This window comes from Urtica dioica, chromosome 5 (genome assembly GCF_054948205.1).
Source record: "Urtica dioica subsp. dioica isolate 48M chromosome 5, U.dioica_male_clone48M_v1_H2, whole genome shotgun sequence".
In the NCBI taxonomy this organism is placed as follows: domain Eukaryota; kingdom Viridiplantae; phylum Streptophyta; class Magnoliopsida; order Rosales; family Urticaceae; genus Urtica; species Urtica dioica.
Genome location: NC_142760.1, coordinates 22861276 through 22932885, shown reverse-complemented (window position 1 = coordinate 22932885; position 71610 = coordinate 22861276). Strand labels below are relative to the sequence as shown.

Sequence of the window (71610 nt, the reverse complement as noted above, 5' to 3'; positions counted from 1 at the left end):
CTGGGCCGGGCTGACGGGTTAGGTGCGCGGGAAGAGAGCCCGGTCGGGCAGGGGCTGGACTGGGCCAATGGGCCGCGCGCGCGCGAGGGAAGCCCGACCAGCCGGGAGTCAGGCCAGGCCGCCGGGCCGGGCGCACATGGGGCGAGCGTCGGGGCGCCCGGGCAGAGCCCACGGGCCGAAGGTCTGGCTAGCCGGGAGCCGGGCCGGATTGGCGGGCTAGATGTGCGCGCTGGATGCACCGGGTCGCTCGCGCCGGGCCCGCGTGTGGAGGAGCCGCCCATCCAAGAGATGGGTTGGGTCCTTGGACTGCACGCGCACGCCGGGGGGAGCACGGTCGGCCGGGAGCCGAGCCGGCCCGACGGAGGTGGATTGACCGGACGGCAACCGGGCGCGCTCTCGAGCAACCACGCCGGGGCCGAGGGGAGCCAGCCGGCTTGTGAGGGCGGCCATGACGAGGCCCCGCCTTTTCCAAGCGTGGCTCCTGACGCCGATCGTTCGAGCGACTCGCCTAACCACCACGACGTACCTGCCGCGCCGCTTTCCTCAACCGTGCGGGAAGAAACGCGGGCCTCGGCCTTCCCGATTGGAGAGTCGGCCATACGAGGCGAACTCGATTGCTCGGGCGTCGACGTCCCGAGTTCGCTCTCGATCATTAGCTTCATGAGTCTGAGAAGGCGTTACAGCATCCCAGAGTCCGTGTCGATCCTGAGACCACTACCCGATGATCTTCCAACTCGCCCGCGCAAGGGGTACGCCGCGGTCCACGAGGCGAGTCTCCGCGGAGGACTAAGATTGCCCTTTCAGCCGGTTATCCAAGAGTTGTTGGTTCGATTAGGGGTGTACGCCTCGCAGATGTCCCCATCCTTCTATCGGGTGGTTGCGGCGTGCCACATGATGTTTTTTCGGGCGAAGAAAAGGGCCGTCACTGCCGATGATATTCAGGACCTCATGATGGTGCGAGGGGTGCCCGGGAAGCCGGGCTTCTGTTGTCAATGGTGCCCACAAGAAGAGTAGTAGTGTCTATTTATGTACATTTGATGTCATATAGTCTTACGAAGACTCTTGCTTGTAATTGCCTATTCATTCATTAATAAAGTTGAAACGTTCATTCAATCTTCCTTGTCTGAAGCTTTATGATAAAACCATAGTCTTTTAGTCCATAAACAAACTTAACAACTTACGAAGAGACAAATGTAGATTTGCATGAACAAACTCTTCGTAGTTTGCTTAAAACGATATATTCGCAATCTTAGGGTCAAAGGACTATTGACCTCAGTATGATTGTTAGAAGAATCTATGATGTCTGGTTATGAGGCATTGAGAGTTAGGAACTCTATAGTTCTTCTAGGTATCTTCCGAAGGTACTGAATTGACCAGTGCACTTCTAGAGACAAGATAAGAACAAACCATTTAACCTCTTATGTCTCGAAGTCACTATGTATGAATTGCATCATGCTTACCTTAATCCTGAAATGAGACATGCCATTTCACACCTTAGTATTCTCATTTGAGAAAGTCAGAGTTCGGACTCACTATGTCATTCCGAACAGGGCCTATTGGTGAAATACTAAGTTGTGAGTATGTCATGAGTAACTTTGTGAAGTTCTCATAGATATGGAATTCATGTACAAGATTGCTGAAATGCAATGTATGTCACCTCATGCTTTGTTCCTTGGAGTGTGAATAAATGAACTGGCCAGTGTCCAAATTGAGTCCTGACTCTTTTGGATGAAACAATGTGACTTGTTAGCTCCTCGTCAATACATTGTTTCTAACTTATTCACAAGCGACAAAGGAGTTGAGGAAATAACAGCTAGAAGGGTAAAATGGTAATTTAGTAAATCCCGACTAGCTGATGACATTCATGAAGGGTAGCATAGATAATATTCAGTGGATCCGCTCATTATAATTAGGTCGAATTCTTGAGTAGAAAACAAATTCATTTGAACCGATAGATTTTCAGTGTCAGCTCTTTAGTGGAGTCAGTTGGCATTAAGCTAAACTTGGAAAAGGTTTGTGAACTTTTGAGTCCAAGTGTTTAGCTAAAGCTTTGTTCATTTGGGTCCATGAGGTCACTGTCACGAATCACATCGATAGGAATAGTTAAACTGGAAGCTAAGCCAAAACAAGAACGAAAATAGTTAAAAGGGTATTTTTGTCTTTTGAGACATAAGGATGAAATGGATGTCAATAAATTTTGACAAGTTCATTTGATGACTTAATGTCACTCGGCCATAATATGATTAATTGGGCCTTGTGAATTAATTTCATTTCATAAGAATTTTATTGAAAACTCTTAATGGGCCTTTTTCATGTTCTCATGAATAAATGAAGAAGCTTCTAGAAGCTCCTTCTAGAAGTGAAATGGGCGCCCATAATACCCAAGGAAAGAGAGTTTATTTTGTGCATAAATGTATTTAGATATTTGCCAAAAGAAAAAGAGGAAACAAATTTCCCACACATGCTTGTAGGAAATTCGGCCAAGTGAGAAAAGGGAAAGCCAAGGAACAAAAAAAGGAAACAAATCCTAGCCTCTAGGAGGCAGCCTTGGGCGCCCAACATGAAATGGGAAATGAAGGATTTTTGCTCATGAATATGTGATATTCTATAGAAGAGGAAACTACCTTATTGAAGGTGAGACCTCTCCTATAAATAGGAGCCCCATTTCCTCACAATTCATTCATCCAAGTTTAAGAGATTTGAGAGACTCTCTCTCTAGAACTTGGCCGAAGTCCTCTTCTCTCTCTCTCTAGTTTATTTTCGGTTTTCTCTTGTCTTGGCACCTAGGTCCTCACTCGACCTAGTCTTTAGCTCTGCGACTTCGAGACTCGTTCTCAAGTCGTAGTGTTTAAAAGTGCCCACTCACTAATTCCTTCTTTTCGAGTGATTTAGTGATAGAAACTATCGTGGTTGCTCGAGTTCCCGAGGAAAGAAAAGAGAGACGTGCTGCGAGGGGAGACGAACGTTGCCAACCTTCCAAAGGCTCATCAACGTTCAAGCATCAAAGAGGTTAGAAACTTTTATAGCTCATATTAGTTTTTATTTACATGCATATGCTCTTGTCTAGGTTAGTAAAAACTAGTTTTACTTAAAAAGAAAATTTTTAAAATTCCGCCGCTTAACGAAGCGTTAAACTTTTTCTCAAACCCTAGATCGATTCCAACAAATGGTATCAGAGCTATGGTCAAAGGAATGCATGTGCATGTTTTTAAATTATGAGCTTGAAAATCGTTTTCGAAAGTTTACTAATTTTGTGACAAGTTAGAATTGTAATCTTAGATTTTTTTTAATTTAATGCTCTTGTCTTTAAATTAAAAACCATGTTGTTTTTCTATGATTTTGGGATGATGTTAAAACACATTAGAATCAGTTCTAAAAGTTTTTAATTTTTTATATTGAAAAACGTGTTTTAAAGGTTTGAGATTTTTCGAGTAAATTTTGTGACTAGTTTTATTTTCTTGCTAGTTTCGTTTATTTACTTGAATCGTTTTATGCATGTTGTTATTTCTTTTATTCTATGTTATTACCCTGCTAATAAAACACAAATAAAAGCTTTAAACAACTTCATAAAACGTTCCGTTACACTCGATTCTTTTTCGCATCTAAAAGGACAAAGCTTTAATTTATTTCTTTTTCTTCGAGCTGGAATGTAAACCCGCATTAAAAGCGGCATAACTCTCTGCTCAGAAATCGAAATTTAATGATTCTTGAATCAAATTAAAGCTCTGTCTGTCCTCTGTCCAATGCCACCGGTTTCGGCTCAAAAGGACATCGGAGCCGCCAGTTATGACGATTTTACTCCGAGGTGCGCGGCTGTCTGAAACTCCAGTTTTTTAGAAATCCGGATTTTCAAACCCCACTACCATGAGTTATAGAACTCTAATGAGAAAACTTTCTTGAGCAAAAATGTTTTTCATATGATTATAAACATGATGTGTAAGTTTTAAAAGTTTTGATTTTTGAAAGATTAATTGAAATTGAATTTTTACAAAACTAGTTTGAATTTTGAAAAACCGTTTTCACTTTCAAACTTGAAAATATTTTGTCATCCAAATCAAATAAATTTTCAAAATGTTTTCAAAACTATATCTATATCACATATGTTCAAAATCTATATGCTCTTGAAATTTTGAGTGGGAGGTCTCTTTGTAGACAAAACCGAAAAATAAAAAGATGTGTAATCTCAAACTTTCAAGTGTTCGAGTGAGTTGAAGTTCACACTTCCCTCACGCACTTTCCCGAAATAGAAAATAGGAAAAGATCGAGTATGTCCCTTGTGCCTTTATGCACTAATACTGCTCTGAACATGTCGATCTAGGATTCTCTTCTAGTTGTCCGCTCTGTCGCTCTCTAACTAGGAAATTTGTTTCCGAACTTATAAGAGTCGATGAACCAACTCCAAAAACTAAGTGGGAGGGTTATATTCGTTGTTTGTAACCCGCGATCCCCAACACTAATGAAAGATGCAATAACGTGGGACTAAGAGCCGCTCTTGCGACCCTCACTTAAATGTGAGTACTCCAAGGCGTTGTTGCTTCGATCATTGCTCAATGAGCTACGTCCGAGAGTGATGCAATGATGGCAAGGCCTCCCCTTGGGGGATTGTTTTTCAAAGCTGATCTTTTGGACTAAGTGGTTGGTTGCACACTTAGGCTCAATCCCTAGTATCCTTCCTTAAGGCTCTGCGAAAGGATGTGAGTGATCAAACCATTTTACAAGGTGGCTAGTCAAAATAGATGTATTGACATCTTGGCTTAGCATTAATGATGTGTCATTTACTTATAAATGGAGATTTTTTGCGGCCTTCTCTTGAGGGAGTAAATTATCGTTTAGTTTATAACACCTTTGGGTTTTACAAAAGTCTTAATAAAACTTAAATCCTAAACCAAAGACTAATCATAAACTTGTTTCAACTTAAATAGGCAATATGTCTCTCAACCATCTCTCAATCTTTCTTTCCTCGATCAGACTCGAAAACGAAAACTACGTAGATTCAAAACGTAACCTCGACATAATACCTACCGTCAACAAGCACAAATGGGTACTCACCACCCCGTGTCCTCCTCTGATGAATGATGATTCAACTCAAAAGGACAATGACACCTTAGCGGCCTGGCTTCGATCCGATGAGATTGTGAGGTGCTATATATTGGCATCTATGAACAATATGCTGAAAGAGCAACATCGTGACTTCGACACTGCCGCTGACATGCTCTACAATCTCCTTGAGATGTTTGGAGGGCAAAGGCGTCAAACAAGGCTACAAGCAGTCCGACAGTTTATGAACTGTCACATGAAGGCTAGGACTCCTGTTAGGGACCATATGATGCTGATCATTAGTTACCTAAATGAAATGGAAATCCTAGGATCTGAGATTGATGGGAAGAATATCATAGATATGATCTTAGAAACTCTCCCCGCATCTCTTGATACCTCCAAGCTGAACTACTCCATTACAAAGCTAAAGTACACTGTTACCGAGCTTATGAAGGAGCTTCACACTGCTGTAGGTCTCAATAAGAGAAAAAGGAATCAAGGAGAGGCACATGCTACTGAGCAAAAGGCCTCCGCCTCTAGAACTATGAAGAGACCTTACAAGGCCGATAAAAAGAACTCTCCCGCCTATCTCAAAGCAAAGGAACATAGTATTGTACTAGTTACCGAAGCATGCTTAGTAGCTGATAATGTATCAACGTGGATTCTTGACTCCGCTGCTACTAACCATATTTGTTGTTCCTTGAATGGTTTTAAGAAAACCAAAAGCTTAGAGGAAGGCGAGTTCTGTTTCAAATGGGGTGATGGGAGCCTGGTGTCCGCGAAGGCTGTGGGATCCGTGACGCTGTCTTTTGAAGACCGCACTTTAAACTTGAATAATGTTTATTTTGTTCCTACCTTTGGGAAGAACTTAATATCCGTTGCTCGTCTTCTCGAGCAAGATTATTGTTTAAAGTTTATAAAGAATGGAATTCGTATTTCTTTTTCTAATTCTTTCGTCACTTATGCATGTATGAAGAATGGTCTTTTTTTCATCTATCCCACTCAACCTTCTCTTTTAGACACCGAAATAGATGACGATCTAATTAGGGAGCCAAAGAGGATCAAACTTTCTGAATCCTCCGATCTAACAAAATCAACATACCTCTGGCACTTAAGACTTGGTCATATCAGTCTAGATAGGATTAAGAGACTTGTGAGGGATGGTCCACTCCAAGCCTCTGCAATAGGCTCACTACCTACTTGTGAATCCTGTATAGAAGGAAAAATGACTAAGCGACCTTTCTCCGATAAGGGTCGAAGAGCCACTGAGTTGCTGGAACTAATACATTCTGATGTATGTGGTCCGCTCAACCAACAGGCACGTGGAGGATACGAATACTTCGTTACCTTCACTGATGACTACTCAAGATATGGTTTTGTCTATTTGCTTAAACACAAATCCGAGACCTTTAACGTATTTAAGGTCTTTAGGGCTTTAGTGGAAAAGCAAACTGGCAAAGTGATCAAAACCCTTCGATCTGATCGAGGTGGTGAGTATATGTCTGGAGAGTTCGATGACTTTCTTAAAGAAGAAGGTATCGCTTCTCAGCTTACCGCGCCTGGCACACCTCAACAAAACGGAGTGTCAGAGAGAAGAAACCGAACTCTTATGGAGATGGTTAGATCAATAATGAGTTACTCATCACTCCCGCTTTCCTTTTGGGGATATGCCCTCGAAACAGCCGCCTACATTCTGAACCAAGTTCCGTCCAAAACGGTTCCTGGTACTCCTTATGAACGATGGACTGGCCGTAAAGTGAATCTTGGCCGCATCCGAATTTGGGGTTGCCCTGCACACGTGCTGAGGCAAAAGACTAGCAAGTTGGCTAGTAGGTCAGAATTGTGCCTGTTTGTAGGATATCCGAAGGAAACCAAAGGTTTTACTTTCTATAGTCCCGAGGACGATAAGACTTTCGTTAGCACGAATGCTCGTTTCCTTGAGGAGGACTTTATGAAGGATGCGAAACCTAGAAGCAAAATTGTGCTTGAAGAAAAGTTGGGTGAGGAAGCTTCTACCTCGTCTGTAAGAACTGTTCTTACCCCAACTGAAACACAACCTAACTCATCAGAATCTCGTCAAGTAGTACTTCGACGTAGTGGGAGGGCTACTCAAAAGCCTGACAGGTACATGTCTTATGGAGACTCTCTTGTAGCCGTCTCCGACATGGATGATCCTGTTTCCTATAGCCAAGCAATGGCTTGTTCTGAATCAAACCTTTGGCTTGACGCCATGAAAGTTGAGATGCACTCGATGTATGTCAACAAAGTCTGGAAACTTGTAGACCTTCCTGAAGGGATTAAACCCGTAGGGTGTAAGTGGATATACAAGAAGAAAAGGGGTCCTGATGGGAACGTTGAGACGTTCAAAGCACGACTTGTGGCGAAGGGTTATACCCAACAAGAAGGGATTGACTATGAAGAAACCTTCTCGCCAGTCGCGATGCTTAAATCCATCCGCATACTCCTATCCATAGCTGCAGCTCTCGACTATGAGATCTGGCAAATGGATGTCAAGACAGCTTTTCTAAATGGCAATCTTGACGAGCGCATTTACATGGCTCAACCAGACGGTTTCGTGGATAAAGGTCAAGAGACCAAGGTTTGTGAGTTGCTTAAATCCATTTATGGACTAAAGCAAGCATCTGGGTCATGGAATATTAGATTCGATGAAACTGTAAAGAGCTTCGGCTTTGAACAGTCAATAGATGAGCCTTGTGTTTACAAGTTAATACACGAAGGCAAAGTTGTGTTTCTGATACTATATGTCGATGATATACTACTCATTGGTAATGACGTGGGTAAGTTATCTGAGGTTAAGGTCTGGCTAGCAAAGCAATTCGATATGAAGGATCTAGGAGAAGCCGCGTACATTCTGGGAATCTAAATCTTTCGAGATAGGAAAAACCGGACCCTGTCGCTCTCTCAAGCATCTTATATTGATAAGGTGATGGATCGCTTCTCGATGCAAGACTGCAAGAGGGGTCAAGCACCCTTTAGGCATGGAGTTTCACTCTCTAAGGACCAGTCTCCCAAGACTGCACAAGAGATTGAAGACATGAGGAAAATTCCTTACGCCTCTGCCGTAGGAAGCCTCATGTATGCTATGCTTTGCACCCGACCTGATATATGTTTCGCCGTTGGCGTAGTTAGTCGTTTCCAATCCAACCCTGGACCCGAGCACTGGATTGCTGTTAAGCATGTTCTTAAGTATCTTCGAAGAAGTAGGAACTTGATGCTTACATACTCAGGTACTGACCTGACTATGACGGGATATACCGACTCCGATTTTCAAGCGGATAAAGATTCCAGGAAATCCACTTCGGGATCTGTGTTCATCCTTAATAGTGGAGTTGTTGTGTGGACAAGTATTAAGCAATCTTGCATTGCTGACTCCACAATGGAAGCAAAATATGTGGCTGCTTGTGAAGCATCCAAAGAGGCTGTATGGCTTAGAAAGTTCCTTAAGTATTTGGAAATTGTTCCAAACGTCGACGAGCCCATGACCCTTTATTGTGATAATAGTGGGGCTATCGCTAACTCAAAGGAACCTAGAAGCCATAAGCACTCTAAACATATTGAGAGGAAATACCATTTGATTCGAGAGATCGCGCAACGCGGAGACGTGGAGGTGAAGTAGATCTCTGGAAGATCCATTCACCAAGGCCCTAGCGAACAAGGTCTTCGACCAACATCGTGAGGGATTAGGCATGTAGGACTACTCACATCTTCTTTGAGTCAAGTGGGAGTTTGTTGTCAATGGTGCCCACAAGAAGAGTAGTAGTGTCTATTTATGTACATTTGATGTCATATAGTCTTACGAAGACTCTTGCTTGTAATTGCCTATTCATTCATTAATAAAGTTGAAACGTTCATTCAATCTTCCTTGTCTGAAGCTTTATGATAAAACCATAGTCTTTTAGTCCATAAACAAACTTAACAACTTACGAAGAGACAAATGTAGATTTGCATGAACAAACTCTTCGTAGTTTGCTTAAAACGATATATTCGCAATCTTAGGGTCAAAGGACTATTGACCTCAGTATGATTGTTAGAAGAATCTATGATGTCTGGTTATGAGGCATTGAGAGTTAGGAACTCTATAGTTCTTCTAGGTATCTTCCGAAGGTACTGAATTGACCAGTGCACTTCTAGAGACAAGATAAGAACAAACCATTTAACCTCTTATGTCTCGAAGTCACTATGTATGAATTGCATCATGCTTACCTTAATCCTGAAATGAGACATGCCATTTCACACCTTAGTATTCTCATTTGAGAAAGTCAGAGTTCGGACTCACTATGTCATTCCGAACAGGGCCTATTGGTGAAATACTAAGTTGTGAGTATGTCATGAGTAACTTTGTGAAGTTCTCATAGATATGGAATTCATGTACAAGATTGCTGAAATGCAATGTATGTCACCTCATGCTTTGTTCCTTGGAGTGTGAATAAATGAACTGGCCAGTGTCCAAATTGAGTCCTGACTCTTTTGGATGAAACAATGTGACTTGTTAGCTCCTCGTCAATACATTGTTTCTAACTTATTCACAAGCGACAAAGGAGTTGAGGAAATAACAGCTAGAAGGGTAAAATGGTAATTTAGTAAATCCCGACTAGCTGATGACATTCATGAAGGGTAGCATAGATAATATTCAGTGGATCCGCTCATTATAATTAGGTCGAATTCTTGAGTAGAAAACAAATTCATTTGAACCGAGAGATTTTCAGTGTCAACTCTTTAGTGGAGTCAGTTGGCATTAAGCTAAACTTGGAAAAGGTTTGTGAACTTTTGAGTCCAAGTGTTTAGCTAAAGCTTTGTTCATTTGGGTCCATGAGGTCACTGTCACGAATCACATCGATAGGAATAGTTAAACTGGAAGCTAAGCCAAAACAAGAACGAAAATAGTTAAAAGGGTATTTTTGTCTTTTGAGACATAAGGATGAAATGGATGTCAATAAATTTTGACAAGTTCATTTGATGACTTAATGTCACTCGGCCATAATATGATTAATTGGGCCTTGTGAATTAATTTCATTTCATAAGAATTTTATTGAAAACTCTTAATGGGCCTTTTTCATGTTCTCATGAATAAATGAAGAAGCTTCTAGAAGCTCCTTCTAGAAGTGAAATGGGCGCCCATAATACCCAAGGAAAGAGAGTTTATTTTGTGCATAAATGTATTTAGATATTTGCCAAAAGAAAAAGAGGAAACAAATTTCCCACACATGCTTGTAGGAAATTCGGCCAAGTGAGAAAAGGGAAAGCCAAGGAACAAAAAAAGGAAACAAATCCTAGCCTCTAGGAGGCAGCCTTGGGCGCCCAACATGAAATGGGAAATGAAGGATTTTTGCTCATGAATATGTGATATTCTATAGAAGAGGAAACTACCTTATTGAAGGTGAGACCTCTCCTATAAATAGGAGCCCCATTTCCTCACAATTCATTCATCCAAGTTTAAGAGATTTGAGAGACTCTCTCTCTAGAACTTGGCCGAAGTCCTCTTCTCTCTCTCTCTAGTTTATTTTCGGTTTTCTCTTGTCTTGGCACCTAGGTCCTCACTCGACCTAGTCTTTAGCTCTGCGACTTCGAGACTCGTTCTCAAGTCGTAGTGTTTAAAAGTGCCCACTCACTAATTCCTTCTTTTCGAGTGATTTAGTGATAGAAACTATCGTGGTTGCTCGAGTTCCCGAGGAAAGAAAAGAGAGACGTGCTGCGAGGGGAGACGAACGTTGCCAACCTTCCAAAGGCTCATCAACGTTCAAGCATCAAAGAGGTTAGAAACTTTTATAGCTCATATTAGTTTTTATTTACATGCATATGCTCTTGTCTAGGTTAGTAAAAACTAGTTTTACTTAAAAAGAAAATTTTTAAAATTCCGCCGCTTAACGAAGCGTTAAACTTTTTCTCAAACCCTAGATCGATTCCAACAGCTTATACCTGGCGTCGCATCGCAAGCGCCTCGCCATTCTCACCTAGGTGAACTCGAAGCACAGATACCCCTGGGTGTGGGTGTCCGAATCGGCTTTCGGGGTCGCGCCCCTCGTCTTCGGTCATGTGGCCGACTTCCCACCCGCTGGTGACATCGAAGGATCCGAGCTCGACGCGGTGATTAGAGCGGTCCCGGAATCGAGGCGGCAAGGAACGCTCTTCGAGTCCCCAGACCTAATGGCGAGGACTGGGTGGTTCGTGCCTAGCGACGATGTTCCTTCGTGCCCTGGCCCCGACGCGGGGGCCACGGAGGATCCCGAGTCCGAGGCTGGGGGTTCGTCAGCTCCTTCCCCCGACGCGGGGGGTACTGGCCGCGCATATACTTTTGCGTTATCGTGCTATCGCTGTTTTCCATTACTTATGCTTATCGTTGTGTTTTAACTGACAGACGCTCTTTTCTTCTCTGCAGGCACCATGGCTCGACGTCATCGACCGCGTGCACAAATGCCGAGAGCAACGCCCACCGACGATGCTACGATCGTGGCTCGTCCTCCACCTGAGGTCCGTCGCGAGGGGTCGCCATCGCGGGCGAGGAATGAAGCGATCTCCTCCAACAAGCGACCATCATCGTCGGCTTCTCTCGGGTCACCGTCCGGCCACAAACGCGCTCACACATCGACGGTGTCAGACAGCTTGGACTCTATGCTCCTAGCGGAGGCGACAGAGTTGAGAGATCAATGCTCCCGAGGGATCCTTGAGACCTCCTTGCGGGATTTCAAGGGTCTGCTGACGACGAGCGATCTTGAGCACTTCCAGAACGGGATCGGCGACGCCCGAAAGGTATGACTCGTTTCCTTGTGTTATGTATGACTGTCGTGCTTATTGTAATTATCCGCGTTTCATTTGCTTGCAGATGCTCGCGCGCCAAGAGCGGAGCGACCGCATTCTCCGAGATATGCTACGTCGCATGCAGATCATGGAGAAGGAGAAGACGAGCATGGCGGCCGCGCACGCTGCCGCCCTAGCGGGGGCTCGCACCGCCCAAGAGTTTGAGGCGCTCGAGGGGGAGCTAGAGCGAGCTCGCGGGGAATTGGCTACCGAGAAGGCGCTTCGTGAGAAGGCGGAGCAGGCAGCCGACACCTTCCTGGGGGAAACGAAGAAACTTCAGACGGCACTCTCGAGCCGGGATGCGGAGCTGAGCATCGTCCATGCTCGACTATCGGCGAGCGAGATCGCTCGGGTCAAGGTCGAGAGGGAGAGGGACACCTTACGGACGGAGATGCAGACCCTCGTCGAGGAGAAGGAAGACGCCGTGCGATCCAAGACGGACTTGGAGGACGACTGGGACTTGGCGCTGGAGGCGGCCCGTTACGAAGCGGCAAGGCGAGTCCGAGATGCGACCGCGAAGGAGAACGCGTCTCGTGGGACCACGTTTTCCTTCTTCAACGCCATGTTCCCTCTTTATGATGACGAGCCGCCGGAGGACGACCTGCATCCACAAATCCCTGCCGAGGCTGCACAGTCGACGACCCGCCAGCCTGACGGAGAAGCCGTTGGCGGGTTTGGCGCTCCTGGCCCCGAGGGAGATGAAGAGCAAGTTGACTTCGGCTCGGAGTAGTCAACTTTTCCTTGGTTTTTCGCGCACTTGTTTAGCGCTTACGTAGTGTTTACTTTCGGATTTTCATTTGTTTGGCACGCGTCGTACTTTTGTGTTTTCCTTGCCGGTTTGATTGTGCGACATTGTCTTGCTTTGATTGAAGTTTTTCGATTCGTTATGCGTCTTATTTTCTCGATTTGTCATGCTCAGTTTATCGGTTTGCGCAATTTGAATAGTACGTGTCTTACGAGCCCGGCTTACTATGTTTAGCGTGGCCGGTTTGCACGGCTCACTGCCGCATATGGTGGCGAAGTTTCCCGCGGACGCTAGCTAGACTAGTTTCGTCCGGTGGGTGCGATTTTCGACCGTCCCTTCGCGACGTGCTACCCATCGGTGCGTGCGAGCTAGGTGGTCATCGCGCTCGTTTTCCGGCGAGTACGCAACCTATCGGTGTGCGTATCGAGATGAGCTTGCAGTTCCCAGTGAACATGGTACTTGTCGGTACGCGTGTCACGTTTCGGGTTTTGACTGCCGGGATCGACAATCCGGTGCGCGGACGTGATCCATCGATGCCTTGCTGCCTATCGGTGTGCAAGGTGCATCGTCGCGCGAGAGGGTCGCAGCAAAAGACATGCGAGGTCAGAGGTCCGGTGCGTGGATCCAACTTGTCGACGTTTCGCTGTCTCTCGGCGTACGGCCTCAACTCGTGCGAGAGCGTCGCACGAGGAGGGTACGAAGTCGGAGGTCCGGTGCGCGGATCCGATTTATGGGTGTTTTGTTACCGCTTGGTGCGTGAAAAGTGGAGTAGGCGGGCTTGTTACCCTCACCTTATCCTCCTTAGCCCCCCGAGTTTCTTGGGTGCTCGTAGAGGAGGCTTGAAACTAGGATACAATGTTTTGAAGTGAAATGTAATTCATTAAATTATTGAAATGGTTCAAAAATTACATCCCAGGCCGTTGGCCAAACTTGAAATTTAAAATTGTCTTTTCTAAAAATTGAAAACAACATGAAAACAACAAAACGTAGAGTGAGTGAGAGGGCATCTATTTGTAATATTGCCGAAGGTGCTCCACGTTCCATGGATGCGTGAACACGAGTCCCTCCAGGTTCTCGAGCTCGTACGTGCCGTTGTGGATGGCTCGGCGCACACGGTACGGGCCTTCCCAGGTGGGGCCTAGAACTCCCGCACCTTGCACCTTGGTGTTTTGGAACACCCTTCGAAGGACAAGGCTCCCGTCGGCAAACTTCCGTAGCTTGACCTTGGAATTGTAGTACTTCTCGACCTTCCTCTTTTGCGCAGCAAGCCGGGTGAATGCGTCCGACCTCCTCTCGTCTATGAGGTCTAATTCGATCCTGATTGCGTCGTCGTTGGTGGCTTCTTCGTACTCCTCGATGCGCAAGGTTGATAGCTTGGTCTCGACGGGTACCACGGCCTCGACGCCGAATGCGAGAGCGAAAGGGCACTACAAGAAATACCACATTTAGCGACGAAACTATTAGCGACGACTTAATCGTCGCTAATAAATCGTCGCTAATCACCCTTTTAGCGACGATTTTATCGTCGCTAATTTTTTGGTGCCAAAAATATTAAAGTTTGGCGGCAAAGATAATTAGCGACGAATTTATCGTCGCTAATTCTTTTTTGTCGTCGCTAAGTTCCCGGGAAAATAATTAGCGACGATAATATCGTCGCTAAATGTTTTTTTGTCGTCGCTATACAATTAGCGACGATAAAATCGTCGCTAAATGTTTTTGAATTTTGACGAATTTTTAAGAGGGAAAAATCGCTCACATTTAATTACAACGAAATGATTTAGCGACGAATTTTAATCATTTAGCGACGATTTAATCGTTGCTAAATGTTTTTGAATTTTGACGAATTTTAAAGAGGGAAAAAACCCTCACATTTAATTACAACGAAATGATTTAGCGACGAATTTATCGTCGCTAAATGAAATATCGATTTAAGTTCTTTTACCGACGAATTTATCGTCGCTAAATGTCTTTAAATACCAGATCGCGACCCAGCTTCCCCATTTCTCTTTCTCAAACCTAAATCGATTTCTCTCTCTTTTTCTCTCTCCCGCCGTCGCCGTGCCCTCCTCCGCCGTGTGCCGCCGACGCCGACCTCGTCGTACCCGGTAACTCTCTCTCTCTCCTCACTTCTCTCTCTCTCCTCACATCTCTCTCCTTACCGGCCTCTCTCTCTCCCATTGCAGCTCCTCCGCCGCGCTCCGCCGCTCTGCCGCCGACGCCATAGCCACTTCCCCGCCGACGCCGTCCTTGGCCGCTTCCTCTTCTTTGGCCGCGCGCGCTCTCCCTCGCCGTACGTGATCGGTAAGTTTTTTTTTTTTAAAACTTTATATATATATATATATATATATATATATATATAGGATTAATATATTAATTAGTTATATATATTAGTTATTTATATATATATATATATATATAACTTTAGTTATATATTAGTTATAAATTTATTTTGATTAGTTATATTTACATAATTTATATTTTTAGAATTATATATTTGTTATAAATTTTATAAATTATAAATGAAGTAATTAGTTATAAATGAATTATATATTTGTTATAAATTTTATAAATATTGAAATTAGTTTTATAAATATTTGTTAATTTTTGGGGCTTTTTTGTTTCTTAAGGCTTGTTTGTGATCATGAGACGTTTATGAGAGTGTTTAATGGTTGGGTGATGATTGTAGGGCATGTTTTAATTTTTGTTGAATTTTTTGGACGAATTTTGGTTTGGAATTGTGTTGGACATGTGAATTTTGAGGTTTTGTTTGGAATGCTATTTAAAATTCTGTTGATTATGAGGCTGTGATGATTGTTGTGAATTTCGAATTATTGAGACTTGTTTGTTGTCTTGGCCGAGTGCTCGTTTTTGCCATGTGTTATCTTGGCCGAGGATTTGAGTTAGCCGTGTTGTTATTTTTGGCCGAGGACTTGTCTTGACCGATTGCGTTTTGTGATTCTGAGCCGCGGGTTATTTATTTTGGTGATTTTGATGAGGATTCGCTTGTTTGTGATTTTGATGAGATTGATGAAATGTGATTATTCCGTTTCGCGTTCGATTTTTGAAGTTGTGATTGGATTAGGAATTAATTTGAAAATGGATTTGACAGTTGAGTTTTGAAATCAATGAATAATGATTTGAGATTGATTTTTTTTTTGTTCGGGCTCGGCTTTTTGCTAGTTAATCTTGAAGTTGAAATTTAAATTTTATGACGAGTTAGAAAATTTTAATGACAAGTCTAGAAATTTTTATGACAAGTCTAAGGATTTTGTGACAAGTTATAGTTTGATTCGTGTTTGGTTGTGTGACTTGTCTTGACAAGGATTTTGTGCCGCACCATGCAGAGTTTCAGCGCCAGCAGAAGAGCGTTTCACATCGAGGCGGGGGAAAACGAGTGGCGGGACGACGAAGCAAAGGTCGCGACTAGTGTTTTATTACATATTTTGTATATAGTAGATTTTTATTTACATATTTGTCGATAATCGAAATCGTAATCGTATTTTATATATAAGTTCATTTCGATAATATAATTTGATTTTTATTTGATTTTTAATGTTAGAATTTCATAAACGAAAAACAAAATAAAAAATAAATAATTAACGACGATAAAAATTAATAATTTTAGAAATTGAAAAAAAAAAAGTTTGTAATTAGCGACGACAAAGTCGTCGCTAATTATTAAAAAATTAACGTATTTGCGACGACTTAATCGTCGCTAATTCGCGCGCGAAAATCACCCGCGGGAATTAGCGACGATTAAATCGTCGCTAAATAATTAAAAAAAACTCCTAGTTTAAACATTTAGGGACGATTTAATCGTCGGTAATATCGTCGGTAAATATTTAGCGACGATTAATTCGTCGCTAAATATATTTAGGCACGGACATTTAGCGACGATAAAAATCGTCGCTAAAATCGTCGCTAAAGAGATTTAGCGACGATTATGGGGTCATTAGCGACGAAAAAAATCGTCGGTAATGGTGAGATTTGTTGTAGTGGGGGTTTCGCCGGTCGTATTTCGAGCGGTGGTGCGGTACGCCCATAAGACCATGGGGAGCTCGTCGGCCCAAGCCCCCTTTCTTTCCTCCAGCTTTTTCTTCAAGTTCTCTTTGATTGTCTTGTTAACCGCCTCGACTTGACCGTTGGCTTGAGGATGGCGGGGAGAGGAGAAAGTCCTGCTAATGCCCAGTTGTTCGCACATTTCTCGGAGGCGCGCGTTGTCGAATTGTTTCCCGTTGTCGGTTACAATTGACGCGGGGATCCCGAAGCGGCAGATGATGCTTTTCCAAATGAAGCTCGTCGTGTTCGCCTCAGTGATCTTCGCTAGCGGCTCAGCCTCTACCCACTTTGTGAAGTAATCGATGGCCACGATTGCGTGCTTGTATTGCCTCGGGGCCGTAGGTAGCTCACCGATGAGGTCGATTCCCCACTTCGCGAAAGGTCGCGGCACAATGATTGGACACAATGGGGCCGGTGCTTGACGCGGGATGTGGGCGAACCTTTGGCACTTATCACACTTTTTGGCCCACTCGTGGGAGTCCTTTTTCAAGGTCGGCCAAAAATATCCAAGTCTCAGTAGATTCAATGCCAACGATTGCCCAGCGGCGTGGTTTCCGCACACCCCTTCGTGCACCTCGCGGAGCGCCTTCCTCGCCCCGACTTCGGTCAGGCAGCGGAGAAGGGGCATGGAGTAGCCTCTCTTGAACAAGTTATCCTCCCTCATTGTGTACTTCGGCGCCAAGCTTCTCAGCTTTCTGGCCTCTTCTTTGTCTTCGGGGACGACTCCTCGCCTAAGGAATTCCACGAGCGGAGTCATCCATGAGGGAGGCGGAGTCTCGTCAACTACCCCCACGTCGCCTCTCGAGACGTAGGGTCGGGTCAATACCTCGATCGGGACGCTACCTTCGCCCTCCTCGTCTATCCCAGATGCGAGGCGGGCCAGGGTGTCAGCGTCAATGTTCGCCTCTCGGGGAACTTGGACGATCTCGAACCACGACAAGGCCTCTAGGTTCTTTTGGGCCTTGGACAAGTATGCGATCATGTGTGGCTCTTTCGCGGCGTAGTCGCCCTTAACCTGGTTCACAATCAATTGCGAGTCGCAATGGATGCGCAGGTTTTGGGCGCCTAACTTGTTCGCTAGCTCCAAGCCAACGATCAGAGCCTCGTACTCTGCCTCGTTGTTGGAAGCCTTGAACTCGAACCGCAGGGCGTATCTCAGTTTTTCCCTATCGAGATTTGTGAGCACAACGCCGGCGCCAGCCCCCCGGGCGTTTGACGCGCCATCCACATGCAAGTCCCAGACCGGCCCTATCGGGTCGTTGGTTCTCTTCTTCGACGACTCGCTGTGGTCGTCCTTCTTCTCTTTCGCGCTCTTACTATTCTCGTTGCCCTCGTCAGTCGGGGGCGCGCTTGTGAATTCGGCGATGAAGTCGGCGAGGGCCTGACCCTTAATGGCGGTTCTCGGCTGGAACTCGATCCCATACTCGCCCAGCTCTTGGGACCATATCGCCATTCGAGAGGAGGTCCCTTTTTGAAGGGCCTTCTCGATAGGATGTCCCGAGCGGACCACAATGGGGTGCGCTTGGAAGTAAGGCCGGAGCTTTCTCGCGCTCATGACGAGGGCGAGGGTCAGTCTCTCGATTTCCGGGTATCGCGTTTCAGCGTCGAGGAGCGCCTTGCTAACGTAATAGACCGGCCATTGTACCTCATCTTCTTCGCGTATGAGAACCGCGCTCACGGCCCTATCGGAAACCGCGAGGTAGAGGTACAAGGTTTCGCCATTCTTCGGCTTCGCGAGGAACGGGGGGGAGGTGAAATAGGCTTTCATATCGCGGAATGCTTCCTCGCACTCCTCCATCCACACGAACCCGTCGGTCTTCTTTAGTGCCTTGAAGAACGGTTGGCACCTCATCTCTAAGATCGCCTTAATCTTCTCAGGATTGGCGATCCTTCCCGTCAAGCTTTGAACTTCTTTGACTTTTTGTGGCGACCACATCTCTAAGATCGCCTTAATCTTCTCAGGATTGGCCTCGATCCCGCGGCGGCTCACCATGTAGCCCAGAAACTTTCCAGACTGGACCCCGAAAGCGCACTTGTTGGGGTTGAGCTTCATTTTGTAGCGTCGCAGGATCGTGAACATTTCCCTAAGGTCTCGAACGTGGTCGTGGGCTTTGAGGCTTTTGACAAGCATGTCGTCCACGTAGACCTCCATAGTTTTGCCAATTTGATTGGCGAACATGCGGTTCACCAACCTTTGATACGTCGCTCCCGCGTTTTTGAGGCCAAAGGGCATGACCTTGTAACAGTAAAGTCTGCGGTTCGTAACAAAGGTGGTTTTGATCTGATCCGGCTCGTGCATGCGGATCTGGTTGTAGCCTGAGTAGGCGTCCATGAAGCTTAGCAATTCGTGGCCCGCAGTGGCGTCCACGAGCTGCTCGATCCTCGGGAGAGGGAAGCTGTCTTTCGGGCAGGCTTTGTTGAGATCTTTGTAATCGATACAGATCCGCCACTTCCCGTTTGGCTTCTTGACCATCACCACATTGGACACCCACTTGGGGTGCTCCGCCTCCCTGATGAAGTTGGCGGCGAGAAGTTTGTCAACTTCTTCACCAATGGCTTGGTACCTCTCCCCACTGAACGCACGCCGCGGTTGGACGCGCTCGGCCACTCTCTTGTCGTCGTTGAGACGATGAACCATGATTTCGGGGTCGATCCCCGGCATGTCGGCGTGTGTCCACGCGAAGACATCTTTGTGCTCTCGGAGGAAAGCGGCGAGCTCGGTTCGGACTTCAGATGGGAGTTGGGCGCCTACCTTGACTACTTGGTCAGGCTTGGCGTCGTCCAACACGACGGGAACGAGGTCGTCCGGTGTCTCCACCTTTCGACGCTCGACATCGTCCCTTTGGTCTAGCTCTTCGAAGGTGCCTCCCTCCTCTATCTTGCAGGGGAATTTGTCCCCGAGCTGGAAGACGGTGTTTACCATCATTCCTTTCCCTTTTCCGTCCACGCCCTGGATGTAGCACATCCTCGCCATTGATTGGTCTCCCAGCATTACGGCGATCCCCTTTTCGGTCGGGAATTTCATCATTAGATGGTACGTGGACGTTATGGCCTTCAACCGATTGAGAGTCGGGCGGCCGACGATGATATTGTATGCCAAGGGCTGGTCTACCACTAGGAATGACACGATGTGGGTGACCTCGAGCCCCCCCGGCGTACCGAAGGTAACCGGGAGGTCGATAGTTCCCTCCGTCATGACCCTCTCCCCGGAGAAGCCGAAGAGTGGGGTCGAGATCGGGGTCGGTCTCATCCCAGATAGCTTCATCCTGTCCAACGCCGACTTGAAGATTATGTCGGCGGAGCTCCCATTGTCGATTAGGATTCTCCGGACGAGGTTGTTGGCGACGGGGGCAGAGACGACTATCGCGTCGTTATGTGGATGGAGCACTCGTGCCGCTTCTTGGCCGGTGAAGAACATGGATTCGAACGGGGCCGGAGGAGGGGCCTCGTACGTGTGGTTGATGTACTGCGCTATTTTCCCTTGGGAAACTTCGCGCGCGTACTTCTTCCTCTGCGTGGCCGAGTCTCCGAACTCCGGGCCGCCCAAGATCGCGCCCACGATGTGAAGTTGTGAGCTCTCTGGTTCTTCGTTTACCACGCGGTCCGTGACGGTCACCGTCGCCGGACCTTTCTTTTCTTGCCGCGGGCGGCCTCCGTGTGCCGCGGCCGTCCCGATAGTTCTAAGGACATATTCTTTTAGTTTCCCATCTTGAATCAGGGCCTCAATCTGACGCTTGAGTTGATAGCATTCGGATGTCAGATGCCCATGATCCTGATGGTAGTCACAGTATTTACTTTGATCCCTCTTGGCGGGATCCTTCGTGAGAGGGGTTGGGCTCCCCAGCTTGTCACGGTGCAGAGCCAGGATTCGCTCCGGCGAAGTGTTCAGAGGAGTAAATGTCGAGAACTTTCGGAAGCTATCGACATGTGGCGGCCTCGGCCCAAGGATGGAACGACCGTTAGGGGCCTGGCTTCCCTTATTCCTCCTCTTACGAGTGTCGGGGCGATCCTCGTCTCGCTCGTCGCGGCGGCGACTCCCCTGTCCTCCTGACCTTCGGCCATCTCGGCCATCGAGATAGTCCTCGACTCCCATGTGTGTGCGGGCTCTCGTCATGAGCTCCGCCATGTCCCGCGGGACTTGGCCAACAATAGACTTGAGGAAGTCGCTCGTGCGGACTCCCTCAGTGATCGCCGTGATGGCGTCTCTGTCGTCGAACCCTTCGACCTTGTGAGATTCCTCAGTGAAGCGAGCGAGGTATTGTCTCAGTGTCTCGTCTCTTCCTTGCCGGATAGAGAGGAGGTGGGTCTTTGGTTTCTTTTGCGCCACGAGGGTGGCGAATCGGGCAAGGAACGCCTCTCGTAAGGCCCGAAAAGACGAGATGCTTCCCGGCCTCAAACTTCGGAACCACTCAAACCCCGACCCTGTGAGGGTCAGGCTGAAGGCTTGGCAGAGGGTGGCGTCCGTCTTCCCTTGCATCGTCATCCACGTCTCATAGTGTTGGACGTGGAAGTGGGGGTCCGTACGTCCATCATAGGGGGGAATGGACAGTAACTTGAAGTTTCCCACGCATGGCTGCGCGAGGACTTGTGCGGCGAAGGGAGAGTATGATTCCTCGATCCCTCCGTATGGCCTTTGCCTCCCTGACTCCCTCATCTCGATGATTTGATTTTGGAGGCTCTGAATCATCGTGACCATGTCAAGCCCGTTAGCAGGGCCGACCGTCGGGGCCACGGGAGTCACCGGTTGGCGTTCGTTGGACGATTGGTCGACGACATTGGCCTGAGGCCGGCCGAGAGTTGCGGCGGGGAGCGCGTGCCTTCGAGAATTTAGCCTTTGGCGGAGATCCTCCCCTCGGGAGTTTCTCTGCGCCGTCAAGCGCTCTCTAAGGTCCACGCTTGGTGCGGGGCGAGGCGAGGTCGCCCTTGGTCGAAACGTCCGGCGGGCGCTTCGGCTATCGGCCCCATCATCTACCAGAGTCGCTCTCTCCTCGGCGAGGGGCCGTGTCCGGCCGCCTCTTGAAACCGAGGGGGCGAGTCCCCGGGAATGTGACCGTGCCTGCTGCCGCGCCAGGTGCGACGGCCCGGCCAAAGCATTATTAGACCTCTCGGGCCGCAAAGGGGCAAGGCTGGGCGTTGCCTCATTGGTCCTCGACTCCCCCACATATTTGGGGTCGGAGTCGTCTTGGGCGGACCTATCCTCAATGTCATAGCCGAGGAGGTTGGCTATGAGCGAACCGTCGACGCCAGGGCGGTCAAGGAGCTCCGCGAGCCGCCGGGCCGTGTCCTCTCGGAGCTCGGCCTCGGGGTCATTCATCGGATCTTGGGGCTGGCTCTCGCTATCGCGAGGTTGCCCTTCAAGACGATGCGCGACGCGTCGAAGGCCGTACCTCGAGCTTGTCGCTCGGGTGCCCGCGGAGGTGGTGGGAATGTGACTCATCTCTCGTGAGTCGTGAGAACAAAGGGAGAAAACTGGTAGAGGGAATGCGTCGTCAAGGTCGAGAGATGCCCTCCTTCTAGCGCCAAAATGTTGTCGCAGTTTTTCGGACAACGATTTAGGAGTCGCAGACGGTCAGACCCAAGGCCGGACCAAGTGGTCTCGTATCGACTCGAGCGTGTCGGACTTGGTATCCCAAGTCGTCCCTTAGCTGTCTGTGGAATCTGTCTCGTCCAGGCACCTGAAAAGCAAGTAGGAAAGGTGTGAACTACAAAGGGAAAACAGGGGGGTTGCCCCTGTTTACCTCTCCGACGCTCAACATTAGTAGGATTGAGGTGGTTTGTAGAGGGTTTAGTGTTTAGGGGTCAAGACTTGAGAGAAACGAGCGAGGTACGAGTTCGACAGCGTTTCAGTACTCAAATTTTGGATTACCTGGACTAGGGGAGAGCCCCCTATATTTATAGGCGACCAAGGAGCGTCATGAACAACCCCTTGGCCGAGGGCTGCCTCTGACCCGGCCATGGACGGCTCTGACCCGGCCATGGCCGGCTCTGACTCGGCCGTGGAGGCCATGGCCGGCTCTGACTCGGCCGTGGAGGCCATGGCCGGCTCTGACCCGGCCATGGCCGGCTCTGACTCGGCCGTGGAGGCCATGGCCGGCTCTGACCCGGCTATGGCCGGCTCTGACTCGGCCGTGGAGGCCATGGCCGGCTCTGACCTGGCCATGGCCGGCTCTGACTCGGCCGTGGAGGCCATGGCCGGCTCTGACTCGGCCGTGGAGGCCATGGCCGGCTCTGACTCGGCCGTGGAGGCCATGGCCGGCTCTGACTCGGCCATGGCCGGCTCTGACTCGGCCGTGGGGCCGTGGCCGGCTCTGAGGTGGCCGTGCGCCGGGAGAGACCCGGGGAAGCCGTCATATTTTGTCGTTGCCGTACCGGGCCGGAATGGACCGGTAACAGAAGTTATCACCAGTGAGAACATCTTTCGACAACAAGGCCATAATCGAGTTTGACATGATTACTGTAATTTATAGAGCAATTATTAGCAATATGAAAAGAAACGACTATCAATAATATTTAAAAATAAAAACTTAATGCATAAGCACGGGATAAAACACCAGAATAAAAGAACCCAGTTTTTATATTCCACGGTAATTCACCAATAGCCACAGTCCGTTTCACTAAGGTGCGTAACGGAGTGCACCTAGTAAACATGAGAACCATCTCAGATTAATGAGCAATCACAGTTCATGTACATTCATAACTATGCTCATTAACTACCAATTTATAAGAATCTTTGGCCACATGAAACAACCACCGGTCATTTCATACATGAGTCGACCCAACATTTTAGTAGACAAAGCTTAGCCTGTGCGTGCTAGGGAAGCCTAGGTCAGGCACGAGATCCACTTCTCTATATATCGTCAGAAACAAAACCTTGGTATTGGCATGCGCTTACACCTTCCGAAGGAAATGGACCACCATGTCTAAAAGACCGCGGGTCACGAGGCGAGCAAGACCACCCTCACGGTGTTGTGTTAATGTTAGAGGCCTATGACTCAATATACTTTTAGTATTTTAATTTTTCTAGCATTAACTTTAATCTAGGTGTTCCATTCGAGTTAACTAAATCGTATTAAAAACTCGAGTGTTTCTAAGCTACCCTTAAAAACATAAGTTTCGATATAACTCAGTTATTAGGAATTTCGTGACATCTAGTCTTGATTATCCTAATAGTATTTCATTACGGAAAAACTTCCAGTTGGGAGGGAAGACATTGTCTTATATTAACCCCCAACTTAGCCTCTTATCGGCTTGATGACAAAGCTTTCCGATCTGTTCAACTCATTCATTAATTAACTATCCTAATCATATTAGACAATTTAAAATGAATGAAAGCCCATGATAACTCACAGAGCAAGTTCTAAGTTATATCAATTATGACATAAAGCAATAAATAAACAAGCATAGCAAGCATGGTTTGATTCGGTTTGATCGTATCCTATTTGACTCTATAGGCTGAGCCCAATCATATTGGCCCATGGATTCAATTGGGCCCATTCATATGTCCCTTAAAAAAATCAATATCAAATTATTTGATTTTTCTAGTTTTATCGAAAAATAAGTTAATTAAATTAATTTTTTCTAGGTTTTTTTTATATAAAAAAAAGTAAAGGGCCATTCATATTCATATGTCCCATTGAAAATAATTCGATATCATAATCATTTATTTTCTAATGTTTTAAATAAAAATCATTAGGGCCCATCCCATACAATTAATTAAATAAAACATTTAAAACTTAAATTTTTTTCGATAATTTTTTTTTAAATAAGTGGGCCCGTGGGGCTGAGACCCGGAAGAATCCACTTCACTTGCCTTAGGGCAACGAAGTCTTGTGGCAGCGCCGGACCACCGCCGCCACGAGGGTGCTGCCCGACACGAGAACACGGCCGAGATGTTGTGCTTCGTCTGGGAGTAACGGGAAAAACGGTCATTATTGACCGTCCTTGTGTGCAGCCGTGGAGGCTCTCTTCGGTCCTTCGTTATGAGTCCGTCTCTCGTCGATCGTCGTTATCAAGAACGTCGCGCTCGTCGGATTACAACAATAAAAATGTAAATTACATAAAACCTATTGTTGGAATTGATCTAGGGTTTAAGAAAAAGATTAAACGCTTCGGGAAGCGGCGGAATTTTAAAAAATTTCTTTTCAAGTAAAAACAGTTTTTACTAACCTAGACAAAGAAGCAAGTACATGTAATTAAAAATCAATATGAGCTAAGAGTTTACTAACCTTTCTTGAAGCTTGATCTTTGAGAAGCTCTTAGAAAGTTGCAACGCTCGTCTCCCCTCGCAGCACGTCTCTCTTCCTTTCCTCGGCACCTCGAGCAACCACGAAAGTTTCTATCATTAAATCACTCGAAATAAAGGAATTAGTGAGTGGGCACTTTTAAACACTACGACTTAAGAACGAGTCTTGAAGTCGCAGAGCTAAACACTAGGTCGAGTGAGGACCTAGGTGCCAAAACAAGAAAAATCGAAAATAAACTAGAAAGAGAGAGAGAGGAGTTCGGCCACCACAAGGTCTAGAGAGAGAAGCTCTCAATCTCTAACTTATGTGGAATGAATAAAATGAGGGGAATGAGGGTCCTATTTATAGGAGAAGGGTTGGCCTTGGAAAGAAGTAGTTTCCTCTTATTTTCCAAGTCTTTATGAGCAACCCTTTATTTCCCATTCCTATCCAAGTCACACGGCCACATAAGCCTTCATGACACCTTGGATTTGTTTCCTCTTTTATTTTTCTTCTCCCTTGACTTGTCTTGGCCGAAATTCCCATTGCCTTGAATAGGAAATTTGTTTCCTCTTTTTCTTTTGGCAAGTATCTTCATACATTAATGCACAAAAGGAACTCTCTTTCTCTTTGGGTAGTGGGCGCCTATTATGCTCTAGAAAGGCCTTCTAGAAGCTTTTCCATTTGTTCATGACAACATGAAAAAGGCCCATTAAGAATTTTCAATAAAATTCTTATGAAATGAAATTAATTCACAAGGCCCAATGATCAAGTCATGGCCGAGTGACATTAAGTCATCAAATGAACTTGTCAAAAAAAATTTATTGACATTCATTTCATCCTTTGTCTCAAAAGACAAAAATACCCTTTTAACTATTTTCGTTCTTGTTTTGACTTAGCTTCCAGTTTAACTATTCCTATCGATGTGATTTGTGACAGTGACCTCATGGACCCAAATGAACAAAGCTTGAGCTAAACACTTGGACTCAAAAGTTCACAAACCTTTTCCAAGTTTAGCTTAATGCCAACTGACTCCACTAAAGAGCTGACACTGAAAATCTCTCGGTTCAAATGAATTTATTTTCTACTCAAGAATTCACCTAATTATAATGAGCGGATCCACTGAATATTATCTATGCTACCCTTCATGAATGTCATCAGCTAGTCGGGATTTACTAAATTACCATTTTACCCTTCTAGCTATTATTTCCTCAACTCCTTTGTCGCTTGTGAATAAGTTAGAAACAATGTATTGACGAGGAGCTAACAAGTCACATTGTTTCATCCAAAAGAGTCAGGACTCAATTTGGACACTGGCCAGTTCATTTATTCACACTCCAAGGAACAAAGCATGAGGTGACATACATTGCATTTCAGCAATCTTGTACATGAATTCCATATCTATGAGAACTTCACAAAGTTACTCATGACATACTCACAACTTAGTACTTCACCAATAGGCCCTGTTCGGAATCACATAGTGAGTCCGAACTCTGACTTTCTCAAATGAGAATACTAAGGTGTGAAATGGAATGTCTCATTTCAGGATTAAGGTAAGCATGATGCAATTCATACATAGTGACTTCGAGACATAAGAGGTTAAATGGTTTGTTCTTATCTTGTCTCTAGAAGTGCACTGGTCAATTCAGTACCTTCGAAAGATACCTAGAAGAACTATAGAGTCTCCAACTCTCAATGCCTCATAACCAGACATCATAGATTCTTCTAACAATCGTACTGAGGTCAATAGTCCTTTGACCCTAAGATTGCGAATATATCGTTTTAAGCAAACTACGAAGAGTTTGTTCATGTAAATCTACATTTGTCTCTTCGTAAGTTGTTAAGTTTGTTTATGGACTAAAAGACTAAGGTTTTATCATAAAGCTTCAAACAAAGAAAGAATGAATGAACGTTTCAACTTTATATTAATGAATAAGCAATTACAAGCAAGAGTCTTCGTAAGACTATATGATATCAAATGTACATAAATAGACACTACTACTCTTCTTGTGGGCACCATTGACAACACCTATACCCTTTGAATTTCGGGTTTAACATAAAATCTAGGAAAGCAAGAATCAAATATTCTACGATCAAACCACGAATCACAATTCACATAATCATATATAGAATTGCATGAAACTCATCATATAATTTCATTCAAACCATATTTATTTTAATTACAAGAACGAATCGATTAATTAAACAAAACATCTAGCTCTATACCACTTGTTGATTAGACATGAACAATCGCTCTGACACCAGGGGTTGTTGATTATTCACCTTATCATAATAACCGTGTGAAAAAATAATTAATTACTCTATTTAAGCTAATCAATTTAATGGTTATTAAAACAAGATCTAGTTTTGTTTAATTAATTTAACCATGAGAGCATATGTGTCAATCAACCAATATAAAGAGACGAGTGATTAGAAAACTTACATATTTATCCTTAAGCTTTCTAAATCGAGATCTTCGAGCTCCTCGTCTTCTTCTCGTCTCATCTCAGCCTCTCAGCGTCTACTTCTACAATCAGCCCAGATGTCTCTGAAACTCTCGGGGATCTCCTTTGTTTCGCCTTGATGACACATTAGTCTTCCGAAATGTAATCTTTGGACGAACAAGAATACACTCTAAATCTCACTACGACTATGATTAATGATTTCAGATCGTACCGTGTTTATGGGAATGGAATCACAGAATTCCGAGGGAGAGGAAGAGAGAGAAAATTTTGTCCACACTAGGTGTGATGGGTGAAATTTTTGCATCTGCAAAAGTGTATATCTTGCTTCCTCTTAGACCTCTATTTATAGTGGTAGAAATGAGATATTTTAGGAAGATCCTAGAGATATTTTAATTCTCCTTTATTCTTTTCTATTTTGTAGTTAAGCATGAGCAATTGGATCTTGACTACAAATCCTAATTTTTCTCTCATCCATCAGATCATAATTTATGATAATTATTTCCCTTATTTTTCTCATATATTTAAGGAATCTAGATATTTGAGAATAATGAGGACAATATCTTATTTCCTTATTTAATTTAGAGAATATCTCTACCATTATTATTCTCCTAGATATAAGGAAATTAATTATGAGAGAATAAATGACAATATCTTATTTCCTTATTTAATTGAGAGAATATCTCTACCATTATTATTCTCTCTCTTATTTAATTAGTTACCACAAATCTAGGAACTAATTAAAGAGAGAATACTGGGTAATAATACCATAATGTAGGCGCCCAACATAGTGCTATTGGGCCTAGGAATTTCGATTTTTACAGTGTCCATGAGGCACAATTTAAAATTCAATTAATTATTTACTTGATCCAACAATACATAATTAATTCCACAATAAATATTTAATTCGGTAAATAGACAAATTTCCGAATGAATGCTGCTAAACAATTTACAACTGTGAGATTGTAATAATAATATTCATTATTACCAGAGAGTTCTTATTCGTCTTTATCAGAGTCGAATCAGGGACTATGGAGCTAGTAATAGAAGCTTAACAAATCTGATGAAAAAGATGAAAAATTCCTTTCTATTTTTCCATCGATTCGTCTAATCTTTGTCAAATACTCCACTATATAAGCCAAGATTGAACCCTCATTTATACAAGAATTATATTTACTCATCGTGACGAGTGTCCACTGATCTAGTCAGTTTGTGATCAAGATCCTCTATGTTCAACCCGTATCGAGAAATGCCAATTATTCTGTTATACCTTTCTTGATACATATATACCCTAAGCACTGTTGCTTCCCCTACGAAAGATTCTTCCGAACGTACATACTTCGGAAGTGCCAGCAATCGGTTCTGGAATCAACCCTTAGGTGAGTGAACATTGACATTCTTTCAGGAAGACTGGATTCTGTATCTATCAACCACTTCCCACTCGAATCATGTTCCGAAATTTCCAAGACATATACTGTGATTAGCATGATAGTAGCCTTTCAGCGAATGAGTCAAAGAGCGCGGTAACATGATCCAGTGTCCATGATCACTTCAAGATTTAGATCAAGTCTCACTGTGACCATCATAGCGACCTCGGTTAGTGTGTCATAATGGTACTTAAACGATACATCTCCAACCAAAGCTTGTCAGGGTCGTGCACTTAGCACAAGTGCAGAATGCTCGCACATATCAGTCATCGACCATGTTTTAGCTCACCGCCCGAACTTAGGTGCCCAACACGTGACTTAGTTTAATACGGAGATTACAAATGATAGTTGCTATTGATTCTAATATTCAGAATTCAACCCACTAATTATATGATACTAATAACGTAAATTATTATTATATTTAGTAATTATTTATGATTTATTCATTATCGTAAGAATTCCTAACAAATGATGCTGAAAATATGCTAAAGATTGGCAATTGTATCAAAATTGAAGGCCAAAGAGTATCTTTCATGAATTATAAGGCCGACTTCAATTGACTCGAGCACATGATTTAGCCTATTCAATTATGTTTTAGACTTTTACTTTTGTTTGATAGAACCTACAAATCTGATTCTCAGTCGCCAAGAACACACACAGAAATGTTGAGAAAAATAGTCTTTGATAATGATCTTGTGTAATCCTATACATACCTTAAAAGAGCGGATGGCCAAAGTGTTGTGCTCTTGCCACGTGTCAACGTCTCTTTTTGTGCTCTTGCCACGTGTCAACGTGTCTTTCTTTTTCTTTATTTTGCAAATTGTTGCTTTGTTTGCTTTCCGCTTTTCTGCTCTTGCCACGTGTCAACGTCTCTTTTCTGCTCTTGCACGTCAGCTGATGGTGAGATGAGTTGACGAACTGATGATGAGACGAGCTGACGTGATGATGGTGAGACGAGCTGACGAACTGAGACGAGTTGACGAACTGATGGTGAGACGAGCTGACGTGATGATGGTGAGACGAGCTGACGAACTGATGGTGAGATGAGTTGACGAACTGATGATGAGACGAGTTGACGTAATGATGGTGAGACGAGCTGACGAACTGATGGTGAGATGAGCTGACGAACTGATGGTGAGATGAGTTGACGAACTGATGATGAGATGAGCTGACGTGATGATTGTGAGACGAGCTGACGAACTGATGGTGAGATGAGCTGACGAACTGATGGTGAGATGAGTTGACGAACTGATGATGAGACGAGATGACGTGCTGATGGTGAGACGAACTGACGTGATGATGGTGAGACGAGCTGACGTGCACAGTTCGAAGAGGCTCGTCACTTGGATAGTCGTTGATGGTGAGATGAGCTGACGAACAGATGGTGAGACGAGCTAACGAACTGATAGTGAGACGAGCTGACGTGATGATGGTGAGACGAGCTGACGTGATGATGGTGAGACGAGCTGTCGTGATGATGGTGAGACGAGCTGACGAACTGATGCTGAGACGAGCTGACCAACTGATGGTGAGACAAGCTGACGAACTGATGGTGAGACGAGCTGACGAACTGATGGTGAGATGAGCTGACGAACTGATGGTGAGATGAGTTGACGAACTGATGATGAGACGAGCTGACGTGATGATGGTGAGATGAGCTGACGAACTGATGGTGAGACGAGCTGACGAACTGAGACGAGTTGACGAACTGATGGTGAGACGAGTTGACGAACTGAGACGAGCTGACGAACTGAGACGAGCTGACGAACTGATGGTGAGATGAGCTGACGAACTGATGGTGAGATGAGCTGACGAACTGATAGTGAGACGAGCTGAGGTGATGATGGTGAGACGAGCTGAGGTGATGATGGTGAGACGAGCTGACGAACTGAGACGAGCTGACGAACTGAGATTAGCTGACGAACTGATTTTCTACACCCCCTCAAGCTTGATCTGGTATGATGAAGAAATCGAGCTTGGATTGCACAGTTCGAAGAGGCTCGTCACTTGGATAGTCATTGATGGTGAGATGAGCTGACGAACTGATGGTGAGATTAGCTGACGAACTGATGGTGAGATTAGCTGACGAACTGATGGTGAGACGAGCTGACGTGATGATGGTGAGACGAGCTGACGAACTGAGACTAGCTGACGAACTGATGGTGAGACAAGCTGACGTGATGATGTTGAGACGAGCTGACGTGATGATGGTGAGACGAGCTGACGAACTGATGGTGAGATGAGCTGACGAACTGATGGTGAGACGAGCTGACGTGATGATGGTGAGACGAGCTAACGAACTGAGACTAGCTGACGAACTGATGGTGAGACGAGCTGACGTGATGATGGTGAGACGAGCTGACGTGATGATGGTGAGACGAGCTGACGAACTGATGGTGAGATGAGCTGACGAACTGATGGTGAGACGAGCTGACGAACTGAGACGAGTTGACGAACTGATGGTGAGACGAGCTGACGTGATGATGGTGAAACGAGCTGACGTGATGATGGTGAGACGAGCTGACGAACTGATGGTGAGATGATCTTACGAACTGATGGTGAGATGAGTTGCCGAACTGATGATGAGACGAGCTGACGTGATGATGGTGAGACGAGCTGACGAACTGATGGTGAGATGAACTGACGAACTGATGGTGAGATGAGCTGACGAACTGATGATGAGACGAGCTGACGTGATGATGGTGAGATGAGCTGACGAACTGATGGTGAGACGAGCTGACGAACTGAGACGAGTTGACGAACTGATGGTGAGACGAGTTGACGAACTGAGACGAGCTGACGAACTGAGACGAGCTGACGAACTGATGGTGAGATGAGATGACGAACTGATGGTGAGATGAGCTGACGAACTGATAGTGAGACGAGCTGAGGTGATGATGGTGAGACGAGCTGAGGTGATGATGGTGAGACGAGCTGACGAACTGAGACGAGCTGACGAACTGAGATTAGCTGACGAACTGATTTTCTACACCCCCTCAAGCTTGATCTGGTATGATGAAGAAATCGAGCTTGGATTGCACAGTTCGAAGAGGCTCGTCACTTGGATAGTCATTGATGGTGAGATGAGCTGACGAACTGATGGTGAGATTAGCTGACGAACTGATGGTGAGACGAGCTGACGTGATGATGGTGAGACGAGCTGACGAACTGAGACTAGCTGACGAACTGATGGTGAGACAAGCTGACGTGATGATGTTGAGACGAGCTGACGTGATGATGGTGAGACGAGCTGACGAACTGATGGTGAGATGAGCTGACGAACTGATGGTGAGACGAGCTGACGTGATGATGGTGAGACGAGCTAACGAACTGAGACTAGCTGACGAACTGATGGTGAGACGAGCTGACGTGATGATGGTGAGACGAGCTGACGTGATGATGGTGAGACGAGCTGACGAACTGATGGTGAGATGAGCTGACGAACTGATGGTGAGACGAGCTGACGAACTGAGACGAGTTGACGAACTGATGGTGAGACGAGCTGACGTGATGATGGTGAAACGAGCTGACGTGATGATGGTGAGACGAGCTGACGAACTGATGGTGAGATGATCTGACGAACTGATGGTGAGATGAGTTGCCGAACTGATGATGAGACGAGCTGACGTGATGATGGTGAGACGAGCTGACGAACTGATGGTGAGATGAACTGACGAACTGATGGTGAGATGAGCTGACGAACTGATGATGAGACGAGCTGACGTGATGATGGTGAGATGAGCTGACGAACTGATGGTGAGACGAGCTGACGAACTGAGACGAGTTGACGAACTGATGGTGAAACGAGTTGACGAACTGAGACGAGCTGACGAACTGAGACGAGCTGACGAACTGATGGTGAGATGAGCTGACGAACTGATGGTGAGATGAGCTGACGAACTGATAGTGAGACGAGCTGAGGTGATGATGGTGAGACGAGCTGACGAACTGAGACGAGCTGACGAACTGAGATTAGCTGACGAACTGATTTTCTACACCCCCTCAAGCTTGATCTGGTATGATGAAGAAATCGAGCTTGGATTGCACAGTTCGAAGAGGCTCGTCACTTGGATAGTCATTGATGGTGAGATGAGCTTACGAACTGATGGTGAGATTAGCTGACGAACTGATGGTGAGACGAGCTGACGTGATGATGGTGAGACGAGCTGACGAACTGAGTCTAGCTGACGAACTGATGGTGAGACAAGCTGACGTGATGATGTTGAGACGAGCTGACGTGATGATGGTGAGACGAGCTGACGAACTGATGGTGAGATGAGCTGACGAACTGATGGTGAGACGAGCTGACGTGATGATGGTGAGACGAGCTAACGAACTGAGACTAGCTGACGAACTGATGGTGAGACGAGCTGACGTGATGATGGTGAGACGAGCTGACGTGATGATGGTGAGACGAGCTGACGAACTGATGGTGAGATGAGCTGACGAACTGATGGTGAGACGAGCTGACGAACTGAGACGAGTTGACGAACTGATGGTGAGACGAGCTGACGTGATGATGGTGAAACGAGCTGACGTGATGATGGTGAGACGAGCTGACGAACTGATGGTGAGATGATCTGACGAACTGATGGTGAGATGAGTTGCCGAACTGATGATGAGACGAGCTGACGTGATGATGGTGAGACGAGCTGACGAACTGATGGTGAGATGAACTGACGAACTGATGGTGAGATGAGCTGACGAACTGATGATGAGACGAGCTGACGTGATGATGGTGAGATGAGCTGACGAACTGATGGTGAGACGAGCTGACGAACTGAGACGAGTTGACGAACTGATGGTGAGACGAGTTGACGAACTGAGACGAGCTGACGAACTGAGACGAGCTGACGAACTGATGGTGAGATGAGCTGACGAACTGATGGTGAGATGAGCTGACGAACTGATAGTGAGACGAGCTGAGGTGATGATGGTGAGACGAGCTGAGGTGATGATGGTGAGACGAGCTGACGAACTGAGACGAGCTGACGAACTGAGATTAGCTGACGAACTGATTTTCTACACCCCCTCAAGCTTGATCTGGTATGATGAAGAAATCGAGCTTGGATTGCACAGTTCGAAGAGGCTCGTCACTTGGATAGTCATTGATGGTGAGATGAGCTGACGAACTGATGGTGAGATTAGCTGACGAACTGATGGTGAGACGAGCTGACGTGATGATGGTGAGACGAGCTGACGAACTGAGACTAGCTGACGAACTGATGGTGAGACGAGCTGACGTGATGATGTTGAGACGAGCTGACGTGATGATGGTGAGACGAGCTGACGAACTGATGGTGAGATGAGCTGACGAACTGATGGTGAGACGAGCTGACGTGATGATGGTGAGACGAGCTAACGAACTGAGACTAGCTGACGAACTGATGGTGAGACGAGCTGACGTGATGATGGTGAGACGAGCTGACGTGATGATGGTGAGACGAGCTGACGAACTGATGGTGAGATGAGCTGACGAACTGATGGTGAGACGAGCTGACGAACTGAGACGAGTTGACGAACTGATGGTGAGACGAGCTGACGTGATGATGGTGAAACGAGCTGACGTGATGATGGTGAGACGAGCTGACGAACTGATGGTGAGATGATCTGACGAACTGATGGTGAGATGAGTTGCCGAACTGATGATGAGACGAGCTGACGTGATGATGGTGAGACGAGCTGACGAACTGATGGTGAGATGAACTGACGAACTGATGGTGAGATGAGCTGACGAACTGATGATGAGACGAGCTGACGTGATGATGGTGAGATGAGCTGACGAACTGATGGTGAGACGAGCTGACGAACTGAGACGAGTTGACGAACTGATGGTGAGACGAGTTGACGAACTGAGACGAGCTGACGAACTGAGACGAGCTGACGAACTGATGGTGAGATGAGCTGACGAACTGATGGTGAGATGAGCTGACGAACTGATAGTGAGACGAGCTGAGGTGATGATGGTGAGACGAGCTGAGGTGATGATGGTGAGACGAGCTGACGAACTGAGACGAGCTGACGAACTGAGATTAGCTGACGAACTGATTTTCTACACCCCCTCAAGCTTGATCTGGTATGATGAAGAAATCGAGCTTGGATTGCACAGTTCGAAGAGGCTCGTCACTTGGATAGTCATTGATGGTGAGATGAGCTGACGAACTGATGGTGAGATTAGCTGACGAACTGATGGTGAGACGAGCTGACGTGATGATGGTGAGACGAGCTGACGAACTGAGACTAGCTGACGAACTGATGGTGAGACGAGCTGACGTGATGATGTTGAGACGAGCTGACGTGATGATGGTGAGACGAGCTGACGAACTGATGGTGAGATGAGCTGACGAACTGATGGTGAGACGAGCTGACGTGATGATGGTGAGACGAGCTAACGAACTGAGACTAGCTGACGAACTGATGGTGAGACGAGCTGACGTGATGATGGTGAGACGAGCTGACGTGATGATGGTGAGACGAGCTGACGAACTGATGGTGAGATGAGCTGACGAACTGATGGTGAGACGAGCTGACGAACTGAGACGAGTTGACGAACTGATGGTGAGACGAGCTGACGTGATGATGGTGAAACGAGCTGACGTGATGATGGTGAGACGAGCTGACGAACTGATGGTGAGATGATCTGACGAACTGATGGTGAGATGAGTTGCCGAACTGATGATGAGACGAGCTGACGTGATGATGGTGAGACGAGCTGACGAACTGATGGTGAGATGAACTGACGAACTGATGGTGAGATGAGCTGACGAACTGATGATGAGACAAGCTGACGTGATGATGGTGAGACGAGCTGGCGAACTGATGGTGAGATGAGCTGACGAACAGATGGTGAGATGAGTTGACGAACTGATGGTGAAATCAGATCACAAAATTCGACCATTTATAATATTAAATAAAACCAAAGCTGTGCCACAGGCACAACTTACAAACTAGTATGAAAATACAAGAGCCACCGGGCCTTTCGAGAGGACGCGTGCTCTCATAAAAGCAAATTACTACACAAAACCAGAATGGTTTTCGCTCATCCCTAACTCTCTCCTTATTACAATTTCTCATATTAACAACAAAAGTAAAAAGACCACTCTGCCCTCCTTTCTCTTGCTAATTCCCAAATTTGCCCTTCCTCTTTTTTTTTTTTATTAATCAACTTTAAACTTCAATAAACAGCCTCACGGCTTAACAGACAGCCCTTCCTCACATAAATGAATTGAATAGGAGGCTTATCAGTGTTCAGTTTTGGAGATGAATACGTAGATGTCTATTTGGAATTTGGAGATGCCTGAGTTAACAATGATCTAAAATATATTGCTGGTGATATTTTTTTTTCTCCTTGATTCCGGCTACGCTTTGTGGACTTAAATAGTGGTTTTTCACTCAAGTCTTTGCAAGACATACTCATCTTGTCAAAATGAAGAAAATGCTTAGTGATTTTTTAATATATTTTTGATGCGTGTCGTCAAAAATATTTAAAAAAAAATTAGTTTTAAAAAATATAGAGGTACAATCCATCAAATAACGGAATAAACAAAGGAAAATATCAAGAATATCCCTCGTATTTAATCGAAATGCGAGATTTATACCATCTATTTCTAGAAATAACAGACATATATCCTCAGTTTAATATAAATAACATATACCTCCCCTAAAAATATTATATTTCAAATATCACCTTTTTTGTTTATTTTTTACAAAAAAAATAATTTGAACTCCCCAAAATACCCTTAATAGAATAAATATTTATTTACTATTTTATTAAAAAAAATCAAAATCTCTCTTTATAAAAAAAATTCTTAACTTTTCATAAAGAAATTTTTTAATTTAATTTTTTTGTATATAGAATAAAAAATAAAAAATTATTTCATTATGGGTATTATGGGGAGTTCAAATTAATTTTTTTTTTAAATAAACGAAAAATGGTGATATTTGTAATATAACATTTTTTAAAGGATATATATGTCATTTATATTAAACTGAAGGTATATGTCTGATATTTTTAAAAATAGGGAGAATAAATCTAACATTTTGATTAAACACGAGATACTCATGATATTTTCCAAATAAACAACACGTAATGGGTGGGAATTCTCTTCATTATATTATTTCATAATATATATAACCTTCAGTATTATTGATTTTATTTATTATCTAACACAAAATCAGTACCTCTTAATGAATAAAATAGAGGAATAATGTATACATAACATCCCGAACTTTTAAAATCGAATATAAATCAGTCATAAACACATTTCCCTAAGCTCTCAAATTTAACAAAACGGGTCACTATGTCTGAGTCAAAGCGACCAATAAGACGGCAGTCGAAGAGAAGCCGTCAAGTCAGCAACATCAACGGTGATCCGCGAAAACGATTAACGGGGAGAAAAACTGCTTCCGTTACACCGTCACTAACCACCTGAGTCAAACGTAGTCAAAGACACATATACCCTCATCACAAACCCCAACTCTCTCTCTCTAACATAAAGATTTCGGTTTCGGATTCGGGGGTTCATTTCAGACGGTATAAAACAAAGAGAGAACAGTTTCGAGAATGAAATAAAGAACTTTACTCTGTTAGAGAAACAGCCATGCGTGATGAACGAGAAAGCTCCGAAGCCATCGAAATGGAAAACCTAAAGCGAAGCGAAGAAGAAGAAGAGGAAGAAGAAGACAGAGAGGAGGACGAAGAAGAAGAGGAAGAGGATGACGAAGGAGAGGAATCGGAGCTCGGTGACGGAAGCGAGTCGAGGAGTTTGGAGCCGGAGGTTTGTTGTGTTTTGAAAGCGTGTCAATCGAAAACCCTAGATGTTCGTTCTTCTTCGGGATTTCCGGAGGAGGATCGCTGTGATGGTGAGTTTCTTTCTTCCGAGAGAAATGAGTTTGTAATGAGGTTTTTTTTTAGGGAATTCGCGTTTTATTTTTATTTTTGATTTCATTGTATAGGTGTTATGATAAATTCTACGTCGAAGTCCAACGACGGAGTTCAATCGGAAGTAAGTAGTTCAGTGTGGAATATTTTATTATGCTGAACTTTGATTTTTTTTTTATTTATTGTTTATGTATTTGTCTTTCTAATCTCTATGAATTTCTCTTTAATCTGTACTATTGTTTAACATTTTTTCTTCGGATCTGCTGATCTGGATTCTCAGAGTTTGTAAGTTTACTTTTGATTGATGTGGTGCGGTTAATGTTTGCTGCTTTTTAAACCTGGGAATATGGTGGAGTGTACTGTTAAGATTGTGAATTTGAAGTAGAGGTGAGTTTAGAACTTAAGATGAATAGAGTTTTATCTCTCTCTCAGTGTAAATATATATATATATATATATATATATATATATATGGATATATATATGTATATATATACACAGATATATATAACACATAATTGAGGTCATTCGTATGAATATATTTTTAGTTAGTCAATTCAAAATCTAAGTGAGTAGGTTGATTAAATGGGGCTTAAAACTGATCCTCGTAACGTGTTTTCGTTAGATTTTTTTTTTTTTTTTTTTTTATTTTAAAAAAAGACGTGTATACGTGGTTAAAAACAAGGAATTCATACATTCTAGTAGTTTTTATTTTATTTTTCCTTTTCTTCTTTTTGTCTTACTTCTGTAGAATGAGGATTCTTTAGTTTGGAGCTCGTATACATTTTAAGAATGTAGTTGATGAATATTTGATTAACCCCAAGGTGTAGGTCTAGTGATTAGGCCGATTCTTGGGACCTTGATAGTCCTCGGTTCGATTCCCCTTGCAATTGGGGCCACTGGGGTAGTCTCCGAATCGATAATGCCAGGGCCTCATGGATTTTAGTCGGGTCCAACACGGACATCATGGTTATAAAAAAAAAATATTCGATTCCTTACCTGTTTTCTATGTGATCACCAAAAAGTTGGAGTATTGGATTGAGGTCATTCTTATGTATATATTTTTAGCCTCTAAGTGAATTCAAAATTAGAGTGTGTAGGTGAATTAAGCGTCCCGTAGACTTATTCTTGTAACGTGTTTTCGCATTATAAAACAGATTCCATTGGAAGGAATTCTTACATTCTAGTAGTTCTAGTTTGCTTTATTTTTCCGTGATTTTCTTTTACCTCCTAAGTCCGCAGATGAGTATTCCTTGGGTTGGATTTCTTAGACATTTTAAGGATATAATTGATGAATATTTGACTTCTTACCTACCTGTTTTCGCTTTGGCCACCAAAAAGTGGCAGTGTTGGATACGAAAAATAGCGACCCTACATTTAACCGTTATATTTTTACTTGATTTTTTAATATATATTTATGTTTCCTTGATTTTCAAGACATTTAAGGTTTAACCGAGAGCACGTATCTGGATCTTAGCAGTGTAACCTGGATATGTAATACCTCTAAAAGTTGGAATTTGCTCTTTTTTCTGGTTCTAAGCAGTCTGACGTCAAGTAAATGTAGGAAATGAACTTCTTTTAATAGCGAGCTAGGAGTTTTAGAGTTAATTCGGTGTGATTCTATCAAAGGTGATACATGATTTCACTTTTATTTTGGTTTGATTGAAGGAACCCTGTTTCAGTATGATACCAAAGTTCTAAATGCAGCTAGGAGACTTTTAATTCAAACAAGAGATAGGGGTAATGATACAGCCCGGGATTTCGATCTTGTGATGAGAGCCGTAATTAAAGAAAATTCGTAATAAAAATAGCTTTGAGTCTTTCACTAAACCAAATCCCTCTTCCTTGAGGGAGATTAAATTTATTTTGGTCGAAAGATAATTTTTTAATATGAAAAGAGACTTATTTATAGGTATGTCTAACTTACAACCAAGTCCTACTAGAAATCCTACTAATAGGAATCATACTAATTAAATAATGCAATTTACTTAAAACAAATTCGTAATTAAATAAATTCCTAATGTAGGAAAAAAGTAACTCCTAATGCATAGATTAAAAGCTCGGCCCATTTGTCACTCCAGTAGCCCAAGGGCCGAAGACTGGTTGTAGTTCCTTCGTTGGTATTGTTTCTCATCGAAGGAATTTGTAAAATTACTCCCCTCCAATGCGAGCTTGTCCTCAAGCTTGAATTCCGGATAGGCCTATGTGGACACCTCAAAGTCCTCCCACGTTGCATTGTCAACACCATCAGCGCTCCACTGGACTAGTAACTGTCGCTGCCCCTTGAACCATCTTGCACGCAGGACTGAAAAAGGTGGATCGGGCAGAGTCTTGCCGGCTTGGATCGAAGGAAGCTCTATCAATGTTGGAGGGAGGTCGCTGCGTTGTGGCTTAAACAAAGAGACGTGGAAGACGTGGATGCGAGACTCCTCAGGCAATTGGAGTCGGTATGCTACTGCGCCGACTCGGCCGTTGATGCGAAACGGATCATAGAATTGCGGTGATAGCTTATGTAGTGTGTGCTTTGCCACCGTCAGTTGTCGTTATGGATGAAGCTTCAACCAGACATAATCTTTTTAGGCGAACTAAACGAGGCAGTGCTTTCCATTGAACGTGGTCTTCATTCGGTGTTGAGCCTGGGCCAACCTTTCTCGTGCTTCCCGCAAGAGTATCGTTCGGTCTTCGAGAGCACAGTCGACTGCCTCCACATGTGAGGTCCCTGTTGAATAATCTAAAAATCAGGGCGGTTCTCTGCCATATATTAGACTACGTGGAACGGGGTGGCTTTAAGGGCTGTGTGGAAGTGTTGTAGCAATACTCCACCCATAGCAACCCAGACAACCATTGCTTCGGTCTGTCCCTTGTCAAGCACCGAAAGTACATCTCAAGTGTGCGATTGACCACCTTCGTTTGGCCGTCGGATTGTGGGTGTAGGCGGTAGTGTAGGATAGAGTCATGCCTGGCCGTCGGAGAAGCTTCCGCCAGAAGTTGCTTTGAAAAACTGGATCACGATCAGCGACAATGGATTCTAGAAGTCCGTGTAGCCGAAACACCTCCTGAACGAAATATTGGCCACCGAGGAAGCTGTCTAGGGGTGGCTAGTAACAAGAAATGGTCATATTTCGAGAAGCGGTTGACCACCACCAAAATGGCTGTCTTCCCTCCTGCCTTTGGTAGGGTTTCCACAAAATCCATGGAGATGTGGGCCCAAATAATTGTCGGAATGGGCAGCGGCTGCAGAAGTCCCGTGGGCTGAAGTGTCTCCCATGTGTATTTCTGACAGCCCTGGCACTGTTGGACGTAGTCTTGAATCGATTTTTTTCCAACTTGTCCAATAAAAATCTGTCAGATACACTCCTTCATCTTTTGGACCCCCTTGTGTGCTGAATTGTGAAACCTCGACACAACAGTTGTATCAAGGGAGAGGAAGCAGAAAGGTATGCACGATCCTGAAATAAGATGAGGCCATTGTGAACCACCCACTCAATGCCCTCCTCCTCGGATAACGCGATCTCTCAAGGAACTGAGTGACTTATTGGTGTCTATCTCCTTGCGGAGATCTTCAAGCCTTTATGTGCATGGGGCAATGTAAATAAGGCTGCCTTCTCGATGGCAGAGTCTTCCTCCCCTCGCTGCGATAGTGCATCGGCGATGCGGTTTAATGCTCCTTGTCGATATTTGACGGTGAAGTCAGACCCCATCAGTTTGCTGACCCAAGGTTGCTGTGGTGAGGTCGTTAATCGCTGTTCAAGGAGAAACTTGAGACTAAATTATTCGGTTTTGATCACAAATTGGTGTCCCCATAAGTACGGTCGCCAATGCGTAACGACCTGTGCACCGAATAACATGACCGAGATAGTCCACTTGTCGCTCGAATAATAACTTTGAGCCTTTGAGAAAAGGCCGGTGTGTGTGAAGGAGCATGACTGACCGAACATGTTGGAGATGCTCCTCCCAAGAGCGGCTATAGACCAAAATGTCATCGAAGAAGACCAAAACATAGCGCCGCAAGTGCTCCCGAAACACCTCATTCATTAAACTTTAGAAGGTGGACGGGGCATTCAATAATCCAAAGGGCATGACCAAGAACTCGAAGTGGCCGTGGTGGTGGCTGCGGAAGGTTGTCATCTCGATGTCACGTGGGTCCATTCGAATTTGATGGTAGCCAGATGTGAGGTCGAGTTTTGTAAAGAACATCGCACCGTTAAGCTCATCTACGACAGGAATCGGGAATTTGTCTTTCACTGTCTTCGCGTTTAATTCCCGATAATTCGACCCAAAATCGCCACGAGTTGTCAGCTTTCTTCACCAAGAGGACCGGTGAGGAGAATGGCGAGTGACTTGCGAATGATGCTCGCCGTAGCATCTCTTTGCACTGCCGCTTCATTTCATCTTTTTGTAGGTGGGGGTAGCGGTATGAACGAACTGCCATGGGGACGGTGCCGGTCAGAAGGTGGATCCAGTGGTCGCACGGTCTGGGTGGTGGAAGACTCGATGGTGTAGCGAAGATGTCAAGTCCCGCATCCCCTCCAGCGATGTGGTAAAGCTGCTGATCCCCCTTTCTCCGGTGTGACACTTCACCATGCCACGTTACCGTTACGCCATCCCGCGTGAACCATCCTGCCGAGGTGGTTCAACCATCGAATGCCGAGGACGATGTCGAACCCATCTAAGATGGATCTGCCTCGAATGTGTGGCCCTGGACTGTCAATTGAAGTCCTTTGCAAACGCCGCTGCTATCGAGCCGTCTGCCATTTGGAAGTGCCACGCGAATCCAAGTCAACCAGAAGGTCGAGTTGTGTCGCCATGCTACTTAGGATGAAATTGTGCGTCCTTCCAGTGTCGAGCAGCGCCCGAAAAGTTTTTCTGGCGATCTCAGCATGAACTTGGAAGGGTTTCGTTGGTCTGTTCACCCCAAATTGCATTGAGGGAGAGCTTGTTGGTGGATTCTTCGGTGATCTCCTCATCTTCACAGTCCCTCTCCCACTCAACCATGACAATGTGGAAGAGTGCTAGTTTGCAGCGGTGACCCGGTGCAAACAGCTCGTCGCAGTTGAAACAGTCCTTTGGCATGTCGTTGGCCAATCTCATCGCTCGTAAGTTTCTTCCAAAATTTTCGGGGCGCGCCCGGGGTTTGACCTATTGGTCAGGTGGGGATTTCGAGCGTGGGTCGTGGGTTGTGCCCTAGGTTGCCTAGCGTTTGTGTTGCTCCTGCAGGAAGGCCACCGAAGGTACGAGGTCGTCGGTCATCCAAGAGCTTAATTTCGTTCTTTTTTGCTAGCTTCATGGCAGCGTAGAGAGATTCTGGTCGGTGGTACTCTACGTCACAGCGAATCACGTCACAGAGCTCAATACAGAACTGGCCAAGACAAGCTTCGAACCGGATACGATTATCCTCTACAATGCCCTCTTGGCGAAGGAATGATAATTCGCGTAGTGGGTTTGCATGCTCTTTTGGGCCAGCTCAAAGGGTGATCCACCATTCGGCGGGGGTTGCGGTACCACCCGTGTGCCGGTCTCGTCAGTACGAACATAGCCTGACAGACCTTGGAGTCTTCGGCCGTCATTTGATCCTCGAAGAAGTCTTCACACTTCTGGAGCCACTCTGCGGGGTCAGTTGTGTCGTCACCTGGTTTTGGCGGATGTCGTGGGTCCTACTTCCACCGGACAGACCGTTGCTGGTTGGCCAGATGCTGCCGTTTCTCGTACGTCCGCACCCGTCAAGTCCGCCGCCACTGTAACCTGTGTTGGTCCACACCCAATTCTCGGTGTCAGATTTAAGGTTCGGTTGGGTTCAAAAATCCTGACTTGTTTGTTTTCCTTTTTTCCGGATCGCCCTGTTTTCTTGCAAGTTGTGGTTGTGCTGCTCCCAGTTCCCCGGAGATTCGAGGTTGTCCTTGTTGCCGTGTTCCTCGTTACGACTGTCTCTGTTCTTCTCCGCTCGCGAAGTCGTCGAAGATGTTGCTGTGTCGCGGTTTTTAGACCGTTCCTCTGCTGCCTTTGGGGTGATCAACATCGTTAGAGTTGCCACCTACTGCTCCAGCAATTCTTGCTTATGCCGTCCTGCTGTGATTTCCTCCTGCCTGGCTATGAAGGCCATTAATTTGTCCAATCACGCTTTCCGTCCTCTCCCCCATTTCGAGCGGCTCTAATACCAAAATTGATACAGCTCGAGATTTCGATCTCGTGATGGGAGCCGTAATTAAAGGAGATTCGTAAGTAAAATAGCTCGAGTCTTTCACTAAACCTAATCCCTCTTCCTAGAGAGAGAGAGAGAGAGAGAGAGAGATTAAATTTATTTTGGTCGAAAGATAATTTTTTATTTATCAGAAGAGACTTATTTATATATATGTCTAACTTACAATGAAGTCCTACTAGAAATCCTACTAATAGCAATACTACTAATTAAATAATGCAATTTACTTAAATTAAATTCGTAATAAAATAAATTCCTAATGCAGAAAAAAAGAAACTCATAATGCATAAATTAAAAAGCTCGGCTCATTTGTCACTCGAGTGGCCCAAGGGCCGTAGACTGGTTGCAATTCCTTCATTGGTATCGTTTCCCATCGAAGGAATCTGTAACAGGTAATCAAACAAACAAATGAGTTTATAGAAAATAAATTCTTATGGATGTCTGGGGTTTTCCCCATGAGTCTAATATCTTTTCAGCTTCAAATTTCCAGATTTTCTTAGCTCCTTAGTGAATTTGCCTGAACTCAGGGCAATAAGGGTTAGTGGTTTGGCTTGGTTGTTTTTCAATATGATAGCCGTTTTAGCTTTCGAATTTTTTCCCATATCTGAGATTTTATGTTTTAACTTGTGGGATATAGAAGGTAAAACAGTATGTTGCATGTGCTGGTCAATTGTCATATAAATTGGCTCTTTCGCAGGAGAAGGTTAAAGTACTTTCAGAGGAAGTTCCGGCTGTTACAGCTATACGCGATGCTGGTGCTCAGATGGAAACCCAGCATCAGTCAACCCCTTGTCGAAATTTGTCAGAGCTATCACCAACTTCTGTTACCCAACCCATTTCATCTGCTACAAGCCCGACTACAATAGACCAGAAATCGTCACCCCCGCAGTGCAATGATCTATCTCGACCAAAAGCAGATCAACAAAACCCTTTAGCCCGTAAAGCTACATCTCTGATCCCTACCCTGAGGACACCTTCATCTGACGGCTACAATTGGCGGAAATATGGTCAGAAGCAAGTGAAAAGTCCTACAGGCTCTCGAAGCTATTATAGATGTACATATGCGGAGTGCTATGCGAAGAAGATTGAATGCAGTGACCACTTGGGTTGTGTAAAGGAAACCGTCTATAGAAGCCTGCATACTCATGATCCTCCTAAAAAGAATAGTTCATCAAGGGAAAAGCTTTCAACTGCTGAGCGTGCTTTGGTAAATGACGCTGCGAAACAGCCTTGCAGAGTTCATAGAGATTCCGATTTAGCTACACCTGCTAAACCAAGTGCACATGAAACACCGCTATGTTCCAACATGAAACAGCCGAATTCATCCAATAGTGATGAGAAAGGATATGCCATGGTCAAGTATGAGAATGAAAATGAACCAGAGGAAAAACGTAGGCAAGTTTCTTTTTTTCATTAATTTTGTTCTTCCAGAAAGCCCTCTAATTTATTATAGCCGTCGGTGCAAGAATAATATCTATATAACAATGATCTCTTAATCCCCTCCTTTTGTTATCAGATTGAAGAAGGGTTGTCTAGAAGATTCAGACTCTCTCTTGAAACCTAGTAAGAAGCCCAAATTTGTTGTGCATGCAGCGGGTGATGTGGGAATTTCAGCTGATGGACACAGATGGCGGAAGTATGGCCAGAAAATGGTGAAGGGAAACCGACATCCAAGGTTCTTAACTTCTTATCTCTGTCATAACAAATCGTGTGGTCATTATAACTTAGATACGGTTAATTAGTCTCTGGAAATTAGGTAGCTGCGTGGTAAGACACTAGTCTAGCTTGTGGTTTTTCCAGTTACTTGAATTCTTTTAGCATATGTAAATAGGTTTTAGCCTTGTTCTGAAGCATTCTCTTTAAGTTTCCCGTACAGTATTTGAAACTTAGCTTTGTGTTGAAACCTGAATATGTAATTCGATGTTTATAATAATGAACAATGGTGAATTGAAAGCGTAATATATAGAAATTCGTCAGAAACTGCGGTTTCTGACTGCCTACAAGGTTGTGATCAAACATTAGGGACGGATATAATTTTTTCCCATTAAAAAAAAAAAATCAAAGTGCACAAAATTCTTTACTCTAGCAAGGGGGAAAAGTCATACCGAAATTCCCATAATGAAATATCTTAGTTTTTCGTAGATACTAGTCCCCCATAACGAGACTCCCCGACTAGACTAACAACTCTTAGGTGTCCGCTATGTGAGATTAGACACGTCACCCTTTTTTCAGCTTATTTGCATCATTAGCTATCCGTTTAGTCTCATGTGTAATTTTATTTGAAATGTCTTGCCTTATTTTTTTTATTTTTTTTTTTTATATAGAAACTACTATAGATGCACTTCGGCTGGGTGTCCCGTGCGAAAGCACATTGAGACAGCAGTGGAAGACACCAAGTCGGTGATCATAACGTACAAGGGCGTGCACGACCACGACATGCCTGTCCCAAAGAAGAGGCACGGACCCCCGAGCGCTCCTCTGGTTGCTGCGGCAGCCCCGGCTTCGATGAAACCCGAGACGGTGAAGAACCAGACCAAGTGGTCCGTGGACAAAGAGGGAGAGCTGACCGGCGAAGCCATGGATCTCGGGGGCGACAAGGCCATGGAATCAGCCCGAACCCTCTTGAGCATTGGGTTCGAGATCAAGCCTTGTTGAGGAGCTTTGTTGTTGCTGGCCCAGCGGACGTCAAATTATAGGGTGTCTGGTTTCTCTCTATACATATAAATTATCATATTTGCTAGAGTTTTTTTTTTTTCTTCCTCTCTCTCTCTCTCTCTCTCTCTCTCTCTCTTTCATTTAATTTTTACAATTGCAAGGTTTTGTTGTTTTACTGGGTCTTAAATCCATGTGTATATTTGGTTTGGTATACGGGCTACTTGTTTGGAATAGGCTAATTGTAGTGGACCATAACTCTATGCCATTGGCGAGGCTTTTTCTTCTACTTATTTTGGCTGCTTATGGCCGGTTTTGATCACAAAAATCAAATTGGTAGTTTTTTTGTTGAAAAAAATAAATAAATTTCAAGTCATGTAGGCAATTTAAGAAGAGAATGTGCCTTATCGTTTTACCCATTTCATGATTTTCACTCTTCAATTTCGTTGTATCGCCCGTGGAAGTGAAACCATATGAGCCGAATATGGAATTGCATGAAATGGTGCTAGTTTTGACTGCAAATTTGGAAAGGTTAAAATTAATGCAAAAAGATTCCAATATCTTCACGGAGGAAGACAGAAAATCTTAGAACTCTTAAGGTTTTCATTTTTCTACAAATTTACCTTTTTCTCCTCGAAGATGTTTCTTTCAAGCCAAAGGTTATGCGGGAAAAAATTAGAGTAGAATTAATCCAACTTTTTTTTACACCAAAACCAAACAAGTATGCCCAACAGTTTCCTTGGTCCATTTGTCGAATACTTCAAAGCTCATGTGCCCATCAATCATCATCAACATTAAATCATATACTCAGTAGGATTATCCAATATTGTTTTATTAGTATACCGGGTTAGACCGAATATTTTCTAAAGCTCATTAGTGAGCTTTGTATGTGGGAAATAATATGGCCCAAATATATTACCTATTAGGGTTTAATAATAAATAAGACAAATCCTATTGGTTAATAAATAAAAGGTAACTTCTCTTTATACCCTAATAGTGGGTCTATATAAAACTAACCATATGGATTGGTCATTTCTCAATTCATCAAGCAGTTTACCAATTCCGGTGATTCCATCACCGCTGTCGTCGCTCTCGTCATGGATCGAGGTAGGTTTTCCTCGATCTTTAATGATCTGTGAAAATCATCTAGTTCTAAGATCTTGGCTAATTAAGATCGTTTAAATTAGGAATTACTTTTATTCCGCTACAACATAGTTTGATCTGTACAATGAAAATCGGTGATATTGGTTTGTTTAGATACATTCATTCTGATTGCGATTTCTTATATCGTATCAAGATTATATGGTTTATTTACTATTATTCAATCATGTCTTTGAATGGTAGATGAAAGACCCACTTCTCAAGACCCACTTCTCGATTGACAAGCTTTTGTTTGTTTTTATGAGCATGTGTAGACTGAATTTCTTAACTTTACTGTCGAAGCTATTAGTGGATCAAATTGATATTTTGAAGCCAATAATTTGCGATTGTGTTTGTTTTTAAGTTTGTTAGTGTTATTATTATTATTATTATTATTATTTTGTTTGCTCCATTAAATCGTTTGGAGACTTTGCCTTCGTCTCTGAATGTTATGTCTTTAGGCATTGGTTTATGGTTTTCATATCCATCTCTTGAAAATTGAAAGCTTATATTTTAATAAGGGTCAAGCGGCTATATAACCAAATAGAATTTAAGCTTTTGCAAAATAATCATAGTTTGTCAACTATAAACAAACTTGCCAAAGTAAGATTAATCTAAGCTGGATTAAATTTAATCTCAACGAACTATAAAGACAGAATATAAGTTTTATGAAAGCTGGATTAAAATTAATCAAGGCAGGATTATAAGTCATAATACTCTCAATTGTCTATTTTGCTATACCCCTAATGAAACTATGACTATTTTGCAAAAGTCATAGTTTGAATTGGCTATTTCATACCATTTTTCCTTTTAATAATATATAAAGTTAGTGATTTATGCTGAAATTGGTTAATGGCCCTTTTACCCATAATGGTGAATTGCTAAGATTGAAAGTATGCATTATTCATATATATAATGTTTGGTTTTGAATTATTAGATTTTATATAAATCTGTCGGTGTGCATACGTGAAGTCAAGTCTATTACGATTTGGCAAATTAAAGTTTTTGTATTGTTTAAATCTACTCACCAAAGTGATATGATTTTATAAATTCTTATTTTGCCAGATAATAATCATATAATGATGTTTTATTTATTAAATTATTGATATCTATATTATGAATTATTTGCTAATCACCAAAGTGGCCAAATTATAAAGATCTAAAGACATCATATTATATATAATTTTTTTTTTAATATTGATATCATGATTAATTTGTTAGTCACCAAAGTGGCCAAATTATAAAGTTTCTTTTGGATATCAAATATAATAAATTCAATTACTCATGTTTATATGATGCTTTTAAGTTAAATGACATCATGATATTTTAAGATTTTGTCATGAGTAAATTGAAGTTCATGGTTATAAAATATATATGGATCACCCAAAGGTTGTTTATTCGCTTTATAATTCATGACATTACCGTGGTAAACTGATATGTTTGGTTAGGTATGTTTAGTATATCCAAAGATTGCAAATATATCTAATTGAAATGTCAATCGCCAATTATGTGAAATTATATTTTTTTAGCATCGATTATTGTTGATCTTCCCAAAGGTGACTTCAATATATATCTTATGTTTATTTCACGTGTTATGAATCTGTAATATAGATTAGGTTTATTACTCAAAGCATTAATGTGTGAGTATATATTATTTATTTTTGCAGCCTCTTTTCATGTTTCTCTTCAGTCGCAAGCCACGTCTATTATTAAGTTCAATGGTCTTAATTTCTCTGAATGGTCTGAACAAGTTCAGTTTCACCTCGGTGTTCTGGATCTTGATTCGGCACTCTTAAGTGAGAAACCTGCTACTCTAACTGATGCTAGCAGCGCTGACCAAAGATCATTCCATAAAGCTTGGGAAAGATCTAACAGACTGAGCTTAATGTTTATGTGAATTAGTGTAGAAGACAACATCAAGTCCACATTTAACAAAACTGAAAATACTAAGGAATTTATGAAGTTTGTGGAAGAAAGCTATCTGTCCGACTCGGCTGATAAGTCACGGGCTGGGGCACTAATGGGTAGGTTAACCACCGTGAAGTTTAATGGTTCTCGTACCATGCATGAGCATGTTGTCGAAATGAAGAACATTGCAGCAAGACTAAAGACCATGAGAATGGAAGTGAATGAAAATTTCCTCGTAACGTTCATCCTCCATTCCTTACCTCCTGAGTATGGCACATTTCACGTGCATTACAACACTCTGAAGGATAAATGGAATTTTCATGAATTACAAAGTATGCTCATTCAAGAGGAAGCTAGGCTTAAGAAACCAGGAAATCATTCTGCCAATCTCGTTGGTCATAAAGGAGCTAGAAAGAAACCATGGAAGACTTGAAAGGGCAAGCAAGGACTATCAAAGCTTAATGACTCATCTGCCCAAATCCACAAGAAGGAACAAAGCAATGATGTGTGTCGTTTCTGTAAAAAGATTGGACACTGGCATAAAGATTGCCTGAAACGTAAGGCATGGTTCGAAAGAAAAGGTAAGCCTAGTGTTTTTGTATGTTTCGAATCAAATACGATGCAGGGATTTCTTACGACCCAAACCATGAGCCAAAATGAAAAATTCATCCTCCTGGGAAACAGAGCCAAAGTCCAAGTTGAAGCCATTGGAACCTATCGTTTAGTCCTAGACATTGGGCATCATTTAGACCTTTTTCAAACCTTTTATGTTCCTTCTGTTTCTCGCAATTTGGTTTCCATGTCTAAACTCGATAAAGTCGGGTACTCTTTTAATTTTGGGAATGGATGTTTCAGTTTATTCAAACAAAATCTTTTCTTGGGTTCTGGTATTCTTTGTGATGGTTTGTACAAACTAAAGCTTGATACCATTTTCGCTAAAACTCTTTTAACCGTGCATCATAATGTTGGTACTAAACGTGGTTTGTCTAATGAATCATCTGCTTACTTGTGGCATAAACGTTTGGGTCATATATCCAAAGAAAGAATTGAAAGGTTGGTGAAGAATGATATCCTACCTAATTAGGATTTTACCGATCTGGGAATTTGTGTTGATTGCATTAAGGGAAAGCACACAAAACACACACTTAAGAAAGCAGCCACAAGAAGCTCACAGCTCCTTGAAATTATACATACCGATATTTGTGGGCCATTTGACGTTCCATTACTTGGTGGAGAAAGGTATTTCATCACTTTTATCGACGACTTTTCACGTTATATATATGTCTATTTGTTGCATGAAAATTCTCAATCGGTAGATACCCTAGAGGTGTTTGTCAATGAAGTTGAAAGACAATTAGATAGAAAGTTGAAAATTGTCAGGTCTTACAGAGTTGGTGAATATTATGGAAGATATGATGAAAGTGGACAGTGCCCTGGTCCATTTGCTAAGTTCCAAGAAAGCAGTGGCATCTGTGCTCAATACACTATGCCAGGAGCACCACAACAAAATGGTGTAGCAGAAAGGCGTAATCGTACTTTAATGGATATGGTTAGGAGTATGTTAAGCAATTCTTCTTTACCCAAATATTTGTGGATGCATGCTTTAAAGACCGCTCTATATTTATTGAACAGGATTCCCAGTAAGGCAGTTCCTAAGACACCTTTTGAACTGTGGACGGGAAGAAAACCTAGTTTAAGGCACTTGAATGTTTTTGGTTGCCCAACGGAAGTAAGAATTTATAATCCACATGAAAGGAAATTGGACTCAAGAAAAATCAGTGGTTTTTCTGTTGGAATTGATCTAGGGTTTAAGAAAAAGTTTAACGCTTCGGTAAGCGGCGGAATTTTAAAAATTTTATTTTCACAAGTAAAACGTTTTTACTAACCTAGACAAAGAGCAAGCACATGTAAATAAAAACTATTATGAGCATAGAAGTTTACTAACCTTTTTAGACGCTTGAATGTTGATGAGCCTTTGGAAGGTTGATAACGTTCGTCTCCCCTCGCAGCACGTCTCTCCTCTTTCCTCGCAAACTCGAGCAACCACGAAAGTTTCTATCATAAGAATCACTCAAGAAAGAAAGGAATTAGTGTGTGGGCACTTTTAAACACGATGACTTAAGAACAAGTCTTGAAGTCGAAGAGCTAAAACACTAGGTCAAATGAGGACCTAGGTGCCAAAACCAAAAACGAAATTGAATAGAGAGAGAGAGAGAGAGAGAGAGAGAGAGGAGTCGGCCAAGCTAGAGAGAGAAGCTCTCAAATCTCTAAAACTTGGATGAATAAAATGAGAGGAATGAGGTCTCTATTTATAGGGGAGGGATTACCTTCATAAATGTAGTTTCCTCTTCTCTATAGAATATCATATATTCATGAGTAAATCTTATTTCATCTTTTCTACCCATGTTGGACGTTCATGACATGTCATGCAAGTCCTTGGATTTGTTTCCTCATTTGTTCTCTCTTAGTTGGCCGAAAATGCACTTTCCTTCTAGAGGAAATTTGTTTCCTCTTTTTCTTTTGGCAAGTATCTTCATACATTAATGCACAAAAAAAACTCTCTTTTTCTCTATTGGGCTGCACGAAATTAGTCTCCCATTCTCTTGGGTTGGACGGCCAAAGGGCTTCTAGAAAGCCTTTCTAGATTTTTCTTTACTTTTTCATGACAACATAAGAAAAGCCCATTGAGAATTTTCAAGTAAAATTCTATGAAATGAAATTAATCCACAAGGCCCAATGAACACATCATGGCCAAGTGATCTAGGCCATCATATGACCATGTCAAAAAAATTTATTGACATTCATTTCATGCTATGTCCAAAAAGACAAATTTACCCTTTTGACAATTTTCGTAAAACTTGTCTCGTTCTTGTTTTGACTTAGCTTCTAGTTTAACTATTCCTACTCGATATGATTTGTGACAGTGACCTCATGGATCCAAATGAACCAAGCTTGAGCTAAACACTTGGACTCAAAAGTTCACAAACCTTTTCCAAGTTTAGCTTAATGCCAACTGACTCCACTAAAGAGTTGACACTGAAAATCTCTCGGTTCAAATGAATTTATTTTCTACTCAAGAATTCAACCAAATTATGATGAGTGGATCCACTGAATATTATCTATGTTTACCCTTCATGAATATCATCAGCTAGTCGGGATTTACAAAAATTACCATTTTACCCTTCGAGCTGTTATTTCCTCAACTCCTTTGTCGCTTGTGAATAAGTTAGAAACAATGTATTGACGAGGAGCTAACAAGTCACATTGTTTCATCCAAAAGAGTCAGGACTCAATTTGGACACTGGCCAGTTCATTTATTCACACTCCAAGGAACAAAGCATGAGGTGATATACATTGCATTTCAGCAATCTTGTACATGAATTCCATATCTATGAGAGCTTCACATAGTTACTCATGACATCTTCATAACTTAGTACTTCACCAATAGGTCCTGTTCGGAATCACATAGTGAGTCCAAACTCTGACTTTCTCAAATGAGAGTACGTAAGCTATGAAATGGCATGTCTCATTTCAGGATTAAGGTAAGCACGATGCAATTCATACGTAGTGACCTCGAGACATAAGAGGTTAAATGGTTTGTTCTTATCTTGTCTCTAGAAGTGCACTGGTCAATTTAGTACTTTCGGAAGATACCTAGAAGAACTATAGAGTCTCCAACTCTCAATGTCCCATAACCAGACATCATATATTCTCCTAACAATCGTACTGAGGTCAATAGTCCTTTGACCCTTAGATTGCGAATATATCGTTTTAAGCAAACTACGAAGAGTTTGTTCATGCAAATCTACATTTGTCTCTTCGTAAGTTGTTAAGTTTGTTTATGGACTAAAGACTAGTGTTTTATCATAAAGCTTCAAATAGACAACGAAGAATGAATGAACGTTTCAACTTTTTATTAATGAATAAGCAATTACAAGCAAGAGTCTTCGTGAGACTTTATTACATCAAATGTACAATATAAAGACTACAACTCTTCTTGTGGGCACCATTGACAACATTTTCTTCATTGGCTATCCAGAAAAATCTAAAGGGTATCGATTCTATTGTCCTAACCACATAATTGTGCCTTTCAGAAAAATATTCTTTGGATAAACACGCGAGGAAACTCACAATGTTGTCATGAGCGTCATATGAACCTAACTTATTAAAAGTACTGTTCGACACATCACAATCACACACTTCAAAAGATCCAGCTCCTTTGCCTATTGCTAAAAGCATTTTGTTTGATGATTGAGTCAGCACAGTTAGTGATATTACTGAAACTCGGACAAGATCAACAGCTACAACCTAACAAGAAGATCACACACCGAAGCAGATTTTAATAACTACAATGATAAATAGATTAATGTGTCGAAGAATCCCAGACACCCAATACCTCCTTCAGCAGGGAAAATGAAGCATTTTTGCTTCTGTTGATTTAAGCAATTCCTCAGTGTAAGCCAGCCAGATCTTGACACTGAAGGAGAAGAGACAAAAATGAAAAAAAAAATATTATCCAACGAAACAATAATGAAAAATTACGCACACTGATTTATTTTCTTCAACATTTTGATCGAATTATGCAGATAAATTGGTTTGTAACATACCAAAAAACAATCCAAATTTTCGTCTCTCCTTTAAAAACGATGAACACGAGTTTTAATTTACAATTATAATAATACACGCATGAGAAATATGAGTGCTAAATTTGTTACCTAACTCACCTCCCATCGGAACTTCCCGTTACCAAAAAAACCAACGGATTTGAAGATTCGGGTTCGAGCATTGTCCAAGAAACCGCTGTAATCCACGAATCGTGTGCTTTTGCGAGCCAGCCAAGCAACGAACTTGTTGGGACACGACTGAGTTCGATTGAGTAAGACTCTGGTGCAGAGACTCTCCACATTGAAACTTGACCGGACTTGTCACCAATCACAAGCAACGATGTTGACGATCCATTCGGAGGAATGGAACAGACTGTAGGGGATAATTGCAGCAGCGGCGACCACGCAACAACAAGTGACAAAAGCATCGAACTGCGTGTGGCATATTTTTCAGGACTTATCAGCGAGAGTTGGCTCTTTTCTGGTGTAGCCTTAGATTTAGATGCATAAATTTTCTTCTTTGAGGCAGTTTCTTTGAGTTGGTTGATATCAGTTTCGGTAATCTAACATGGATAATTTAGGTATCAGTAAGAACTAAACAAAATACAAAGTGTCTTGTTGAAAGCAAGAATTGTATACGCGTACATTTGTATACATCAAAATTTATTTGCTTACGTGCCCTTTTTGACACAGACTTCGGAGGAATTCCAGTACATATTTCCTCTGTTTGCTTCTCCTGCAAAATAAAGGAAGAAATAAAGCCTTACGGATACTAATAATGTCAATTTCAAAACCAATCTCCTCGCTCTCGAAATACATTTTTTTAAAGAGACCTTGATATAGAACTTACAATAAAGCCTGTCGAGGAGCGAAATTCCGACTCACCAAAACTTATACTTGTTGGGACACGACTGGGTTCGATTGAGTAAGACTCTGGCGCAGATCGGCTTAAGCACTTAAACACTTACATAGATGGACAAACATCCATAACCCCAAAAATCGACAAACATCCATAAGATCTCAGCCGCCGGAGATCGGCTTTGTGATCCCATGTGTCTCAGCCGCGGGCTTCGTTGACGAAGACTTACCCGGACTCCTAAAATTCGACAAACATCCATAAGATCTCAGCCGCCGGAGATCGGCTTTGTGATGATCGGCTTTGTGATCCTATGTGTCTCAGCCGCGAACGATGGGGCACCACTTGGGGAACTGGTCGAGAACCCAGGAGGCGGCGAACCAGATCTCGCAGATGATGGAGGTGAGCCAGAGGCCGTAGGCGTCGTTGACAGGGTGGAGGATTCTGTAATACTTGTCAATGGCTTGACATTACTCGACAGAGAGTGAGCAAAGAGGGTGCGTCCGTGGAGAACGTGAGTATTTGGAGAAATGGAGAAGAAGGGGTTATACTCAGATTTAGGGGTTTTTTCTATACTTAGAAATAGAATGAAATTAAGAATAAACTGCCATATTTTTTACAGCGTTTTCCCATAAACGCTGTGAAACAAAAACTAAACAAATACAATTAAATTAAATTCTGAAACTTACACGTGTCAAGTTATAATTGTAAATTAACTTTTCACAGCGTTTGTATATAAACGCTGTCAAAACTTTTTTTTTCAAACCGCTTCTTCTCCACATGGCTTCTTGTAATTCGAGGGAATAAAACGAAAGCGCTTATATATAAGCGCTGTCTTATGTTTTCCACAGCGTTTCTCTTCACATGCCACGTGTCATCTTACGATTCGACAATAAAAAAAATGATGTTTTTGACAGCGTTTTTTTGCCAAATGCCGTGAAAACATGCGCTGTGAAAAGCATGATTTCTAGTAGCGATACTACGAGAATTGTTGAAATTGGTAATGCTAGTTCATCGAAAATGGAAGTCAGTGGGAGTTTGGAACCACGTAATGTGGAAATCCAAGAAGTTAGAGTGCAAGTACCACTGAATGATGTCGTACCAAATGAACCTATCATAGATGAACCACAAGAAGTCGCATTAAGAATATCTGTAAGAGAACGAAGATCCGCTATTTCTGATGATTATGTTGTTTATCTACAAGAGTCAGAATACGACTTAGGAATTGCTAATGCTATAGTTTAGTTTTCACAAGCCATAGAAAGTGAGAATTCTATTAAGTGGTTAGATGCCATGAAAGAAGAGCTAAAATCCATGGATCACAACAAAGTTTGGGACCTTGTTGAGTTGTCTGAAGGTAGTAAAAGAGTCGGGTGCAAATGGGTCTTCAAGACCAAGCTCGACTCAAATGGCAATATCGAAAGATACAAGGCTCGACTCGTTGCCAAAGGTTTTACTCAGAAAGATGGTGTTGATTACAAAGAGACTTTTTCACCTGTCTCTAAAAAGGACTCTCTGAGGATTGTTATGGCTATGCTAACTCATTATGATTTAGAGCTCCATCAAATGGATGTGAAAACCGCCTTTCTAGATGGGAATTTAGATGAAGAAGTGTTCATGGATCAGTCTGAAGGTTTTGTGGTTGACGAAAAGGAACATATGGTATGTGAATTGAAGAAGTCAATATATGGACTTAAACAAGCTTCCCGACAATGATATCTCAAGTTCAGTGATAACGTCACATCTTATCTTGTGATAGATCACAAGGATGGTTGGGATTGTCTAAGAAAGCATACATTAATAAAGTTCTTGAGAGATTCAAAATGGACAAATGCTCTGCAAGTGCTGTTCCAATTCAAAAGAGAGATAAATTTAGTCTCAATCAATGTCCAAAGAATGAATTGGAATGAAAACAAATGGAACAAATTCCTTATGCGTCTATTGTTGGAGGTTTGATGTACGCACAGACTTGTACCAGGCCAGACATCAGTTTTGCTTTCGGAATGCTAGGCATGTATCAAAGTAATCTAGGAATAGGTCATTGGAAAGCTGCAAAGAAAGTATTGAGGTATCTACAAGGAACGAAGGATCGTATGCTCACTTATAAAAGATCTGATCACCTCGAGGTGATATGATATTCAGATTCAGATTATGCCGGATGCGTGGATTCCAGAAATTCCACTTTTAGCCGAAGGAGCGATTTCATGGAAGAGTGCGAAGCAGACTTTCATTGCTGCATCCACTATGGAAGGTGAGTTCATAGCCTGCTTTGAGGCTACGGTTCATGGATTATGGCTGCGGAACTTTATTTCGGGGCTTGGAATTTAAGCCGCTGAAAATTTAATGTGATAATTCCGCAGCAGAGTCTTCTTTTCTAAGAACGACGAGTATTCAAAGGGTACTAAGCATATGGAGATAAAATACTTTGCCGTTAAAGAAGAAGTTCAGAAACAAAGGGTGTCAATCGAGCACATTAGCACAAAACTTATGGTAGCAGATCCATTAACGAAAGGATTGTCTCCGAAGGCATTTGCTGAACATGTCGAAAGAATGGAGATCCTTTGACGTCATCGTTGATGTTATTTTTTATGTTTTATGTTTATGTGATTGACACTTTGAGCTCATTTATTTTGTTTCTGATATGAAGAAATGAATCTTGTTTTCTTTTATGATTAGTATATACATGAATGCATTATATGATCAAGATTCGGAGCATTATGAATATCTTATTATGTGTCATGTTAAGTGTGAAGCTGGTATTGTGGTACATGGAAGGGACTATGTTGACAAATTGACGTACAACCGCTATGATCCTTATTAGTTTTCATATTTAAGAGAGACCTTATGATATAACCAATATAATGATGGATTTATCTTGTACTAATGCGCAATTATGGTTATTATTAAGCTATATGGCATGACAAATGGGCCAAGTGGGAGAATGTTAGACCGAATATTTCCTAAAGCCTATTAGTGGGCTTTGTATATAGAAAATAATGTGGCCCAAGTGTATTATCTATTAGAGTTTAATAATAAATAAGACAAATCATATTGGTTAATAAATAAAAAAGTAACTTTTCTTTATACCTTGATGGTGAGTCTATATAAAGCGAACATTAGGGATTGGTCATCTCTCAACTCATCACACAGTTTTCTTGAACCATCAAAAGAAAGCTATCAAAACTAAATGGGTCAAGAGGGAGAAACCAATTCCGGTGATTCCGCCACCGCTGTCGTCGCTATCGTCATGGATCAAGGTAGGTTTTCCTCAATTTTTATTGATCTGTGAAAATCATCTAGCTCTAAGATCTTGACTAATTAAGATCGTTTAAATTATGCTCATATACCGTGCCAACTTTGTAAGTTGATCACTCTTTGAAAAGAAAGAAGAGAAAACATAGGTTAAGGTCTCCTATAAATTGGTGGTGTGGTGTGAACAATACAAACATGTCTATTAATAGGGAGTCCTCACTAAACCCATAGAGAGATAGGTAAACATTGTGTTTGCTCATCTTTTATTTGTCACTCATTTAAAGCAAAACTGACCAATCAATTTATAGTTCTAGCTGTCAACCACACCATAAGCTTACAATGGGGTCCCACCCCCACAACTGTAAGCAATGCCATGATCATCATGAATCAGATGTTGATTGATGGTCATCGATGATGATGCCTTTGCAGTTGCACAACAAAATGTTTATATATTTCCCTTCATTACTTGTATTACTAGAAATACTACAAAACAAGTCTTATTTAAAGGAATTTTCTTTTTTTGTTTCAACTGTACAAAGAAAATTGTACATTTCAGCTTCAAAAGGCTCATCAACAGACTAGAACTAGAAGCCACCTCCACCGACAGCATAATCACCAGTTACATTAAAAATTAAATCTATCTCTGTAAAGAAAATTCATGAAACTTTTTTCTTCCATTTTTCAGATTCCTGCTACTATAACTGATGATTGCCACGGCCAGAAAAAAAAAAAAAAAAAAAAAAGTTCCAACTATTATTCCGACCCGAAATTCAATTCTCCAATGGCAATGCAAAGTTCTGAAGCCGCTCCGTTTTCAGCTTTCTCATTCTTGTTCGCCTCCTCTGCCTTGTCCTTACCCTCGGCCGCGTTCACACACTCCTGAAATCTGAAGCAACCGGCAAGATGGTCATTGGTGATTCCGGCGACTTGCATGAACGAGTACACGACCGTGGGACCCACGCTCCGGAAACCCCGTCTCACGAGGTCTTTGCTTATCACGTCAGCTTTTGGGGTTTTAACGGGAACCTGGCGTGGGTATCGGAACCGGCTCACCACCGGCTTGTTGTTCACGAAGCTCCAAATGTAATTGTCGAACGATCCAAACTCGTCTATCACCTGGTTTTAAGCAACAATAAAATAAGCAAAGACAAAATTAGAAATTTAATACGCCCAACAAGTAATTGCAGGTATTAAGGAGCCCATTTGGCGAAGAAAAAAGATATAGAAGATTAAAAAAAATTAAAAAATAAAAAGTCAAAACGAAATTATTCGCCGGGCTAGCGAAATGAGCAAGCTGTCCAAAGCTGAAAACGAGGGGAATTTAATAGCTTTGCAAGTGCTACTCTGGAGATACAATAATGAGATTAGGCTACTATATGAATGGTAGAGCTAGGTTTTGTCCTTGTGAGTGATGAAAATACAGGACCACCATTCAACTACTTTTTTTCTCTTCTACCTAACCTACCTGATCAAATGATCACTAGCTAACCCTCTATGTTAAAGTGTCATTTAATTGCATGAAGAAACAAACCAAAACATACTGGTCCCTAGTCTAAAAGAGAAACATAAGCCATTCACAGTACTCTTATCTATTGGGGATTAATTGAAAAATATTTCCACTTGGATGGTACACAAAAATCACGCGGGATTTTGAATTTTCGTGTTCCACCGAATCCTGTAAAATTGATCTCAAGACACGGCCTAGCTGTTTTTCACTAAGTAGCCAAGTAACTAATTGATTTGTGGGTGGTTATTGAACGGGACGTTTTTAGCGCTATAGTCTTGTACAAGATCAGAAGAAGAAGAATGTGAACCTTAGATATTTGTCGGGCATTCTCTATGATTGAGCGTAATTTTAGCTCCGACAAAAGGGAGCTCGCTGTGCTTCCCGCCGCTATTAGCTTCTTCTCGTTAAATTTTGACACCGCAACAGGATCGAAATCTGCGAAAACTTCCCTGCAAAAGGGCATGAACCATAAATCATATTATACTGTGAGATTTAGAAGTATATAGCTGTTTTCTTTCAGCACACTGAATGATAATAACATTACCTAAAGATGTGTCTTTTGCTTAGTATGGCAGGCCATGGAAGTTCGGCCAATGCGCCTGAGAGAACGAGCAGCTCAAACAGTTTTCTGCATAAGGTGGTCAATTTAATACGATGAAGCAAATAGAGTGTCGTTCGAAGGATATTCGAACACTCATTTCGATAAATACAGAAGTTAATTACTGGCTTTACTTACTTGTCATCGTGCACCGGAATCCCCCATTCTTCGTCGTGGAAAGCGACATAACATTGTTCTGGTTTCGGCAAAAGGTACAGTTAGAAGAATAAAAATAACTAAGAGAATCTTGTTAATGCACACCCACTTCAGTCTAATTAGTTAAAGAAAGATGAGTCTTTGCAGAAGGACCACAAACATAGAGTGTACCAGACCACAACTCAACAGTTCTCAGTACGTTAATACTTCAAAATAGCAGCAAAACAGGAAATAGGACGAGAGGCCGGGCCTATCACAGAAAGCTTTACTATCAATGTAGTCTTTTTCAGTCGCCTAATGTTCGATACGATTAAGGCTTTGATTATAGTTTTCTGAAACCAAATGAGATAGAAAGAACAAAAAAAATGTTGGCCACTCGAAAGCCAAATTCGTCTTTCTTTCATTAGCTTGGTTTGGGACGCCACAATTAGTCTCATCCATCCACTCAGGTCTGATCTGATGAATTAACATCTGTTACCAAACCAACATTAGGCTGCCTACCATTTGCATCTAATATTAGGCTTGCGCTAAACTCGACAAAGTTACAAGCAAGCACATAATGTACGGAAGACTATACCAGTCAAAGCTCAGAAACTACACTGCTTTTTTTATTTTAAAAAGCTGGGGTTTAGTCCTAGGTCTCATGCGTGGCCGCACATCACTAGGAAATAAACCAACCAACTCTAAGGTGTTTAATAGGACACTACTAGGGCTAGTTTAACACAATCACAACAATATAACACTTCTAGGGATAATGGGAAGTTTCTACCAATCTATTATATAGTAATTTAATTCTACCACTACCATTTTTTACAGCAATAATACTATAATAACGAGAAATACGAGAAACGAACCCGTATTTGGGGTGACCCAACTACATCGCTTCTTGTGGGTGGTCTGCAAATAGTCCGGGAGAGACTCCGGGCCTCCGTCAGAGACCACGCTCCTCGTTCTTGACACGTAAGCCTTCCTCCGGCTCCCGGTGCTGAACGAGCGGACGAGCCGCCCCGTTGAAGCCCTGCTCTGGAATGACTCTGCCGAGGCGTCCGACGAGCACGACGCGTTCAGCGAGAGGTTCGAGTGCAGAATCTGCTCGTGGCGGCGCAGAACCGAAGGCACGCTCGAAGGCGAAGAAGAGCCTTGCCTGTGGTGGGTCTTCTTCTTCTCCTCTTCTCCACCAGGCGATTTATCGGCTTTTCTCGGGCTCTTCGGGGTCGGCTTTCGGGCACTTCCCCAAGTCCCAGCTTTGTTCCCGGCCGGCCCGAGGACCGGCCTTGACTCAGACTCAGCCACGTTCATCGACCTTACTCTTGGAGCTCCTGACATTTAGATGGGAAACCAAGCCAAGCTTCGAGTCTTTTCAAATTCTATCTCAAAGTTTCTAAATGTTCACCATCAACATTGACTTTTTACTGACTAAGCCCACTGTAAGCTCAGATTCAACGATGGAAGCTCAAGAAAACTGAAATCGCAGTGGTTCTGAATTTGTTCGTTTCCATTCGCCGAGCTCTCAACTGTCTTTCTTTCTTTCTATCTTTCCTCAACCTGCGATATACAGATCTCAAACTATCAACCACACAGACTCACTAAATTTGAATGCCCTACGACGCTCTATCAAACCCTATTTCTTTTATTTCTTTCGAAAACCTGGATTTGAATATAAACCCAGTGAAGAAAAAAAACAGACATTTGTGAGAAAGAAAGAAACCCATAAAGGGGAAGGAAATGGTTTCACCTTTCGATGCGCAATGGATGAGGCTATTCAGTGTCAGAGAAGGAAAATTTCTAATAAGAAAAAAGAAAATTGAAAGTGGAAAGGAAAATGGGTTTCAAACTTTCAAAGAGCCTCGAAGCACAGAGATTCCAATCTCTGCATTTCGTTGAAAGACGAGAGAGAAAAAAGAAGGTTTTTTGAAACCAAGCATCACTCTCACACACTCTCTCTCTCCTCTTTTTCACATTCGAGGAGAGAGTGAAAAGCTGACAAATAACAACACAGCGTGTCTCTCCGCTATTCTTCCCATACTTTTTCCGAGAAAAATCAAAACTCAATAAATAAAAAACATAACAATATTTTTTTCCCGACAAAATGCAGGGGAGAGGAATTGAAAGCCGAAGAGAATGACGATGATGACGAAGACGACGACGATGATTATATTATTTTTAAAAACCGATCTGAAGAAGACTGTTTGGGAGCTGAGAAAAAAGAGACTTCAAATTCCCTTTTCTTTTGTTTTATTTTTTTTTAGTGTGTGTGTGTATTGGTGTATGAAGTGAAGGATTGGGATTTGTTTGTCGCGGTTGACTTGGACAGGCGGTTTTAGGACCAAATGTTTGCCGGCTATTACCGGTTATGTTTACGATTTTTTTTTTTTTTTTTCATATTTGCCTTACTTTCTTAAAAGCAGTTTGACTTTGACCGGATTTTTAAATGAGAACTCTCATTAATTTAGACGTGCTAAATAGCAAATTATTTTAGATGGTCTTTTTATTAGGGGAATTGACGTTAATAATACCATCTCAATGTCAGTTACCATATTTAGCCCAAAACTCAAAATTTGACACATGTAGTACCTAGACCAATAGGTAAAGACTATTATACCCTCAAAACTAATTTAAACGAAATAAACCATCCCAACCCAATTTTCTCCATTTTCCCTCGCACACCTACACCTCTTCATCTTCTCGGTTTATCTCCCTCCCTCTCTCTCTCACGATTTTCAAACTTCCAAGCCCTCCCACATTTTCGCTCTCACGATTTCACTATCTCTTCCTCTTCCCTCCCACGATTTCGCTCTCTAATCATCTTCCTCTGTGTCTCTCTTTCTCTCCATGTCCTTCTCTTTCTCTTTCTCGCTCAAAAATCGCGATGACCCAGCTCGGCGACCCAGCTCTCGGCGACCCAGCTCTCGGCAGAGAAGGCGCAACCCACCTCTGCTCAACCCAGATCTCGGCGACCCAGGTCTCGGCGGCGAAGGCGCAACCCACCTCTGCTCGACCCAGCTCTCGGCGACCCAGCATTCGGTGACCCAGCTCTCGGCGACCCACTCCTCGGCGACCCAGCTCTCGGCGGCGAAGGCGCAACCCACCTCTGCTCGACCCAGCTCTCGGTGACGAAAGCGCAACCCACCTCTGCTCGACCCAGCTCTCGGCGACCCAACATTCGGCGACCCAGCTCTCGGCGACCCACCCCTCGGCGACCCAGCTCTCGAACTCTTCTCTGGAGTTTTTGGTAAGGGCTATAGCTGTAACTAACAAAATGTGGTCATGATCTTGATGACTTTGTTTTATGACCGACGCTTATGTATTGTAGATGATACATATTTCTATTTTGGAAGACGAGCGATGAAGGTAGTTTTTGTTGGTCATTTTCGGACAAGCATATGATGTTATTATACTGGGTGCCCATTTTTTTTCACAAATTTTATTGGTGGTGTCTAGTGCATTGGGCCGATTTATTGCCTCCTTGACAAATGAGTCCATCGATTAGCTAGTAGACTGCTTATTGATGTCAATACTTGTGTGTTTATAAACCAAGATATAGCCGAGATTTTGTTTGTGTTTGGGAATGTCTGTGTTTGTGTGTTTATGAGCCAAGATATAGACGAGATTCGATTTTTGTGTATTTGTGTGTATTTGGTTGAACAATGTTTGTGTGTATTTGTGTGTTATTGCATGAATTATTCCTTGTTATTGCATGAATTTTCTCTTATGGTAACAGTGTTTCTGACTTGATTTGTTTTAGGTTTTATATTCAATGACGAAGTCTAAAGGAACCAAGGTCGAGGAGGCCTCAAAAAGTGTCCGAAGAAGTCCTAGGACGGCTTCGAAAAGGAAAATAATTTCGCCGTCCAAGCGTTCCAACGATGATGACGCGTTCGTCGTCGCACCAACAAAGATAAAGAAGGTATAGAATAATAAAAATGAAGTGACTTAATTAGAGCAATGTATGGTTATTTGATTTTGTTTTGTGTTTGATATAGCCAAAAAACAAGGCTGAGTCATCGGGCGTTGCGACCGCCTTGGAGAGTCCTACCACTGTTATTTCCCGAAAGGTGAGTGTCAGAAACTCATTTTGATCCTGGTTCGTGACAGATGTGTCACAGACTCGATGACTTCGTGACAAATGTGTCACGAAGTCAGCGAGTCCGTGACACATCCGTCACGAAGTGGGTGAGTCCGTGACACATCTGTCACGAACTCAAGCATAATGGTTTAACTAATAATGTCATTGACTCATATGTGTAGGAGTGGAGACGGTTTATACCGGAGTCCAACGTTGAAGGATTTTCCTTTAACTTCCACGGGGGATTGGAAAATTTCCCGGCTCTCTTACTCGGCCGCAGCGCCGAAACGCAAGCTGGTTTCGCCCAATCATGTTTTGGGCAGTTCGTGGGGCAACCTAAAATAATGCGGTCATCGGCGATTATAAGCCACTTGGTGTTGAGGACCGGGAGCTTCGACGGAGAAACCACTGACGGGCTTCTAATTGAGATTGGAGGCCAAGTCCGGGAGTTCACGAAGAGAGACTTCCAGGAGATCACATTCCTCAAAGTCGTCGATGACTATGAGGAATTCAAGTTCGAGGGGGTTGTTTCTAATGACAGCCTCTTCAAAAAATTCTTCCCGGGGAAGTATTTGAATCGGAACTTGGTCAACCAATTCTTGGAGGCGAGCGTAGATTGGCCGACAGAAGTTCAGGTAAATTACCTGAAAATTTACTTCGTCTTGAATGTCCTCCTGGCGGACGATGCGAAGAACAGGACACCGTGCTTAGAGCTCATTAAGGCGGTGGAGGACACGGACACATTCGGTCGCCATCCATGGGGCAACGTGGTGTGGAACTACCTTCTCGGCGAAGTCCGGAAGTTTGTGGAGAAGGGTGGCGAGCCAATGGAGCAAGGTAAAAAAAAAGGAAGCTCCATCTCCCCGGATTCGTCGAGCCGCTTCAGGTTTGGGGGTACGAGTGTCTTCCTTTCCTGACGAACATGGGGGTTTGTGAGAAAGTCTCCACCACAGCTCGGCCAATAATGCGTCGGTGGAAGTCTATCGGACTTGTTCAAGATGCCGCCATGAGAGGAATCAACTTCAATGAGGTAATAAATTTGTAGGTTAATTCATACTTAATATTGATCACACTCATTTGTTAACTTGTCCCACGTATAGGTTGAATTTCACGGAATCGGCGACACTTCTTCAAGCGTTGCAACCCCTTCTACGACGCTAGCGGGGGATAACAAATGCCCGGAGAAGAAACCCAAAAAAGACGCCCCAGAACCAGAAGCACCACCACCACAACAACCGTCCCATTCACAAGCGCAGACAGTTGAGGTTACACAATTTTGGGTTTCTATTTTAATTTAAATAACCAAACTCCGTGACAGATGTGTCACGGAGTGGATTCACTTCGTGACAGATGTGTCACGGAGTGAATCCACTCCGTGACACATCTGTCACGGAGTGGATTCATTCGTCAACCAGCTTACTTTGTTTTTCTGGTCATGGACAGTCCCGGCTCGACTCTCTCGAAAATTCTGTTGGAAATCTCCACGAGCGTTTCCGCTATATGCAAGACGACTACAGGAAGTTCAAAAAAGAAATTTTGGACGCGGTGAAGAGCTACAGAGTGGCTCTTGATGAACTAGATCAGTACTACAACTGGAGAAACGCGTTGCAGTTAGAAAAGAAGCGCCGGGAGAATGCCGAAGAGAAAGCGGCCAAATTGAAGAAGTGGGAAGAAGAGATGGCGAAGAAGAAAGCGGAAAAAGAAAAGAAAAAAAAAAAGAGGAAGAAGAATATGTTGAGAAGTTGAAGAAAATGCATGAAGAAGAGAAGAAAATGCAGGAAGAAGAAGAGAAGAAGCAGAGAGAAGAAGAAGAGAATAAGAAGAAAGAAGAAGAGGAGAAGAAGAAGAAAGAGGAAGACGAGGAGAAGAAGAAGAAAGAAGAAGAGGAGAAGAAGAAGAAAGAGGAAGACGAGGAGAAGAAGAAGAAAGACGAAGAAGAGAAGAAGAAGAAAGACGACGAAGACGAGAAGAAGAAGAAAGACAACGAGGACAAGAAGAAAAAGGACGATGACGGGGACAAGAAAAATAAGCAGGACAAAGACGACAAGAAGAAGAAGGACGATGGCAAGAAGAGCAAGAAACCGGAGGAGAAGAAGAAAGGGAAAAAGAAGCAAACCAGTCAACAAGAGGTACAAGATATGCAATAGACATTATTTTGTTGTTTAAAATCTTAAATGCGGAGATGAATGGATTCACTCCATGACAGATGTGTCACGGAGTGTACTAAGTGCGTGACACAGTGTCACGGAGTCGTTGAATTTCGTTATTTTGATTACACTCATGTTGAACTAAATGATTTTGAATGGTCAGGAGGACGAAAGTGATGTGGAAAACACACAAGGTCAACAATCTTGGGGTGATGAAGATTCGCCTCTCAGTCTAGAAGCCCAAATGAATGCAGAGGCTATGGAAGAGTATGAGTTGTTAGGGACACAGGGGGTTCAAGAGGTACCTCCATTAAACTTGAACTCAAATAAGCATATAATTGTTATGAAATATTATTTTATGGTTGAACTCAACTATAAACTTGAACTCTATTTCTCTTGTTGGATAGATATATGACTTGAACACACCGAATCCCCATATCCTGATTGAAGACTCACCTATCAAGAAACATTTGACCCGGCAACGACGCAGCCCCGATAGGTTTACTCCTTCCAAAAAGGCGTTGCCTTTTCTGAGGTTCACGAATGCTCCGGACGTGCTTCCTGATGAACTGCCGCTGTCGGAGGTAACCAAACGACCGGACCAGGATGACTTTGACGTCATGAAGTTGTGGTTCCAAGTCGGCTTGAAGAGGGGCCACAAGAACATATCTCAGGGCAAACCAAAATATAAGCCGGAGGAAGAAACCATAGCGCCTTCTATGGAACTTGGACAGATGGCTATCAACCAGAAGACCTTCTTCTACAACATGTGGCACGAGGACGGTTGGTTGTCTGATCAGGTATTAATGTGTGTTAGTAATTTTTAAATATGTCTTGTTTTGCAGCTCACTTCGTGACAGATGTGTCACAGAGTCAATTCACTTCGTGACACATGTGTCACGGAGTCAATTCACTTCGTGACACATGTGTCACGGAGTCAATTAACTCCGTGACACATGTGTCACGAAGTGTACTTAGTCCGTGACACATGTGTCACTGACTGAATTGACTCCGTGACACATGTGTCACGAAGTGTACTTAGTCCGTGACACATGTGTCACGGACTGAGGTATTTAGTGCTTATGTTTATCTTTTGTCGTGCAGCATGTGGACGTCGCGATGTACTACCTCCGGAAGAAGAAAAAGGCGGGTTTGTTACGTCACTCCTTCACCATCATGTCCACGGTCTTCTTTAAGTATCTCCGAGATAGTTACACTCAGTTCAATGCTAGTCAAGATCCGGGTGTATTCTTAAAGAAGAAACTGAAAAAATGTGTCATCGACCACATTACCGGAGAGTCTGGAGCGGAGCAACTCGTGGACCCATGGGACGGGGTCGATGATGTCTTCATCCCTGTAATAGATGGCGGACACTGGTATCTTCTTGTTGTCAACGTGCGTTCAAGGTGTATAACGGTGTACGACTCCATGAGTTCCACCAGTGGACACCAAACGCTCGTGGACACTGAAGTGGGAAACTTGGCCACCATTTTGCCATATGTTCTGCATGTCGCCGGCGTTCTACTCTCCAATGAAGAAATATTCAAGGTCGTCCACTACGATCAAATGCCACAACAAGACAATGGGTAAATATTTCAATTCTTAATTTTACATTCTTAATGACACATATCAATTAAAGCATGCGTTTTTTGTTCCTTCAGAAATGATTGTGGCATGTTTATGATCAAGACTGCCGAGTTTTTGGCGCACGACCTTCCATTGTCTGATTTGAAACAGGAGGACATGATCATGTATCGACAGAAAATGACCACCGAATTATACCGACACGGAGCGCTAAAACTACACACGCGTGGAAATGTCAATGTTGAGGCAACTTGAAATTATGTGTTTATGATTGTACGCATGTGTTTATAACTTTATATATGTATTCTTAGAACTTCAATTTCTTAGTTTAAAAGTGTATGTATTGTTTATAACTTTATATATGTATTCTTAGAACTTCAATTTCTTAGTTTAAAAGTGTATGTATTGTTCACGTCTTAACAATAAGATTGTTTTATAAACCATTCTTAACAATAAACTCAATACCAATAAAGTTCAAAACATTCAAAATGTAATACATAGCAAAACACCAAGGAAGTTCTAGATATTCAATGATAAAACGTGTCGAATTACAAACCAAACCAATGTCCCATCCCCGGACCCCTCATTTCCGGTGGAATTGGGTTGCGACACGTAGCTCTACACCTCCACATCGGGAACATTTACGAAGCGGGGCATCAGATTCTCCAAGAGAGAGAATCCTTCTCTTCTTAGGTCTACCCGCCGGACGACCTAAGAAGTTAGGCGGATTTACTTTGATCTGCTTGATTTCGTCGGGAAAAGTCCATGACGATTCACTTCCTTGAGGATGAATAACCCCTGCATACGCCAATTTTCAATACTCGGTCGTGTAGTACTCTGCACAATAGCTCTCAACTGGTAGGTTGCGTAAGCGACAAGCCGCAATGGCATGGACACATACAAATAGATCAGTTTGAAATTCTCGACACGAGCACGTCTTATCAATCAAGTTCACTGCCCATGGTGTTCCTTCTGTGTCTAAAACCTCGAATTCGTATACAGCAGAAGGCCGGACCTAAAACATAAGCAAAAAAAAGTTTAAACATAACCACTCAGTCCGTGACACATGTGTCACGAAATGACCCGAGTCCGTGACACTTGTGTCATGAAGCGGATTCACTCCGTGACACATGTGTCACGGACTGAAGTCACTCTGTGACACAAGTGTCACGGACTCGGGTCATTTCGTGACAGAATTTAAAAATTAAAAACACACTATAACCTGCATATTTGCCGAGACAGCAAGTTTTTTTAACATTTCGGTATGATATTCCATTGACAACACACTTTGAGTTGATGCCGCCTTTTCTCGTCATTGGTAGAACCAAACTTGCATTCTCTCCCTCAACCAATCAAGGCACTTCACTATTGGAAATGATCTTGCTTTAACAGTTAACGCATTCAAAGACTCTGCGTTGTTTGAAGTTATGATCGTATACCTTGATGTCTTGAAAAAACAACGTGCCCACTTCTCATTTCCTACTTCGTTGACAAGGTACAGACGTATCAACGGGTCTTCCTTGTCCAACATGCGCATAAACTTTTGATATTCAAATATAGTATACGCTTTTGCTGCACCGTAGAACTTCCAATTGAATTCCTTGCCAAGTTTTTTGAATTTTGCCTTGACGTTATTCTTCACGTTGTATGCGCAAAAACCATGTTCTGCTCTTGGAAAAACTTTCTTCGCGGCGTTAATGATTCCGGTGTTTCGGTCGGATACGATGACCATGTTATCCCTCTCCCCCAATGCTTCCTTAAGTTTGTTGAAGAAATAAAACCAGGACTTGGAAGTTTCGGACTCACCAATACCATAGGCAAGCGGGAATATTTGCTCATTTGCGTCCATCGCGGAAGCCGTAAACATGCTGCCCTTGTGATAGTTTGTCAAGAAGGTTGCATCAACAATTACAACAGGCCGACAATACTTCCATCCCTCTCTGAACGGAGCCAAAGAAACGAAAAAGTACATGAAATATTTATGACGGTCTGTTTTTAGGTCGATGAGAGAACCTGGATTCTTTTGCTCTAACATGTACTTGTATTTTGCAAGAGAGGCATATGACTCATCATCAGTCCCATACAAGGATTGTATTGCACATTCTTTTGCCCTCCATGCTTTTCTGTATGAAATATTGACTCCAACCTCTGTTCGCATGTAACTCTGAATCTCCTTTGAGGTACAACTATGTACAGTTGGATCAATAAATTTGTGTTTCACCCTCTCTCCAACCAACTCTGCAGTAGCTTGCGGTTGCCCTTTTTGTCTTTCCTCCACAGAACAAGTGTGCTTTGGATCATATCTTGAACCATAAACACATACACGCGATCAAAAACAATTTAAAATTAAAAGGGCATACATTTCCTGACATATCTGTCACGAAGTACATCCACTCGTGTCAGGAGTGGATTCACGTCGTGATAGATCTGTCACGGACTGATTCATCTATGAAGAGAAATGAAATTTCAAATAAAATCAGTTTTTAGGTCATGAAATTTTACCTTCTAATTTCAAAACAATCCGTGTTCTTTAGCTTCACTGCCCGGACCGCCCAATCACATTTTTTACCCGCACAAATGACATGAAGTTTGAGCGGAGATGAGTTCTTCGTTTTGAACCGATAATGATTATTGATTGCATCCATCCGCAAATGCTTCAACAACGCCGCTTTGTTCACATATAATCCTTTTTTTTACACTTACCGGAGATAAAATGTCCAACACCTCAATATCGTTACTCTCGACACATGTATTTGATTCGGGAGCCGTAACCGAACACCCCCCATTCTCTTGGCTCGATACATTCTCTTTTCTTTGTGATCGAGTTGGCGGCTGTGGTGGAAGAGGAGGCTCTTCCTGGTGTTGAGTCTGTGGTGGAGCCTCTATCGACAAAATAACTGGTGGTGGAGACCTTCTGGGTTGGGGTGTTGCCTGGCTAACAGTATTCATGTCATCCAACCCAACAGTATCATTGTCGAAAGCCTCCGGACTTGGTACGTCCCATTCACGTGCCTCGGATATAGGACTCGGCATGTTTGGAATGATCCTGCTTCGATTGCAACCAAATCCACTCTCGCTTGTGTTTGCTGTTGGAGTGGATCCAACCCGTGGAGAAGACGCGTCATCCGCTTTTTTATCCTGAAATGCCTCTGGACTAATCTCAAGTACAAGATTCAACTTCGTCCGGTTCGGTTCGTTCTTCCTCAAGTACAAATAACATCGCAAACTTTCATCGTTGTCTATGGTTGGCGGTACGAGCCCGTCAGCTTCATGTTTGACGTTGATTGAATGCGTTGC

The 71610-nt window shown here is 43.0% G+C and overlaps 3 protein-coding genes and 1 long non-coding RNA gene across 5 annotated transcripts; 1 reads left to right on the top strand and 3 right to left on the bottom strand.

Annotated features, from left to right (window-relative positions):
• The first annotated feature begins 37268 nt into the window (after positions 1–37268).
• On the top strand, positions 37269–46871 carry WRKY32 (WRKY DNA-binding protein 32). Its single transcript, XM_089615077.1, has 5 exons — positions 37269–37630; positions 37724–37773; positions 44541–45238; positions 45360–45518; positions 46168–46871. The coding sequence occupies exons 1-5, from the start codon at positions 37369–37371 to the stop codon at positions 46496–46498; spliced, it is 1500 nt and encodes a 499-aa protein (XP_089471203.1). The 5' UTR covers positions 37269–37368; the 3' UTR covers positions 46499–46871.
• A 7605-nt stretch (positions 46872–54476) lies between these two features.
• On the bottom strand, positions 54477–55276 carry LOC149397626 (uncharacterized). The gene is made up of 3 exons (XR_016297246.1): positions 54998–55276; positions 54823–54883; positions 54477–54710 (listed from the first exon to the last, which is right to left on the bottom strand). It is a non-coding gene; the product is annotated as an uncharacterized LOC149397626 (long non-coding RNA).
• Positions 55277–58752: 3476 nt separating this feature from the next.
• On the bottom strand, positions 58753–62798 carry LOC149397625 (DNA glycosylase superfamily protein). 2 transcript variants are annotated; one of them, XM_089615373.1, is made up of 6 exons: positions 62252–62798; positions 61371–62061; positions 60499–60556; positions 60307–60390; positions 60070–60211; positions 58753–59371 (listed from the first exon to the last, which is right to left on the bottom strand). In XM_089615373.1, exons 2-6 carry the CDS (start codon positions 61840–61842, stop codon positions 59009–59011), a joined length of 1119 nt encoding a protein of 372 aa, XP_089471499.1. In that variant the 5' UTR covers positions 61843–62061; positions 62252–62798; the 3' UTR covers positions 58753–59008. The 2 variants fall into 2 exon arrangements, with proteins under 2 accessions (XP_089471499.1, XP_089471500.1); XM_089615374.1 differs by lacking the exon at positions 62252–62798 and having other exon boundaries at positions 61371–62224.
• A 6329-nt stretch (positions 62799–69127) lies between these two features.
• On the bottom strand, positions 69128–70471 carry LOC149397624 (uncharacterized). The gene is made up of 2 exons (XM_089614294.1): positions 69644–70471; positions 69128–69328 (listed from the first exon to the last, which is right to left on the bottom strand). Exons 1-2 carry the CDS (start codon positions 70469–70471, stop codon positions 69128–69130), a joined length of 1029 nt encoding a protein of 342 aa, XP_089470420.1.
• Positions 70472–71610: the final 1139 nt, after the last annotated feature.

What these genes read in the sequence shown, in the direction of transcription:
- LOC149397624 (XM_089614294.1), bottom strand. Translation starts at nt 70,471, where the DNA reads ATGCGAACAGAGGTTGGAGTCAATATTTCATACAGAAAAGCATGGAGG. An exon ending in GGTTGAGGGAGAGAATGCAA is followed by an intron (nt 69,329 to 69,643) that starts GTTTGGTTCTAC and finishes CTTATGTTTTAG; the next exon opens with GTCCGGCCTTCTGCTGTATA.
- WRKY32 (XM_089615077.1), top strand. Translation starts at nt 37,369, where the DNA reads ATGCGTGATGAACGAGAAAGCTCCGAAGCCATCGAAATGGAAAACCTA. An exon ending in ACGACGGAGTTCAATCGGAA is followed by an intron (nt 37,774 to 44,540) that starts GTAAGTAGTTCA and finishes GCTCTTTCGCAG; the next exon opens with GAGAAGGTTAAAGTACTTTC. An exon ending in AAGGGAAACCGACATCCAAG is followed by an intron (nt 45,519 to 46,167) that starts GTTCTTAACTTC and finishes TTTTTTATATAG; the next exon opens with AAACTACTATAGATGCACTT.
- LOC149397625 (XM_089615373.1), bottom strand. Translation starts at nt 61,842, where the DNA reads ATGTCAGGAGCTCCAAGAGTAAGGTCGATGAACGTGGCTGAGTCTGAG. An exon ending in TTGGGTCACCCCAAATACGG is followed by an intron (nt 60,557 to 61,370) that starts GTTCGTTTCTCG and finishes TGCCGAAACCAG; the next exon opens with AACAATGTTATGTCGCTTTC. An exon ending in ATTCCGGTGCACGATGACAA is followed by an intron (nt 60,391 to 60,498) that starts GTAAGTAAAGCC and finishes CACCTTATGCAG; the next exon opens with AAAACTGTTTGAGCTGCTCG.